At 34.5% G+C, this 72,089-nt stretch overlaps 1 long non-coding RNA gene across 3 annotated transcripts; it reads right to left on the bottom strand.

Moving 5' to 3' along the window:
* Window positions 1-23,957: 23,957 nt before the first annotated feature.
* LOC140698924 (uncharacterized) lies at window positions 23,958-54,909 on the bottom strand. Of its 3 annotated transcripts, none has more exons than XR_012076935.1 (5): window positions 54,826-54,909; window positions 53,719-54,039; window positions 47,631-47,888; window positions 43,834-43,887; window positions 23,958-24,035 (listed from the first exon to the last, which is right to left on the bottom strand). It is a non-coding gene; the product is annotated as an uncharacterized lncRNA (long non-coding RNA). The 3 variants fall into 3 exon arrangements; XR_012076933.1 differs by lacking the exon at window positions 23,958-24,035 and adding an exon at window positions 39,710-40,000; XR_012076934.1 differs by lacking the exon at window positions 23,958-24,035 and adding an exon at window positions 39,710-40,000 and having other exon boundaries at window positions 47,631-47,788.
* Between the last annotated feature and the right edge of the window lie 17,180 nt (window positions 54,910-72,089).

Below are 72,089 nucleotides of genomic sequence, written 5' to 3'. Positions count from 1 at the left end.
GAAAATCAAAAAATATTCCCCATTGTCTTTGCATAGATGACAGTAAACCCATCTAATCCAAAACAAATATCTGCAGAGTTTCTGTTCTGTGTCTGACACTATCCTATAGGATGGAGCTGCAAACGTGACCAAAACATGTCTCTTGAAATTACAGACTGAATATTGTGGTGGGAAACAAAAATACTGCCAAATGAATTGTATTCATTATGATCAAATCAAGAACTGACTTAGGCACGCCTGTTTGATAAGGCACAAATGTTAGGTAAGATACAGATGGAAGCTGAGTTTCCTCCACATGTTTGCTTTCAATGTATTATAAAAGCAAATCTTGTACCAGATTCTGCTACACAAACATTTTTAGGAAGTAGGCACAAAATAACCACACAGTCTGCTCTATATACTCAATTATGTCTCACTTATCTGTCATTTTAAGTAACTAGTCACACTCAGTGGAAGATTCAGAAGAGGCTGATCAAGAATATACTGGAGGTAGAATTCTATCAGCAATTGGCAGCCTCTGGACACAGGGCAGTTTAGGAATCCAACATCAGACACCAACCAGGAAGACAAAAACTGTGAAAGGTTCTTAGGCTTGGCTTTGTTCAAAGATGGAGAGTATCTCTTATGTTAACCCATTTCCTAAAAGATTTTTCACACAGTCCCCTGTGTAACCAGTGAGACCCTTTCTATAATTAATGCTGTTAGCAGGTACACTCACAGGTGATCAAGACAAATGCTCCTAATAACCCTCTCTTTGGACTTTGTGATAAAAACTGACTGATGACGTTTGACCATAAAGTCTTGGTTAGTGTATCTGACTCCTCCTGGAATACAGCATAAGTTAATATAAAACACACACAATACAACATTGTCTATGCTGAAGTATTTTAAATTAGATTGCCAACATCATAACAGGCAGTTCCCTGACATAAATTTAAAATCAATATTAGAGGGTTGCAAATGACTGAGCTGAAGCAATTTTATCCTGCAATACTGAGATCATCTATTTTATTATCCAAATATCACCACCAGATGATAAACCTGAGACTGGGCAAGTAAACAGTCTCCCTAAAGTCATACATGTGGCAAAATGAAGAGCTGAGTGGAGTGTCTCTGTGTGAGCGTTTAAAACCCCACAACCTCACTGTATCACTCTATGATCAGAGATTCGGAAATTGAGCAATTTTTGCATCTTCTTCGTAGTTTTTCATTCTACTTCAAAAAAATAAATGTATTTTGAATAAAGAGGCCCATTAAGTTCTTGAGCAAGATTATGCAAACAATAAGATACAATTTAATTTAGAACTAATTATTTTTGTTAATAGTATATATTGAAAAAAAAATTCTCCAAAATTTAATAATCAGTTGTTCTGTTATCTTGATCCTAGGAAGTTTGAATTTATTAAGAAAGACAATTCTGAAAGCAAAATTCTAGCTTCCTTTAAGCCAGATCAGGAATGTCCTTTTTATAGCATTTAGTCCACCAGATTTGCTTAGAGTTTTTACTTTATTTCTTTGACATTAGGGAGTTTTGCTATTGTATTGTATAGGCCTTTATAATATAGAATTCAAAATCATAAACCTCACATATTTTTAACTTCAATAAAGCTAAAACCAAAGGCTACAGCATTTTAAGGGTAGAAAAACCTGAGAGAGAGAGAAAACTTGACCACAAGGTTTTTATTATGAAAAATAATAAAAAATATGTATCTTGAAAAATAGTAAGTGCATTATACATCAATATTCTCTTAGCTTTTGAAACTGAAAATGTGAAAAAAATGATTAAAAAAGCATTCAGACCTAGAGATCTGGAAATTATCATACTAAGTGAGGCCAAAAAGAGCAAGAAATATGCCGTATGATATAACTTACATGTAGAATCTTTTAAAATAGTACAAATAAATTTATTTACAAAACAGAGACACACTCACAGGCATAGAAAACAAACTAATGGTTACCAGGGGGAAAGGGGAAGGGGAGGGATAAATTGTGAGTTCTGGATTTGCAGATACTAACTTCTATATATAAAATAGATAAATAATAAAGTCCAACTGTATAGTATAGGAAACTATTTTTAATACCTTGTAATAGGCTTAAAATGAGAAAGAATATGAAAATGAATATAGTATTCATGTAACTGAATCACTACACTGTACACCAAAAATTAACACAACATTGTAAATTGACTATACCTCAATAAAAAAATTCAGATTTACAAAGGAATATTGATAGTATGGGTCCTGCATAAAAAGAAAAAACATGACGAAAGTGGGCTGAGAGGTCACAAGAAGGAAATCTATTCAAGGAGAGCCTTTTGGGAACTGTTTCTAGATCCAAGTTCCACTACAAAATCTGGGTTAGATCTCCTAATCTGATCTCTTATCATCATCCTATGCACATCTCTATCATAGACCTTAAAAATATAAGTGTATATGTTTGCTTTCTTATCTATCTTATTCTCCAACTGCTTGCTTACTGGGAGTAAGAACTAAGTGTTACTTAACTTTGTTTCTTCAAGCAATAACAATTTGATATATGAGCTAGTTTGCTACCATTCTGTATAAGGAAAAGGTCCCACATGAAACTAAAAAAGCAACATACAGATTCAATGCGATCCCTATAAAAATCCAATGGGATTTTCCACAGAAACAGAACAAACAATTCAAAAATGTGTATGGAACCACAAAAGACCCTGCTCAGCCAAAGCAATCTTGAGAAAGAAGAACAAAGCTGATTATGCTCCATGATTTCAAACTCTATTACCAAGCTATAATATTCAAAACAGACACATAGAATGATGGAAAACAAAAGAGAGCCCAGAAACAAACTCACGCATCTTTGGCCAATTAATTTATTGCAAAGGCGCCAAGAATATACAATGAGGAAAGATAAATCGCTTCAAAAAATGGTGTTGGGAAAACTGGACAGCCATATGCAAAACAGTGAAACTGGACCACTATCTTTATACCACACACGATTATTAACTCAAAATGGATTAGAGGGTTGAAGGTGAGACTGAAATCATAAAGCTCCTTAGAAGAAAACATAGGAGTAAATCTCCTTGATATTGACCTTAGCAATGATTTTTTTTGGGGGGGGGGGGATTTGACACCAAAAGAAAATCAACAAAAGCAAAAATTAACAAGTGGGACTACGTCAAACTAAAAAGCTTCTGCACAAAAGGAAAACCATTAACAAAATGAAAAGGCAACTTACAGAATAAGAGAAAAATATTTGTAAATCATATATCTGCTAATAGGCTAATCCAAAATAAATAAAAATTCCACGCAACTCAATAGCAAAATCATGCAATCTAGTTTAACAAATAGGCAGAAGATCTGACTTGCATTTTCCTAAAGAAGTCACAGAGATGGCTAACAGGCACATGTAAAGATGTTCTACATCATTAACCTTCAGGAAAATGCAAATCAAAAGCACAACAAGGTACCACCTCACACTTCTTAGAATGTCTATTATCAAAAAGACAAGAAATTGTAAGTGTTGGTGAGGATAAGCAGAAAAGCGAACCTTTGCGTGATAGGAATGTAGACTGGTGTAGCCACAATGGAAAACAGTATGGAGAGGTTTCAAAAAATTAAAAATAAAACTACCGTATGATCCAGCAATTTCACTTCTGGATATTTATCCAAAGAAAACTAAAGCACAAAATGAAAACATATATGCACCCTCATCTTCACTGCAGCATTATTTACAATAGGCAAAATATAGAGACAACCTAAATGTTCAGTTATGGGTGAATGAATAAAGAAGCTGTGACATATATAATGAAATATACTTAGCCATAAAAAGATGAAATTTTGCCAGATGCAACATGATGACCCTTGAGGGAATTTTGCCAAGTAAGATATGCCACCCATAGGGAGACAAATACTGGATGATCTCAATTATATGTGGAATCTAAAAACATATACCTTGTAGAAACAAGAGTAAAACGTGGTTGCCAGCAGCTAGAGGTGGGGAAATGGGGAGATATTTGTCAAAGAGTCCAAACTTTCAGTTACAAGAAGAATAAATTCCGGGGAATCTATTGTACAGCATGGTGACTACAATGCATACTATCGTATACTTGAAAGTTGCTGAGGGTAGCTCTTAAGTACCAAAAAAATGTAGCTACCTGAGGTGATAGATGTGTTAATTAACGGGATTGTGATAATGATTTCATAATGTATCAAATCATTGTTTTGTATAAGAAATATATACAATTTTATCTGTCAATTTATAACTTAATAAAACCAGAAAAAATTAATGAAAGCTTTCAGTAGTACTCGAGTTTCTACAATGCTCAGGATGCTCTTCTAAGTGCTTTAGGTATGCAAATTTACTGAATTACCACAAACCCATATGAAATAGGGTGTGATAAACACTTTACAGTGGAGAAAACTGAGGTGCAGAGACGTGTGTAGTTGTCAAGTAAAAGAGTCAGTCTTTGAAGCTCAGGAGTCTGTTTCTGTAATTCACTTTCTGAACCTCTAAATTATCCTGTTTCTCAAATGAATATATGTCATTATTTTTCTTTATTCAGTTAAAAAAATCTTACATGTTTCAAAAAATTACTTCTTTATTTCCTCTCCTTATTGATTATCTTTCTAATATAAGTCAGAGTTGTTTTAAAGAGTGAGCTTGATGAGAGTGATACAGAATTTAACCAAATGTGCTAAGGATATAATCAAAACATAGCGATGCCATTTTGATGTACAATTAGAGCAGAACATGTGTAAGGTAATGGATCTTTGAAGAAAAAGATGATTCAGTGACATGATACCAGAGGTAAGATGGTTTTTAAATTAGCAAAAGGCACTAACGCAATTATCAGCAGCCCTAAGAACTAAAAAAGGCGTTATTTTTCTATTAGCACATGATAAAGATATACAAAAAAATATACATTTGCTTTACACTGTGGTGTTACTAATCTAAATAAAGTGTTAATGTCTGATGCATTTATTTCAAAGGAGAGACAAATGTAAGTGGGAGATTATTTCATTGAAAACTAATAAATGCTTAAATATAATGAACATAATGTACATACAATTACAAGGGTTTCCCTGATAATGTTCTATAAATTCAGGAAGCATGGTTCTGTGTGAGTGTGTGTGTACTTATGCATTACGCCCTGGCCTTTTTGCATTTTGATGTGGTTAAGTACGCCCTTTTTTGTTATAAACACTTTTTGCTATAAAGAAAAAAATTGAGACTGAAAGTTCATCATTAAATAACCCTTATATGTTGAGCAGTGGTGATTTAAACACTACAATACCTGCATTTAAATTTAAAAAGCTCAATGAATTAAATACGTATTTCATGTTTGATTTAAAATGTTCTCCTTCACCCCTACCTTTTTTAATGGGCAAAATTCATGAAGACCAAATTGTCTTGGATTGTTGTAAATATTTTATGAAGTCAATTTGATTGCAATCATGTTCAATAATTTCTTTTTTTGAAAGAGAAGGAAGGGAGAGATGCTGTCACTTTTTGCAGGATACGGAGGCTTTTTTATTGTTCCTATTAAACTTTTCACATACCATTATCTTCTGCTTTAAAAGAAAAACTTCTACAAATTTTGATCAGAATTATTAAACATTCACCCAATCTTCTCCTGCAAGGCTTGAATGACTCAGATTCAAGGGAACAAAGAATCAACGTATATTCCATTGAAACCTTAGTAGGTTTCAAAATTGTAATACGCACATAATGCTGTGTATTAAAGGTTTTTCTACAGAATTTATTATAGTATTTTCCTTCCCTATCACATGCACACATAAATGTATGTGGGAGAGCTTCATTTGGCGCCTGGAGTATAGTGGCCATTAACTGAATGTCTTTTAAATCTGAACCTGAAAATTTAAAAAGAAAAACAAATGTTAATATTAATGAAGATATCCATCTGTGCCCTCTTCACTAGGCCTAAAAATCTGCTCGCTTGGCGTTTACTTTTGCTTAGACACAATTTTTTGTTTATGAGTAGGTTTTTTTAAATCCAATTTACTTAAACTAATAAACAAACAAAAACGTTCACAGAAATATAGAGATTAATCATTCAAAAAAGAGAAAAACTGTATGATGCATATTAGATGGACTTCATTTAATGATATAACTGTATTTTAATTTTTTTAATATTCTGAGTGCATTTTCTGATATTCAACTATTTTGTACATATCAGTGCCAATGATGAGCTCTCCTTCCCTAATAGTGTCCATGTTTTATAAAAGGTATATTCAAGGTTGTTTTGACCTAGGACAAATTTATAAAACTCTCTTTAATATCTTATTCAATCACAAAAAATCTATTGGAATAAAAATAAAACTTTAAAAAATTATACTGCGTAAATAATATGTATCTCTGGAATGTTTTTCTAAAACTTTTGCTGTACTTTTTACAATTATATGTAAATATTTATACAAATTCTTATAGACCAATACAATTGCAAGCATTCTATAAATTATGCAGTTCATTTTCTTTCTGTATTTATTCCTGAAATGTCAGGATATCTGATAAAATTCCTTCTTTGTTAATAAAATATGTTCTTAATTTTGTCCATACACCTAAGTATTTAAAAACAAAATAACATAGATCTAGTCTTATCTCAAATGGATATACTGAAGTGATAAAATCTAGCAATAACAAGTTAGAATATCAGAATTTTTTTAAAAAGACTTATTTCTAGTCAGGGCACTTCTAAGTGAGCAAATCAGGTCGGCAATCTTAATCGACTTGAGAGTCAAAACCTGGAGCAAAGTGTCAGGATTCATAGACATACTAGTTATGGGACTAGACTTTGGAGCCAAATAGTCCTGGTTTAAACCTTCCCAAGGTACTTTCCTGTATTAAATGTGTTTGCCTGCTCAATTAATAATTGTTTCTCCATGGGACAGTAAGAGATGCTAGTACAGTGATAATTTCTGTTTTGCTTATATGGCATTAACGGCCAAGCCAGAGCATGTATTTGATGAATAGTTCTAGTTAATAAAGAAGATATTTGGAATGTGGTTTGTTGAATAACCAGGTCATATGCACATCACAGAATCAGTGATGTGCAAAAGGTAGAAATCGGTTTTGTATCACCTTTTTGTAACACAACAAAAAAACTTTGAGATGTTTCAGTAGCAAAGATTGAGATAAAGATTTCACCATTTTAAAGGATTTTAGGTTTTTCCATTCTCCTTTGATTCAAAACTTCTCTGTTTCAGACCGTTTTCTTTCAATCCTCTTTTAAGACATCATATTTCCAGTTGACAGGGAATCTAAAAGTAAATCCCCCATCACATTGGTGTAATCGGCTTTTTAGCAAATCCTACAATGTAAAAGGTGGCATTTCTTGCTATGAAGATTTATGAGCACACATATATCCTTAATTTTCACATTTTGTCGTGTTTCCATGTTTGAAAATATTTATGCTCTTTTCATTTTCTAACTTTTAAAAATGTGTATAATGCTTTTTGTTACATATAAATTTATTCCAAACTCCACTGAGCCGTGGTGCCTGGAATGCGGAGATAGCCTTGTTTCCAAACACCCTGATATTTTCAGTTGTACATTTCTCCTTTCTATCTAATTTTGGAGCATTTTCTTCAAGCAATTTAGTAAGTTGGACATTCCAATTTTACCAGACATGATGGATTCTTTCATCTTATATTTGATTCTGAATGCGAGAAGAACTGAATATATCAATATTTTATAACAGTCAGTTGAGAACGAGTCTATTGTTTTGTTTGTCTTTAGTAGACTCGCTCTGCTGTCTCCTGATTGAACATGCACATTAACTGCAGTTACCTCTCTATGGTCAGGCAGGCCGTGGAGGCTTGCTCAAGACTTCTTTCGTCCACTGACTCATTCATGCCCCCGGTCCCCATTGAAGAAACGCCAGAAATGTCCAAAGTACCAGATGAGTCTGTGGTTGGCGTGGAATCTCAGAACTTAGTTGATTCTGTTGAAAAAACTTCATTTTCTTTTCCGTAGTATTTAAAAATAGAACTATGTGGAATAAAAAAGAAAAACAACGATGACAACTAACACTTCATGAATCTCAGGCAAGAAAACACATAATGCTAAATTAAACTCCATAAAAATCCAACAGCAAATAACTAATTATTGTCGTACTATTATTATTATGAGATATTTGTATTCCACTTGCTCCCAAAGAGAAATTGAGACAATTAAAAAAGTAATATAATAATATCCATGTACATTTTGGTAAGACGTTTTTTTCCTTTTTACAAATGTGACACATATTTGTGCTATGGGCTTTGTATGGTTTATGAACTACATCCAACTGTTTTTTGCAGCATAATATCCAAATATAATTTTTTAATTTGTAATGTTTTTCTATTTTTCAGTTATTGGAGAAATTCTTGAATTAACAATATTTATAATAAAAGTAATGTTATTTTATTTCCTGCAGTGCCCATGTGTTAAGTTCAGAAGTTTTAATAGTGGAGTTTGGGTTTTTTTTTTTAATAGAAAAAAGATAATTTTCAAAATTATGAGTTTCTTTGCTTTTGTGCAATAACTAGATATTATCAGGCTTTTTAAAGATTACTTGTCAGCTAATAGTAAATGAATTCTCAAATATAGATCTTAAGGGAAGCTCTCATGTGTAATAACTTTCATTTTACATATTTAAAGATCTAAGAATTATTTTGCAAACATTCTTTGCCTTTGAACTTAACAACACTCTGTTTTGAAGGAAAGACAGTTTTTGATCCACTATTACAGAAATGGAGAAATGAGGATTTAAGAGAGTTGATTCAGCAAATCACAAACAAAATGTAAATCCATGTCACATGGCTCAAAAAACAATGAAATTTCTACTGCAATCTCCTATATTTGATGTGCTGCTTGTAATTTTTATCTGCCTCTGGGAATAAATGTTAAGTCCACAGGAAAGAGCTTAAAATATCCTAGTGCTATTGAATATCATTTACAATTTTATTATCTAATTTCAAAGCTGTTTTCTCAAAGCAACAGATTTTCAGTTGGATTTAGAAATTTATAAGGCTCTTCCAAAGGTTGACACTTAATTCAACACATCAAGAACTACTAGTGTATGACGGCACTTTGCTAGACACTGTGAGAAATACATGTTTTTAGTCAATGAATGCATTTCTTGCCTTTAAGGAACTTATCTTAGAAAATCTAATCTTAATTTTAAAGTACCTAAACAAACATTTGTAAGCTTGATAAACTAGTCATACATATGAAAATTTGTTTAATTCTTGTGTACACATCAGGGCATGGTGTCAATTCTGATGGAGGTGGAGAGCCCGGCCATTTTCTAGGCAGAAAAAGAGATATGGTGAAGACTGCATTTTCTGAAGCTTGATCTCACATGTCTTAGTTTCCCACATAAAGGAGAGCCTCTCACAAGAGACTGCATAAATCCCTTAGTTCATTTTTTTAAGAGATCCCATGGAGCAAATGTGAAATCTGGGAGAGGAAGAAAGAAAAAATAATACAAGCATATATTCTTAAGTTTGGTCACCACTGAGCTGTCGACATATATTCCCCTTTCTCTCCGTTATGCAATCACTGAGCCATGACACATTCGCCATGCTTCTAGGCTGCACCTGGATGAGTGCCACCAAGTTCCTAGTGACATCCCACATAACGGATCAGAGAAGCACTGGTGTGGAACATGGGACAAATGTCTCAGCTGAGGAGAAAGTTTGTCAGGTTGTGCCTTTTAAAGGCTGTCTGTAGTGCACTGTCTGGTGAAAAGGTGAGCCAGCAGAACGTGAGACAATTTTAATGCAACACGTGATAGGAAGGCATATTAGAAAGATACCTCAACAATCCTAGTTTTGATGGTAAGGGTCATAACTATTAACTCATTCAACAAAAATTTCCCTCAGCATCTGTTGCATGCCAAGACCTTCACTGGAAGATTGCATCACAAAGAACAATCAGAAACAGTCCCCAGTTTCAAAGAGCTCAAAGACAGCGATACATTCATTTTAAAAAGCAGAGACTTGACTAAATTTTAAGATGATTTGATTAAAAATGTAAATGCCTGAACAGGTTTGAGAAACGTTTTATAAATAAATGCATTAAGAATTGGTGATTAAGTGCAAATAAAATGTGATTAAAAATAGGACAAAACATATCTTCAAGTTGAGAGAAAAAAATTTGAGAGAAAAACTAAAAGTTGGATTAAATAATGATGCTGCTCTTGGGCACTCATCCTTACTCTAAAACTATCTATTTCAATCCTTAACTCAATATTTAGTTTCCCAACCAAAATAATTAGCTAAAAGTTACCCATGCGTGTCTTCTGGAAGACCGGTAAGGTCAAAGCAAAGGCAAACCTGAAGATGCAAGTTATACCTGAAAGTAACTGCCTCATGTCAATTAAAGTTTTTCTAAAGAGGACTCAGAAAACTCATGCTGGTACAAAAGGTCTGTTACTTGCCCTATGATGACAGAGAGAAGCTTCAATTAATTGCCTTTATCAATTTCTGGCCTCATACTCTATAGTACCTAGAAATAACCTTTTTGTTCAATGTTCATCCTCTTCCCTTTCCCCCAAAATCAATAGTACTAATCTTATAAAACAGATATTTAATGATTACTATCATCTTAGCTGAAATGAGCTTACTGAAACAAAATGCATTGATATACATATGCCTTGAGACTTAAGAATGCCTATACTGACTGGACTTGTCTGTTAGTTATGAATAATTTAGAGATAGGAGATTATAGTTAAGCAATGCCCACTCAATCCCTTTAAATCTTGAACTTTTCAAGTTAGTTTTAACTTTACTAGATCCTCCTCTTTTGCTTTACCTCTTGATGTAATTCCCAGAGCTCACTACTTGGATCTCTCGTCTTCATTATTTATTTCCAATCTTCTTGTGATGTTGTCAACCTCAAATGCCAGCTGTATGCCAAAAACTTCCAAATTGATATATTTGCGGGACCAACCTGAATTCCACACAAGTCACCCAACTGCCATCTATACACTTTAGTTAAATTGAAAATAGGCATCTCTGATTTAACTTTTCCGACACCATACTTTATACCTTCAGCTATCCCCTAAATCTGCTCCACCTGTGGAATTCCCAATACAGCTGAGGGCAACTCCATCCTTACAGTTCCTAGACCAAAAGCCTTGGCATCCTCCTGGCTTCTCATCTTTAACTCACATCTCTTCTTCAATCCGTTAAGACTTTCTGCTAGCCCTACCTTCAAATAAATTACAAGTTTTATCATTCCTTAATTTTCTCCATCAGCACCAGACACCAAGATTCATAATCTTTCCCTTAGAATATTGCAAAAGACAAACTAGCTTCCAATCATCCACTTTTGCCTTCCTACAAGATACGCTCAACATACTGTGAGAAGGATCCTTCTAAAATCTCCAACACTATCATTTCTCTTTTGAAGAAATCTCCAATGGCTTTTCGTTTTCCTGAGAATAAAAACAAGCAAACAAAAAATGGTAATGGCCTGTAAAGCTCTAAATAACGTGTTTTTTTTCTTAGTGCTCTGATTCCATCTTCTACAATGTTCCCTTTGGCTAAACTGCCCTCTCTATTGTTTTTGGAACATATCAGGCATACAGATGTGTTCCTTCTGCTTGGTGTGTCCTTGTCTCACCTGATAAACACTTTCACTTTCTTCAAGCTTCTATGTAAGTGTCAGCTTCTCATCTTTGTATTATACCCCTTTATTTACTGAAATACACACTTTTGCATAGCCTTTGAATACATTTTCAACACTAGGACAACCAGTGTTGTTTGAAAATGTTGATGTTTCTAACTTTATATGTTTGATGTAATTATGTTTTTCCTCTTTCTATTCTTTTTGTACTAACTTAGGATAAAATATTTTTGATTTTTTTTTTCTACAGACCATTTTCCTTATTACTTAATTGCTTTTAAGAGTAGTTGAAATGGAAAAGTCAATGTTTGGTGACATTACTGACTTATGTTTAAGTTTGAAGCATTTACCCTGTGGCTGATAAAGCAAATTAATTGTCTACACTGTGTAGCTATATGGTCAAGTGAATTGAAAATATACTTCATGGAGTGAAATCACCTTTGCCTAACTTTTAACAAATCTTTAGAAGTTATTGAAATCCTTTAGTTAAAGTCAAATGTTAATGTAAAATTTTCAAATGTTGGGGTAAAACACAATTCTGTGGGCAAATTATAGGACTGCACTATCTGCATAAAATGTTTGTGGGTGATCTCAGATAAACTGTGTTGTCAAAGGAGGATTATACAAAATGAACCTCTATATAGAAGAACATACACGGTGAGAAATGTCCATTTGTACTTAATGATAACAAATAGGAGGAGTGGAATCATTGGATGGGAAAGGGAAGCAATAAAGTATTCTCTTAGATTTTCCATTTGCATAAATTAGATCACAGGGCGTTTTCTGTATGCTGATGGCTGTGCATTCAGTTGTAAGTAAGTTAACAGTTATTACCGAGGCAAAATTGTGCCATTTGTAGTTACATAATGCAGGAGAAAAATGATTGAGATCTAGACTACCAGACATTACTAAGAATAGCAATTTATTATTTTACCCCTGAAAGGACTTGAAATAATAGCCCAGTAAGATAAGATGGAGCTTAAGATTGATTTTGCCAAGAATTAGGGAATTGAATGGAATCCATAAGAAACACAATGAGGGTTAGTAAAGGAAAGAAGTAAATGAATTGCAGAGAAGAGTTTAGATACAGATACAAACCAGTGTTCCAACATCTTTGTCGGCTGAGTTTTCTAACCGTAATAAAACTTTTATGATGGTGACAAGTTACAAAAGAAGATTTGGCCCAGCCTGTCGTTTCAGTCCCACATGAGTTCAGAGATGTCGTGATTTTCTACAAATAATGAAATTCCAAAAAGCACATTCAGAACCTATAATATGTGCTAATTTGTGTGGTAGCTGCAAGTGTAAGAAACTTTCATTAACAATACTTATAGTGAAAATAAGAGTCAGAGAATTCACACTACTTTCTGAATAAAGACAGTCTCTTCAGCAAATGGTGCTGGGGAAACTGGACAGCAGCATGTAAAGCAATGAAGCTAGAGCACTCCCTTATACCATACACAAAAATAAACTCAAAATGGATCAAAGACTTAAGCATAAGACAAGATACAATCAACCTCCTAGAAGAAAACATAGGCAAAACATTATCTGACATACATCTCAAAAATGTTCTCCTAGAACAGCAATAGAAATAAAAGCAAGAATAAACAAATGGGACCTGATGAAACTTACAAGCTTCTGCACAGCAAAGGAAACCATAAGTAAAACAAAATGACAACCTATGGAATGGAAGAAAATTTTTGCAAATGAAAACAATGAGGCTTGATCTCCAGAATATACAAGCAGCTCATTCGACTTAATAAGAAAAAAATAAACAACCCAATCCAAAAATGGGCAGAAGACCTAAACAAGCAACAAGGAAGACATACAAATGATCAATAGGCACATGGAAAAATGCTCAACATCACTAATTATCAGAGAAATGCAAATCAAAACTACAATGAGGTATCACCTCACACCAGTCAGAATGGCCATCATTCAAAAATCCACAAATGACAAATGCTGGAGAGGCTGTGGAGAAAGGGGAACCCTCCTACACTGCTGGTGGGAATGCAGTTTGGTGCAGCCACTGGGGAAAACAGTATGGAGATTCCTCAAAAGACTAGGAATAGACTTACCGTATGACCCAGGAATCCCTCTCCTGGGCATATATCCAGAAGGAACCCTACTTCAGGATGACACCTGCACCCCAATGTTCATAGCAGCACTATTTACAACAGCCAAGACATGGACATAGCCTAAATGTCCATCAACGGATGACTGGGTAAAGAAGAAGTGGTATATTTATACAATGGAATATCACTCAGTCATAAAAACTGACAACATAATGCTATTTGTAGCAACATGGATGCTCCTGGAGAATGTCATTCTAAGTGAAGTAAGCTAGAAAGAGAAAGAAAAATACCATATGAGATCGCTCATATGTGGAATCTAAAAAAAAAAAAAACCAAAAAAAAAAAAACAAAAACAAAAAAACTTACAAAACCCAAAGCATAAATACAAAACAGAAATAGACTCATAGACATAGAATACAAACTTGTGGTTGTCAAGGGGGCAGAGGGTGGGAAGGGAAAGACTGAGGTTTCAAAATTGTAGAATAGATAAACAAGATTATACTCTATATCACAGGGAAATATATACAAGATCTTATGGTAGCTCACGGAGAAAAAAATGTGACAATGAATATATATATATATATATATATATATATTCATGTATAACTGAAAAATTGTGCTCTACACTGGAATCTGATACAACATTGTAAAATGTTTATAAATCAATAAAAAATGTTAAAAAAAAGTTATACTTAAAAAAACTTGAGAGATAATTCATCTCCAAATACATTTTTTTAACCCATGATACTTTCAAATGTACTTGAGTCTGTAGTAAGTTTTTATCCAGACTAGGGTATATGGATATTTAAACTATAATTTCAGAAAAGACTGAGTTGTAGGAATACCACAATTAGAGAGGATAAAAGTGAGAGAAGTTTTCTAAATTTGCACATGTGTATATTTATTAAAGAAAAGAACCTAATTTTGTTATTTTAACAATACTGTTGACATTTAATAGCAACTTCATAGATAAATGGTCTATGATTATGAGACAATAATTTCAAGATAAATTTATGCTCAGAAAGTTTTGAGACAAAGCAACTCCTAATTTGGGGGGTGACGGAGAATACAAAATTACATTAAAAAATATAAATTATTTGGCCAACATAAGTAGGGAATTGATTGAGTTCACAGATGAGGGAAAATAAGACTGTTTCAATCAAATGTTAGCAAAAAGAAGATAGTTGCTTCAAGTTCTTTAGGGAAGATAATGATACAGATAACAAGATGTGTTCAAATTACGTGTTGTGCATTATGTAATGAAAATTTATTTTAAATACAGTTAAAATGATCAAATAAAGTGAGATTAAAGAAAGATATATTTATCAATATGCTATCAGGAAAGCAGATATCCCTCTAAGCATTAAAGAAAGATTTTAATTCATAAAATTAGTAAAAAGTCTTGTAAAGGATGTAAGTGAAAAAAGTGAGGTAACCTAAGGATGAGAAACTGCAGGGAAGACTACCTCCCTTCAGGGATGGAAAAATAATAGGTATGCTGCCGAGAGCGCACAATTCTAGAGTGTTCTGCGGCGTCTGCGGATGCTCTGGCTTCTGGAGAGTCTTGGATGCTGTGGGTGTTGGGATTCTCACTGTTAAAGCTTTGCAGGGGCCAGGCGTCTACAGCCCCACCATGCTGGTCAGGACTTTTAGTCTCAAATTACCCTTTTACAGTCACTGTTGCTGTGGAAGCCCATCAGTGCGTGCTCTGCTGCAGAGATCAGCGTGCTCGCTGTCGCCGCTGCCATCGTCTGCATCCCGCCTGTGGGAACCAGGCTGCTGGCGGAGGCTGCCGGGGAGGGGGTGTCCTTCAGCTGCTCTCACTGGCACCACACCGCCTACGCAAGCTGCTGCTCCGGACAGACCAACAGGACCAGAAGGGAAAGCACAATTCCTTCTCTCTTTCTCTCACCTTCAAATCTTCCTTCAGTGCCTCCCATTAACTGTCACAAAAGTACATGAAATATGGTTTTCCGGTTTCTAGACTCTGGTGATGTTACCCTAGAAGGCAAAGACCTCAGTTCTCGTCATAACCAAAAAATAAGTTTACAGTCGGGAGACAGTGCACTGTGTAGCAAAAGATTCTAAAAGATTTGTTTAAGAAAGGAAAAGTACACCCCCCAGAACGGGAGGCGGGCTGATCCAAGGGAGGAAAAAGCGGAGGTTTTTCTCTTATACTCCTTTCTCTTATAGTCTCGCTTAGAGGTGGTCTCTTGATTGACAGCTCTGGTCCCTGGAGTGCTTAGTCATGTTTGTCCCCTTTGCGCATGTCCTTACCCAGGGTGTACACAGAAAAACCCATCGCCGGGGGCCTAAACTGCAATGTTAATTATGATACAATGAACATTGGGTTGTGTCCCGTTAGGTCCTTTCTGTTACCGCACTGTCGTGGCTGTTGTGTTCTAACCAGTCTCTTGCTGGCACTCATTTAGAAGAAGTAAAGCCCCTTTATGCTGGAGGCGGGCACACCGCCATTTTCTGGACCATCCTTCCTCTCCGCCACCTGTCTGCCTGGTGCCCCCACTTATCTAACTACCTAACAGTGGTACGTAGGAGAACACATAAAGGCAAAGACAAGTAACAAACATACCATGTGCAGTGCCTCAGTTGCATTTGTGAGAACTGAAAATACATGAAAAATCTATTACAGCATCTGAGTTGACTAAAATATTGTCATTTCTAATAGGCTGGACACCAAGGCTGGCAGAGGTAAAAATTACATGGTACCAGGTGAGGAAAGTAATACAACTATAAATATAAGATTCAGAAGAATAAAGGATCAACAGATCCATGATATTCACTCCGCATTCTAGAGAACCTCAGTCTGAAGAGCAGAGCAAAACAAAACAGAAATCAGACCCTGCGGATGAAGAAACAGCGCCATGGTATCGTCACAAAAAGATAACGGTGCACAGATTATATTACATATTATAGGTCTAGAGCAAAGCCTTGTCAGCTGTGGTCTAGATTATTTAAAGCTTTGAAAGCCAGCAAAAAGAAATTTCAACTTGAGATCCTGAAATTTTTTTTATACAAAACGGCTTTCATAGTACTCTGCAAAATGGTAGTTTTCATTTTACTGTCCCATTAATTTCTAGCACTGCCTTTACATCCTAGCAAAGTATTTCATAGATTACATAACCTACTTATCTCCATATATTAAAAAATATCACTTTGAACCATAAGAAGCATAAAGGAGAAATAACGGAAAAGTAAATCATAATAAGATAAGACGTATTTCATATGTAGTGGTTCATCCTTGACAGCAGAAGTGATAATGAAGATACATTACAATCTCTTGTGTCATATGTTTTCTGTTTGCTGTTTCCTATCCACACTGCACTCTTTCACGTTGTGCTATATGCCCCCGAGGAACGACTTAATTGGGGCATATCAATGAGATTCTTTACCACACGACTTCGCAGGAATTTGTCAATTCAAGGCACCAGCGAGGGTCAGAGGGTAGGAGGAAGGGGATGGGACATTAATTCTGTTTCCATCCCTGGTAGTTTGTCACAAGTTTGTTGCATCTTAGTGCAGAAGATCACAGTGCTCTTCAAACAACTACTTTCCCCAGGTTTCACTAACCGTTCTCTTCCTTTTTCCTTCTGGTCTTGTGTGGGCCTGGCACCTTAAATGTCTGATGCTTGGATTACTCTGCTAGTCCTATTCCCCACCTCCCCAAACCCCGTCCACATTTTTGTAAACTTTGAGGACTTTTATTAAATCCTCTTCCAGTTGTCTACTGTGACTATTCCACCCATCCTTTCTGTGTCCTGACAATTCTGTGTATCTATTTTTAATACATAAGCTTGGATTTGTGACAAGTAGGTGATAAGAAGCTATAATAAACATATTGAAGAAAATGGTAGAATAGTCATGCCTGAAGGCAGAAATAAAATTTAACATTAGAATAAGCAATTACAGACTAGCCTTATTTGTATATCAGAGGAAAAAATAGAAAACTAACATTAATTGAAGTAGAGATAGCATCCCAAGATGTTGTAGATTGTCAAAGTGGAAAAGACTAAAAAAGTATGATACTCACAAATGATGAGTTGAATCTGACTTATTTGCATCAAAATAACTCCCTGTAAGTTCATGATTAAATATTATAATATACAGTTAATATTTGAAATCTATGTTAACAAAATATATTCAGATGTAACACATTTAACATGTAAATGACCTTGAAGAACTTTTAAATCGATGGGTAACAGGGAGTAGAGGATGAAGACAACAAAGGAAAGTTAGAGAAGGTGATGGGTGGTGGTAGTTTCGATTTCTGGGAATAGAATAGATTTCTGCTTAGAACAGAAAACAATAAGCAAACCAGAAAATATACAGATACAATATCAAATGCTAAGCTAGGTTTTCAAGAGCATTTGCTCGTTAAATAACTAGTTGGGTTTTTGGAATAATATTCCCCAAACATGTTATTATATGATATCTGTAAAATAACATGTGAAATGATTAAATATGAGGCATTTTAAAATAACACTTTATTTGAAGTATTCAAAAATCATATTACACTTTTTCAGGTGTCAGAAGGTTCCCTAGTACTCACTACATTTGAAGAAATTGCATGTAAGCTTTTTGCACTTGTAAATCTGCATTAAAAGAGAAACATGATGCAGAAGTACAAGCCTTCATCATAGCTAACGTAGCAGTAAATTTCTCTCCACATGTTAGCTCTCCCAATAATAGCCCAGACTAATATTTTGTATTGTTTTGTCATTTCCAAGCTTCTCCCTTTTCATTGTTATTATATAAATTTAACAGAGGCTGCCTTAATTTTATGAGACAGTTTTCCCTTTTAAATTCAAGAAGGCTAATTATAAACTATTAGGTCACTAAGCCATCTATAGCTCTTAACAGAAATCCAACTATAGAAGGGAAAAATGATTAACAGTTACTTCATATGATCTCAAAGGGAAATTTGTGAGATTTAATTGGATAATATTGGCAAAATGTTTCAATTCCAAGGAGAAAATAATACATAACCATAAGAAGGAAAAGGAACCACAGTAAAATTATACTATGTAAGTAGCAGTAAAGGTAGGTTTCAGTTTGGATTCTGACAAACTAGTGATAGGATACTGATCTGAATTATTCTAAATCTCTCTTTCAGCTGTTATCAGCAAAGACTCATAGAACTGTAAGCTATTATGGAAAGTATAATAGATTGACAGCACTGGAGGATGGCAGGTTCAAGTTCTTGCTTTTTTGTTATCAGTTGTAGGGCTATAGGCCTGTTGTGGAAATGCTCAGACCAAGTTTCCTTAGCTGTAAAATGATGATAAAAATTCTTTTCTACCTCACAGGCTTTCTCTGAGGATCATATTTTTTTAAAGTTAAGTGAAAGGATGTGGACAATTTTAATGTGCTCTATAAAAGTTTGCTTAAAAAATTTGCTATCATGTATACACACACACACACACACACATATTTATATAATGGAATATTACTCAGTCATAAAAATAATGAAATCTTGCCATTTGTGACAACATGGATGGACCTTAAGGGTATTATGCTGGGTCAAATAAATCAGACAGAGAAAGACAGATACCACAGGACTTTACTTATTTGTGGAATCTAAATAAACAAACAAACAAATTAAAACAAACTCAGAGATACAAAGAGCAGACTGAGGGGAGAGTGAAAAGGTGAAGGGGGTCAAGTGTATGGTGATGGATTGCAACTAGAACTTTAGTGGTGACCACTAGGTAATGTGGATACATGTCAAAATGTAATGTTGTATACCTGAAACTTACATAATGGTATACACTCTTGTACCTCAGTTTAAAAAAAAAAAATGAATGTAGTATACACCCACAATGGAATATTATAAGAGAAATAAGAGAGGCTGGTCTCATGGAATTTTCATCACCAGCAAGCATGTCATTGAACTTAAAATACTCATTTATTCACCACCTCAAGATGTTGTTGACCTCTTTTGATTGTGTTTGAGAAGATGAGCACCTGGGCATATGTTGAAGGGCAAGAGGTTAGGCTGAATAGTAAAGTCATCTGGAGTCTCGTTGTTAGAAATTTCTAATTACTAGGCACAGGGTGAGGCACAACATAAGAATTTTTTAGAAGCTCCCAGGTAAATCCAGTATGCAGCCTGGGTTGGGAATCACTGGCCCACGAGTGCAGCCCTCTTCTTTGCCTCAGCTCCCCAGGAGGACTTGCGCTATAGGGACACGGTAAGAAGTTATATAACTATATGCTAAAGTTTCCAGATTTTCTTCTAACGGTATTACTGTTTTACATTCACAAGAACAATATATGATAGTTCCAATTGCATAATATTCATGAGAATGTGGAGGAGATAGTATTTTCTCATTTTGTAAATTTTCTTTCTTTCTTTCTTTCTTTCTTTCTTTCTTTCTTTCTTTCTTTCTTTCTTTCTTTCTTTCTTTCTTTCTTTCTTTCTTTCTTTCTTTCTCTCTCTCTCTCTCTTTCTCTCTTTCTTTCTCTCTTTCTTTCATTCTTTTTAACAACTTTACTGTAGTATGGTTCCTATTCAGTAAACTACACATCTTTCAGATGTACACTTGAATGAATTTTGTTAGATGTACACACCAATGAAACTACTACCATAATCAAGATGGCTAACATTTCTGTCACTCCCCAAGAGGTGCAATTTTCAAATTTCCAGTTTATCTCTTCCCACCCGCTTTACCCTCTGGTAACCATAAGATTGTTTACTATGTCTGTGTCTGTCTCTGTTTTATAAATGATTTCATAGTGTCCTTTTTTTTCCTTTTTTTTTTTTTTAGATTCTGCACGTGAGTGATATATGGTATTTTTCTTTCTCTTTCTGGCTTACTTCACTTAGGATGACAATCTCTGTAGGATGACAATCTCCAGGTCCATCCATATTGCTGCAAATAGCATTATTTTATTCTTTTTTATGGCTGAGTAGTATTCTATTGCATATGTATACTATAATTTCTTTGTCCATCCATCTGTTGATGGACATTTGGGTTTTTTCCACATCTTGTCTGTTGTAAATAGTGCTGCTATGAACATTGGGGTGCATGTATCATTTTGGTTTTAATTTGAATTTTAATGATGCCTAATGATACTGATAAATTTTTGATATGTTTACTAACCATTTATATATTTTTCTTTATACAATGTTTTTCCATGTATCTTGCTCATTTTAACATGTTGTTTGTGTTTTATTATGCAGTCGTGAAATATTTAAAAATAAATTTTGGACACAAGACCTTTGTCAAATGTTTATCATAAGTATATTTTCTTTCAACCTTTTGTTTGTATATTGCCCTTTGCTATGGGAATGTCTGATCTTTCAGAAAATTAGTAATCACTGTTTTCAGTGTCAATAAGAAAATTAGTAATCACTGTTTTCAGGGTCAGTGTTCTCCACCATGACATCTATGCTCACTCCCTTCAATGTGTACTAACATACTCTTTTACTTTTATTTACATCTTTTGGTCTTTGCTCACCAGTCTTTCAATGAGTCACTTTTTTTTTTTTTGTATTTTCCAATATTTCCTTTTATGTTAACTTGCTAATCCTTTAAAATCACCAAGTTTTCTATGCATCTGCTTTCTTATTTGTGATTTTTGCCTCATGACTGAAAATTTTCACTAACAGATATAAAGCAAAAAAAGATACAGGAGCAAAACTGGAATAATTATTTTACTTTCATGAACTAGTGATTAGAAGAGTCGAGAATTTAAGGGTGTGGATCAAACCAATATAAATCTTTTGTCAAAGCTCTCAATGAATAATATAAATTAAATATTTGAAAATAATATTATAAACTGAGAATTTAAGGAATATGTAAGAAAAATGTGATTATAATGACAGCCACATGCTAATCTGCAACATAACTTAGTGTTGAAAGCTATATATTAAAAATACTACACAATTGTGTCCCTAAAATCTGCCATCTAGGGAGCACCCAATTCTAATTCTTCATCCACTATAAATATTTTTAATTTGTAAAATGCCTACCACAATGAGTAGGTTTCTATGTGATCCATTTAATACACAAGGAGCTTTCATATAATAAAATTGCCAAAAATAATTTCTGCAACATTATAAACAACAAAAACTCTAAATTTTATTTTAAAGTAATTTTATATTAATGGAATCTGTTTTCATAGATAATGTCTATTATTGTTTCATAGTAATGTCTTCATAGAATTGAGAATAACTTTAGTTCCTTCTTGAACTCTGTCAATGGAGCAAGCTAAGGACCACAATGCAAGCCACACAATACATATTCTGAAACTGGCAGGGATGTAAATGATTAATGAATAGAACAAAGCCACAGAGAAAGAAAATAAACTTTTTATTCAATTAATTTGTAGAATTCCATATATTTTACTGTATAAGATCATGATTTAGCTTTTAATGTTTTTTTATCTTTAGCTTTATATGTGCCACAGTTTATTTATAACTTTAACTTATAACCATCTTATGTATATTCCCCATAATAATCTACCATTTATTAATTTGACTTATAAATATCTATGTGTATAGTGTCTCTCTCAGAATAATAGTAATGTTATAATAATAACAATAGTCAAATAGATAGTATTTATTCTTTGCCAGGCATTAATCAAAGTGCTTCACATATATTAACCAATTTAATCTTCACGAAAATATTGTTATGTCAATATTAGCATTGGTGCCATTTATGTCCGAGATACTAGCCGACAGAGAAGTTAAATAACTTGCTCAAATATATACAACAGTCAGTAATTGGTTAAGATGTAATTGAACCTAGACAATGTTTCAAAATCCTAGGCCCTTACTTCCTGTGTTATACTATCAACACACATGAAGTAGATTATGTTGATTTTGAAACCTTGAAAAGCAAAGATTGCCTTTCCTCACCTCCCCCCTAATAGCGCATCTTGATGTCATTACATTTTATCATTGTTTTAGCTTGTTTTCTGTGCTCAAATGCCTTCTGCATCTCTACATACAAAATCCCTACTAAATTAAAAGACCTAGATTGAATTATATGTTCTTTAAGAAACCAAAGAAGCATTTTTGCTTGACTTTTTCATATGAATTTACTGACCCAATGATTTTCATATTACCATGATTATCCGGATCCCTATTTTTTTCTAAAATAGTAGTAAATAATATTTGGCCTTGTTATCAGTAGTTAACACTAAATAGATATTGAAAACCTGTATAATTTCTCTTCGTCTAATTATTTTTATCCTTCTCAAAATGATACATTTTTAATGTATGTTTACAATCTACCCTACACCTCTCCTGGGTCTTGCTATGAGAGAAGAACGTTAAATGTATTCCCTTAATCACTAAGATAAAAATGGAATTTTAAGAGGTAGAATTATATGAAGTTCTAACCTATAAACACGGTGTGAGACTTTTCATTTCCCAGTTCTTGATGTGAATTAAATTTAAAATTATAATAGCTTATAAAATTTATAGCTTTCCCTCCAGTATAATTAACTATGTAAAAATCTCAGAGAATAGAGCTATTCAAGATGCTGTCAGACTGTTAAAACAAGGCTCAGATACACTAAATACAAGCCCGAGCTCTTGTATTACACACTGCCTTGTTAGATCAGCTGGAATAAGAAATATTCCCTTTGTCTTTTAAAAGTTATAATAAACATGATGTATGAAGTTACCTAAAAGCAGTACTCACAGAAAAATACCACCTTGTGTGCAAGGTGATGGGGTGAGTTTTGTTTTGTTTTGTTTTTAAGAAAAAAGAAAAGCCATTTTTCTATAGTGTCAAGTTGTTCCTGAATTTGAAAGCATAGTAAAAGACAAAATTTGAGGGAGGGTGGAAAGTTGTAGAATGTTGAGAGTGAGTTGGTTTTCTGGGGTTTGTTTTGTTTTGTTTTGTTTTTTTGCTTTTGCTTCACTGTATATAATCACTGAGTCTGTAAAGATAGTATTATTAATTATGTTAACTTTTCGGCAAACTTCACTACTTTCAGTGAGCCTATTCATGAAAAATTTAAGAACAAAAAAAGACCTCATAACAAGTTTCCTATCAAATAGTATAATAGCGTAAAACGAGAATTTAGTTTTCTCTTTGTTAAAGTGATTTACAGGTGCCAGAGCTTTTAATTAGGAGCATGTAAAAGGGAACAAACACTTTAAGTAACACTTATGTGTAATCCAAAAACCGGAGAACAAAGGTTCCTTGCTTATCGAAGAACTAAGTTTTTTAACATTTATGTTGTCTTTCTGTTTTTATTTTAAGTGAATTGTCACTCACTTTGATTGCAGGCCGGTGCCTTCCCATGCACTCATATCAAGGGGTCACATCACCTCTGACAAATCTCTTAATTCTGCTTTTCCAGTGCCTGATACTATATTTAGAAGAAAAGAAAAAGAACTTTTCAACCACAAACTAGAATTTTTAGAAGTCCTAATGATCACAAAGACTTATTCTTTCACTGTATAATGAGATAATAGAAATGTTTTATATGTCTGTAGTACGTATTTTATCTCATCACTATTGGAAGAGCTGCATGGGAGGAAGTAAAATCAGAAGGCAACAACAGCATTTTCTAAGTTAAGTTTGTAAGGTTAAACGTTGTTAATACAGATGCTTCAGAACTTATATGCTTCATGGTAGAGAGCACTGGATATATCCCATACCTTCCCTGTACGTACTATGTTTTTATCTTTGAGGGAACTTGGACTGCAACCTTATGAAACAGTTCTGCATTGTAATTTAAAGATAATTTTACACTACTTCATTTTTATATAGTTATGGGAATGAATTAACCACAGGCATTCAGTTTTATAATCCAACAGGTTTCTGCTTCCCTATATAGTCCCTTTATAGTCCCTGTTCTAGTTTAGAAGCTGTCTTACGGTCCCAGAGCTCTGTGCAATTTGTGTCAGATCCTTTGAAAGACTCCTGTTTCAGAGAATAGATATTTTGTGCAAGCTACCAAGCTGGCATTGCACAGGCAATTCTTGTGCAAGCAGTCAATTGCAAGTGGTCTTTGTTAGGATTTTAGTATTTATAGTTCAGAATCAGACAGATTACTGACCCAAGATTAGGAAATCAAGAATTAATGCTGTAAAACTAAATGAACTAATGAGAGAACTGTAACTCTTGTTTTACTTGGAATATTGTTGGCAGTGTTTTTATTGTTATCTTGGTACCTGACATTCAAGACCTCAGATTCGCAGGTGGTAAGGGAGCTCATAAACCTTAGCAAATTTTGGAAAACTCAAAATGAGTGCAATGCATCCAAATTTTATAGATACTGTAAGTATAAACAGGTAGAGAGAGGGTTTTGTACTTGGGTTTCAAGCCTCAGTACACAAGAAAAATAACACAGGCTTTTAGAAGGGCAATCCCAATGCCATATGAAAGTTTCCAGATGACAGTTAATTCTCTGGCATTGGTTTACTCAACATTGCGTGATCAAAGAACTGTATGTAATTAACACTTTTGTTGAACCTATACATGAAATAATCTGTCCAAATACTATGAGATGAGTAATATAGTTAAGATGAATTTCTGGAGATTATCATCAAAAGGGCAGTGAGAGACTGTCAGAAAATTTATCCGAGGCTTGGAAATAAGCAGAAGAGATTACTAGTTACTCCTTTAGGACATTTCTGGTTCTACACCTTTGATTGATTTTCTGCTGACTGGCTTATTTTACATTCTGTAAAGCAGATTTATTTTGTAGATTATTTTCAAGCAAAGATACAAAAAAATTATGTCTGCTGGAAAAGATAAAGTCTAAAGATTACAATACATTGTCCTAAATGACATTGACCAGCTTTGGATCTAAAACTAATTTCATCCTAACATTCTTTTATTAGATTGCCAGCGCAGCTCAAATGAACTTTGAACTGATTTCAATACTCTACTTCTTCCCTCATTTACTAATGAACACAATAAAATATCTGACATACATTCAATATAATTGCATTTGTCACTTTTTTTAATCTTTGAATATTTTATCATCAGGGAAGCACATGTTAAAACCACAATGTCATAGACCAAAACAATAAATTGTAATGGCCAAAAACAAAATAAATAAAAGGTTGTCAACCTCAAATGTTGGCAAGAATGTTGAGACACTAAAACTCCTGTACACAATTCATACGGGAAAGAATGGATAACTGCTTAGGAAGGTGTTTAGCAGTGCTTCCTAAACCATAACATTTATAAATATGTGACCTGGCAATTCCACGTATATGAATATGTATGTATTTAGGTATGCATGCATATGAATATATTCAGTGTATTCAGCATATATGCAAGCATATGTTCACCAAAAGAGACCTACTAGGATGTTTATACTGAAACTATTTGCAATATCTGAAAAGTGGAAACTACCAAGTAGCCATCAAGAATAAAATGGATTAATTTTGGGTGCATTTAAAATGGATACATTTTGTGTACATTTAGGATTGTATATAGTAATGAGAATGAATTAACAACTATATGCAATTATCTGGATAAACTTCATAAACATGATGTTAAGAGAAGCCAGATATAATCAAGTACAAACTCTCTAAATCCATTTATATCTATGGTAAAATAGTTAAAACTAGTCTATGCTATTATAGTCAGGATTTGGGGGTAGATTGCTAAGGAAGTTTGGGAGTACCGATAATTTCTTTGGTGTGTTGAGTTCAGATGTAAAATTCTTAAAAGTACAGCAAAGCATATTAAAATCAGCAGCCCACTGTATGGCACAATCAGGAAGTATTAGGTTGTAAATAAAAGCGTTTTCATCCTGTTGAATAGCTGGCAGATGTTATGGTTCTACAAGAAGAGGCTTTAGGCAAAATATGACCTTCAGGTATCTGTGAACCAACAACAGGTAATGTCAGCAGAAGTGGTAGCCTCAAACCAAAGTATGCATGGCAAAAAAGAAAACCACTTATAATTTGATTTAATGTTCCAATCAATATTCATTAATGCATGAGTTCCTTAAGGGCAAGTATTATATTTTCATGGATTTTATTTCATTTCTGATGTTTCTATGCCCTGTTAGCCTTTTAAGCTATTTATTCTATTTGTGATAACTTATAGGCTAGAATAACAACAATAATAAAACAGCTAATATATATTGATTAGGTAGCAGGTGTCAAGTACTGTGAAAAATTCAATTTAAGTGGATTAGCTCATTTTAATTTTCAATAATTATTTGTGAATGGTTTTAGAGTATTTCTGTTGCATAAAGACAAGTTTAGAGCCGTCACAGGTAGCTACAAAGACTTGCTGATTTCAGAGAGGTCTTTCTGTCTTTCTTCTCTACAATCCTTATTTGTTTCCTTAGTCAAGATTTCAAGATATCTGTTTATACCTTCACATAGGCATTCAAGACAGGAAAAAAGCAAGAGAGAAGGCGAATGCTGTGCTCACATTGGAAGTTTGGGATTTGCAGATACTAACTACTATATACGAAATAGATAAAGAACAAGGTCCTACTGTAGAGCACAGGGAACTATATTCAATACCTTGTAATGACCTATAATGAAAAAGAATATATATGTATAACTTAACCACTATGCTGTATACCAGTAATTAACCAACAAACTATATGTCAATAAGAAATTAAATTGAATCAAAAAATTAAAATTATAAAAAGAATGTTGTGCCCCTTTCCTTTCTTTTATCAGGGAAGCAAGAACTTTCCCGAAATACCTGCCTACAAGCCAGAATCAAATCACACATTCATGCCCAGATAGAAGTATTAGCGTAAGTGGTTTAGGTCAATCACAAGTATTTCCCTGGATTTGCAGAAGAATCTTGGGGCATTTTATGTAGAAAAACACAACTGGAAGCAAAGCCTGTTGAGTGAGAAAAGCGTAATATTTGCTGCACAGATTTCTTCTTGTGCCTGAAATGAGCTAAATATCTCAAGGGAAAACTTTATAATGTATTATTTATTTTGAACTATGTGAATGCATTAGTCGAATCAAATCTTCAAAATTTACACCACCGATAACAGGATAAAAACAAATACAAAATCCCACCCTCCCTTATAGGATGTAATGAGAAGAATGCAGCATCGCTGTGGGATGTTCCTACGAAAGATGCATAATCTGAACCTAATTGTGAGGAAATATCTGACAAGTCCAGCCTAAGAAATATTCTACAAATGGCCTGTAATCATTATAAAGGTCAAGATCATGAAAGACAAAGAAAAGTAAGAAACGATTCCATATTTAAAAAAGATTTGAGGACATAAAAACTTAATACAAACATGATTCTGGCCTGGATAGTTTTGTTATAAAGATATTATTGGAAAAACTTATGAAACTTTATTGACTTTACTGTATCAATATTAATTTCCTGGTTTTGTTGGTTACCTTCTGATTATGTAGCAGAACAACCTAGTGCTGCATCCAGCGCAGCTCTGAGCGTGTCTGAGGACGGGCAACGCAAGACTTAAGAAACAGAGACAAAGTAAATAGCAAAGATGGGACCAGGGGACTCAAGATCTCATGGATCTAGAGCACCAAAAGCCTGGCCGACATCATATTTATTAGGAGTATACAGCTCAGAAAAAATGCGATCAAAGAGGTGGGGTTTTAGATATTCCATGTGATAAGCCCTAAATTCTGCTTGCCAGTTAACTGATTAACTTCAGGCCTGTCCCTTCCAGGAACAATCACCCTCCTCAGGGTATGCAAAATTTCTGAGTCTATCCTGTCATTGCCTCCAGGACCTCTCAAGATAGCAGATACTCTCCCTGGGTTCAACAGCATGCTTTCATGCCAGAACAAACTCTGTCAATGGATGATCTGGCTTTCCAGGACTGTCCATTGTTTCAGCCTGAGGAGATACCTGCCCTCCTTCGTGCCCTTATGGTCAATCTCAGGACAGCCCCTCACAAATTTTCTTTAGCATAATACGTGCTATAGGTCACCTACTGCGTAAAAAATTAAAACTAAGCAAGCATGTGCATTTTAAACAAGCAAGTGTGAATATAATATCTTAAGCTCCTGGAAATTTAGGTGCAGCTTGTTTCCTAGTTGCTTGTTCCCCAGCACCCTAGTGCCTAGGAGCCACATGCTAAAATACATTTGAAGATGATACGGCATCATGTTGGCAACTTACTCACACATAGTTGAAGAAAAAAGTATCTTTGGTATATTTTTGCAAAGTTTGGGGTAAGTTGGATTTTCTTTCAAAGTAAAGAATTTAAAAAAGGAAAAAAAAAAAAAAAAACCCAGGAACTCCAAGTCTGCCACTTGAATAGGTTTCGGGTCCTGATTACCACTTGCCAGCACAGAAATTCTGAGTCAAAACTAAAACACATATAAAACAAACAAACTAAATGTGTGTGAGAGACAGTGAGATCCACAATTCGTGAAACTCATAGTTTCTTATATTTCATATTTCACAACTCATATTTCATAGCAAAATAAATGTGAAATATATAACTCTATTTACTAAAACCTTCACATCTCATGATATATGTTTGATTTCCATGGAAGCATTATGGAAAATAAAACTACACACTCCAGATTTTATATATATATATATATATATATACACTTCTATATATATATATAAAATATGGAGTATATTATATATAGAATATAATATATATGGAGTATATATGTATATAGTATATGTTATCATTTACTTAAAAATGAGTAGCATAATAAAACTGGTAAGCATGCTTATAAACTCATGACTGGAAACATTTCCTTCCACATTTTAAATTTTCTATATCTGCAGATTTTCTTTTTCATATAAGTACAACTTAGATTGTCTTCCTAAAATTTCCCTGGGGTCAGCAAAGAGAAAGGAGTCTCTGGAGCTTTGGTAGAGGGAAGAAGACTGAGGAATGGGGACCAAGTCGGGAGAGGGCAGGATTTGCAGCTTAATTCAGCAAAATTTTGCAAAGCTATTCGAAAGGAATTTGAATAGCTAATGTAAAGATTTCAGGTTTTGCCCAGTAAAACATTCACAGCCTACCCATTCTCTTCCTAACTACTGATCTGCGGTAATGATTTATGGGAGGACTAATTTCTTCATCTGAGAGCAACTTCCTCTTACACTGATCTCACAGATAAAATGACAAAGCACATCAGGAAACCCACCGATGGAAAATAAATTCAAAAGTTGAAAGAAATGAGAATGTTAAAAGGGAAAGAACCACAGATAATAAAAGCATTTGAAGAGGATTTTAAAATAGGTTACGATTAAAATGTTCAAAGAGTAAAAGGAAAGAACAGAATAAGATTAAGTGAGCTTGAGTCACTTGTCCAAGGTTACGCAGTTTCAAAGAGATAGATCTCAGTTCAAACTGAGATAATCATGACTCCACACCCTCCTCTTTTTTATCTTTTATTTTTGTTTTAATCCATGCTAGCTTGCCTCTTTATTTTCTAGTAGTATTTAGGTAAAGCGCAAGACTCAAAAATACATTTTTTCAGTTCTCTGGCACTTCTAAATCTGACTCTCATAAGTACTGACTGAATAGGCTAAGGGAATAGGCTTCTGGGACTCAAACTAATACATGCTATCTGCCACATAGAACAAAAAGGAAGATGAATAATTCAGTGCATACAAAAAATATTCTGTATTCTAAATCCAACCAAACAACAACAAAATAAAACTCAATGTTTATGACAGATGCATGCACTCAGTTTTTAAAATTCTGGATGAAACGTAGGTCCAAGAACAGTTCTTGAAAAGCAAAAGATTTTTTTCTTTTGCCATTCAATTAGCATTTTTCTTGTATTGCAAAGAAAGTACACTTTGGAAATTCTGGGGTACATGGTAGGGGTGTAGGGTATTGACTGGAAATGTTGCTGTCTGGTTGCTGCTATTTTGAATTTAAAAAGCAACTAAGTTTTAGACCTTTTGACCAGATATGAAATATTTATACAGATTGTAAAATCCCTCATCCTTAACACAAATTCTAAAATTTTTATAAGGTAGAAAAGCCTTTAAAAATATCCTTTCAAGGCAAAACTTGATTTGCCTGAACTCATTTGGAAGACAGAATTTAAAATGATATGACTATTTGAATTCTTTCTTTATAATAATATTTTAATTAATATTTTTTGAAAAATCTAGTATGCTTAGTTAGAAACTGCTGTCCAAGCCCATAGTTTTTATGCATTATCATGTTAACTATATTCCATTTCCAAAATCTAAAAATTTGGACCAAAGAGTTTCAATAACAGACCTTGATATAAATATAAATAAATCAAAATAAGCCAGTATCTTTAAAAGTCTGTTTAAAAGTTTAGTGAAATTGAAGAAACTCTCAATTATTATATCATTATTTTAAATGAAGCATCTGATATGGAAATAATCTAATCCACTACTCTGTTTAAATGAGCAAAATATATCCTATAGATGACTTCTTAAAAGGGAACTGACTGAAAGATTGCTAGAAATTATGTGAATGTAATTTTTGTCTCTAGATGTTAAGGAAACTCTCTAACCTCCAGGGATAAAGGGAGATCACAAGTTTAGGTGACAGAAAGGAGAGGATGTGGATTATTTGATCCATCTACTGGCATTAACCCCACTTTGAGGGATATGCTAATTTTTCCCCTGTATTAAATACTAAATCAGATAGTTTTGACTTTGTAGGCAGTATAGATAAAATGGCATGACTAAAAGAGAAATCATGATTGTAAACCCCAAAGGCTTTTGAATTGATTATTAACCATGATACGTAGTGAGAGTAGTTCATAAAGATTTGAGTATCTGAATATTTTTTATTTTGGCTTCACATTAATCAGTATTTTTCTCAGGAAAATTTCTGAAGGCTACTTAAATAGTAACAATGATTTGAATACTCCAAATACAGGATAAGTTAAGATAAAGTAATGAAAAACAACACAAACATTTTGTATATCTTTGAGATTTAGACAATGAATTTTTGTAATTTTCTCTATGTTTGATTCAGTTTAAAAGAAAAATGCTATGTACATTTCAATGCAGGGAGCCTATAATACATTTAGATGTAAAAGTTACTTTGGGAAATGTAAATAATTATATAAATGGAATGTCTTGTATATCAATAACTATTCTTTAATACATAAAATAATAGTAAATTGTGCATTGAAGTAATTAATTGATAGCTCTGAATTGCTAACTTGCCATTAGCTGTGGTATCTTTTATGAAAACAATGATATATTCATAATAATTTTAGTTTCAATATTAACAAATTAATTTGAAGATATCTCAAATGGTTGGATACACTTATTGATAGATTTATAATAATACAATGTTGTGTGTGGTATATTAATATATGTTTTGCCACTTTTCTATCAAGGACATTAAAATGAGGAAGACCCATAAAGAGTCTGCTGGGCATAACTTAAAATAGTTCACAGATAAATGGAAAATATTTCACTTTTTAAAGTCTTAAACATCAGTGAGGATTATGAATTTGATCATTGAATTTGTTATGGTAGAACTTTTGCTGTCATATAAAATAAAATTCAAGTTCTAGAAAGTGCAGCATATTTATTCTGTGATTCTACATAAAGTCTACATCAGTAAAAAGGTGAGTGCCTACTCTGGAGCTACTTGAAAATGGATCATTAAATTCCTCGGTAGTAATTCTGTCTTGGAAAGTTTACTTACCTCCTGGAGTTAGCTTTCTTCATAGTAAAATGGTATCATGAGAACTACTTCTTGAAATTACTGAGGGATTTTATGAAATAAGTTTAGACTCAGCTCAGTGTCTGGCACAGACAAACCAGAAACTGTTTTAGATTTTTTTGTTTTGTTTTGTTTCCTTTTCTTGCCCGGTCCATCTTTAGCACTCAACAAACGCAGTAGTAGAGCTTGTCATACCTGGACCATATCCTTGGTTAATATCTCCAAAGAGATTTGTATCCAGTCAAGAAAATTCTGTGGACCACGCAGTTACGCACATGTTTACCATCAGGATTGAGAGAGGCTCTTAAGTTCATATAAATCACCCATGTGATGTTTGAATTTGTTCTAAGGAATCACTTGCTGAATACACAAGTGGCTAATATTTATTTTTAAATCCTTTCTTTTTTTGGTTATAATGGGAAGTCGAATGCTTGGAGTACTTGAAATGTTCTTAGCTGTTACAGAGTACTCTCTAGTACATAGTAGGCAATATGCAAGCAAGATTAAGAATTTGGGATTCAGCGACATTTGGATTAATAAGTGTTTCCACATTTGTAAAGTAGAGATATGTATCCTGTACATTTGTTGTGTATAGCAAATGAGATACAGTAGAATCTATGTAATTTACAGCACCACTACTACTACCACCAATAATAATAAGTATATGGTCAGTTATTTTAGCATGTTGTGACTACATGTCTGCCACTTACCAAATATTTGTTACATGTCAGACACTGTGCTAAGCCCTTCATATGTGCATCAGCGTATCTAATTCTCACAGGGCTTTGAATTACATTAAATTATTGAAGCAGTTTTACAGATAAGAAAACGGACATTTAAAAATGTGGAGTCGTCAAAGATGGTTGCCTAAAAGGTCTATCTCTTCTAAATATTGAAGAAGTTTCACAATAACGTCTACCTCTTTAATATGCTGTCCCTTCGTATTAACTAGTACTAGACAATCATCGTTAAATGAATATAGGTTGGATTTTCTATTCCAGACTCATGTGAACCTTGTTACATGATCATTGTTCATGTTTAGCACTCTTAGCCTCACTACTTACATATTAGCAGCTATGCCTCCCTTGAACTAGCTGTCGTGATTAGATTGGGTGCTTTTCTAATACAGCTGTAGAGTTCTATTCACAGACTAATGTATGTCCCTGGCTCCTTAAATTCAGAGTCACTTACAAGACACAGAGATACTCTGGATCACAGAAAAAAGACATTTTATTAAGTTCACTATTTATCATACCATGGGTGTTTCTCAAGTTTGACTCAGAAAAGGAAAAATTATCAAAGATTTTATAGCTTTCAATACTATTATACATCCCCTAGCCTTCTGTAACTATTCTCTTACGTTTCCATGGACAAGCTACATTGTATGTTTGCTTTATCCAAAGGTATTTTCTATAAATCGTATATATGGTATGGCAATTAATGGGAAGGATTAGTATATGTATATAGCAAGACTATTCTAAAGAAAATACTTGTCACAAAAAATGGATCAAAAGTAAATATAATATATAAATTTTTTGCTCAAAGGAAGAAATGATGGAAGAAAAGACAGGAAATACTTAAAAGATTTCTGTAAATCTGAGTTTATTCTAGCCCTTGTGAAAATAGGCATCTTGATTTTCATTAATAAAATTATGCCAGTCACAATGAATGATTTTTAGTATTCGGCTTTTGCAGTGTTAGATCCCTGAAACCTTACTTACCATTTTTATTGCTTGAAAATTAGTATTAGTTACATGGTAATTCTTTTTCTCTCAGAGGATTCTCATGGATCTCAATGACTCTTCTCCTGGACCAACTACAGTTATCTTTCAGCATTTCATCCAAAGTGATTGATAGTTATCCTGGTTTATTCTTCCATGATCATTTCAATGTATTCTTAATTATATGAGTAATTTTGTTTTCCTGAAATTTATTCACACAAGTGATAAGAAACCACATACTTTGCAAGTACAAAAACATCATGTTTTGAGAAAAGGATTCTTCATTTTTGGATGATAACTCAGTTATAAAGACAAAGGAATGTTTCCTGCTTTATGTGCAATAAATATATGTATATATATACACATATATATTTTAGTATGGACTGATATATCCACCACTAGCACTTCCATCAAGAAAGAACATTTGCATCACCCTACCTGGTTTAGTCATCCTCCTTCACAGTCAATACCATGTTCTAGTCTCATGATAAAAGTTATTCTGGCTTCTGTCACTAAAAATTTATATTTTTCTTAAAAATTTGCCCTATTTGACACTGTTGAAGAGTAACAGTCAAGTATTATGTAGAAGGTCCTTCAAATTGGACTTGCCTAATCTTTCTCATTATTATACAATGGTTAGGAATATTTCTTTGAAAGAATATCAGAGAGCTTATATGCTCTTCTTATTGTATCCCATCAAGGGGTACATGACATAAGTAGAACTCATTATAGAGGATGTTCATCTTGATTACTTGGTTATGGTGGTAACCACCAGGTTTCTCCACTGTTAAGTTTGCTGTTATTATAATTCCACAATCTGTTCATTAGAAGCCAGTCACCATCTATGTACAGTTCCCTTTCAAAGAGAGAGGAGTTAAGCTCTACCATTTCTCTTGCTGTCCCTGTAAGTTTCTGGTGGGCTTCCTGGAGGAAAGGACTGAAAAACTGTGCACAGCTCCCTATACCTGAGGTCTCCATAGGCTTTGTATTCACACACTTTGTCAACATTTGGATTTTAACAACTCATTAAAAATCTCTAGCTGAATCCTCAAACAAACTTATGTGGCGTTAATAGACCATTTATCCCAAGTGATCATATTCTGGGTACTGCTTCTTCCTGGAGGCACCATTCCCTCTCACTCTGTGGTAATTCATATCACATATACATTTGCAACTCTATTCCATATCAATCTTGTACTCTTTCTATATTTTCCATTTTTTAATTTTTCTGACCCTCATTCCAAACATTTCTTCAACTATATCTATTTCCTAATTTTCACTATAGCCCTGCTTAATCTTCCATTAAATCTATGATTGAAATCTTTAAGTTATTTTACATTATATATTTTAGCTCTGGAATTTCTATTTTTCTTACAATTTTCATTTCCTCTAGTAGTTATGAGTATATTAAAATTACCTGTTTTTATTATGGAAGAGTTATTCTAAAATTATTAGGTGATAATAGGTCATTGCTATGGCTTGTTTGCTTACTAAGTTTTTGGGTTTTCTTGTCTTAGACAACTTGATACTTCCGTTGAGTTTTGGACACTACACATAAAATATAAGCATATTTCATGTTTTTAATTAAAACTGTCTTTTAACTATCCAATCACTCTAAATTCATGCAAGAAAGAAAATGACTTGAACATATGGGTCAATCCTATTACACTCCCACAAGAAAACTTAGGATTCACCAGTATCTCCCAACTTTGGTCAGCCCTGATCTCTATTTTGCCTGACTCATGAATCTATAAAGCAGTTTTATTATTTTTCATGTCACTATCATAGGAATTAGAAAACACCTTAAAGAGTAAGTTGCCCCAGATGCTCGTCTTATTGCTCTGGATACATGACTTTTTTTCTGATGCATCAATTTCCTATTCATTTGACAAGGGTCTGATGCCAAAAAATTTTGGTTTTGATTTTGTCCTTTTTTTCCCTCATTGTTCACAACAGAAGATTTATTGCAAAAATCAATCTACTCTGCCATTTCCACAAGCAGACTTTTTTGCCTTGTTCTACACATACAATTTTTTAACTGAATGGAGATTTTTAAAAAGTATTTAAACAGATCAGATGTTTGCAAGTTTAAAGCATCTATCTAGATGAAATAGTGATAGTTGTTAGTAAACCTGAATGTTTAAATAAAATTTTGATGCTTACCCTACAACAATGATGCAAAAATAGCTTCTATATTTCCAGTACAGAAGACAAGCAGACATTGATTAAATAGAAATACAGTTGAATTATACAGGCAAATAAGGTTCTAATTAACTCAAGGAAAGCAGTGAACCAATTAGCAATACTATGAAATATAACACCTAAGAACTATGGTATGCTAGGACCATTTCTACTTTTTAAAAAAAGTGTGAGCATACATATGTGTGTCAAACTAAATTTAATTGTGCTTTAATAAAATATGGAATATATTATTTCTATATGTACTGTAGTTTTTTTCCTCCATTTTACCTTTTCCCAAATTATATGTTTTTTTCTTTATCTTTACAATTCAGAAAGCAAAATACTGCACATATTACCAACATTGAGTTAATTTCAAATGGATAGGAAGCCCCAAATTTTAGTTATCATATTAGTTTTTTTTCCTTCACGCACACAGCAAAAGCTGAATTCTGCATCAAAATGAATGAGTAAATAACAAAAGGAAAAAATAATTGGTACATTATGAAGCTAGAAAGGATGTATACTTACGTACATATATATATATATATATATGTTGAGTATTATATATTATCAGTCAAACCCTGTTTCTTTTCAAATTCCTTAAGACTCTAGATGAACCACATTTTATTTCCTCTCTATTGGCCCCAAGGTAGGAAAAAAAATTAGTTATCAAAAAATGCTATCATTTCTTTGAGTGTGTGATTGAGTACAATAGATTCATAAAAGTGGATTGTTTTTTCAAAGGTAAAATTATACCCACGTCAATTTCTGGAAAATAATAATTTTAAAAAAGCTGCCACATTTCCTTTCCTAAGAGGGATTTTTGATGAGGCTTCTTAATTTATACAAGTAGTCCCACTGCAGTTAATATATTTTCCCTTTTTTATGTTCTAAACATTTTGTTGATTTCTTGTGTAGGATATGAGTTAAGAGTCAAAATTCACTTTTCCCAAATAGATATCCTATTGGCGTGGCACTTTTATTGGAAGAACATCCATGTTTGTCATTAATCAAACATCCTATATATATGTGGTCATGTTTGAAAATCTATCTCTTTCCATTGGTCTTTTACCCTGCCTGCATAAACATCACTCTGTCCTAATCACTGTAGCTTTACAATAAATCTTAATATCATGTCTAACATGATATATAAATTATTTATTTCTGTGTCTTTCAGCTAACTCAAAATGAAATTATATAAAACACTGGGCATTTTATAGATAAAATCAAAACTTACTCTCAACTTTACAAATATTTTACTGAATTAAATAATAAAAAATTACTCCTATTAAGTCAAACTCAAATATAAAAAGTAATTCTTCAATTAGAATATACATCGAATTCTGAATTTGACTGATGTTGATAATAAGCTTTCCAATGAAGATCAGGTGATGATAAATGTATAGATTAGAAAAATTTTATAAAGTGAAATTCCACTTTTCAGGGAGAGATAAAAGAGAAGTTATTTGACAGAAAATGAAAAAGGCACCAGGCATGAAAGAAACACTTCAGAAAAGTATAAAGATAAAACTATCTAAATCAGATGGTATTTTTTACATCTTAGGTTAACACTTACACAACCAAAATGAATTTTATCTTTTCTTTATCTTAATTTCTGGGCTATATGAAATGCACATACATACACACACAAATATAGATGCAACTATCTGTGTGGATATATAAAAACTTCAGTTAGCCCATGTCTTTTTACACTGTTACATTTTATTTTAGTATATAAAATCTTCTTCCTTAACCATAGTTTTAGTTCTCTGAAAAGAGCATTCAAATAAATGCTCATAGCAAAAATTATTGATTGGATTTTCTTTAGTGTCTTGGAGGTAAATTTCAGAAAATAAAAATTAAGAAATAATTACAGTATCTAAAGGGAGTCTGAAATGGTGAATTTTTTATCTCCCATTTATTTTTTCTTGTATTTTTCTAATGTCTGTAATTCGATAATATTCAAGATTAATTTGAAATAGTTAATTTAAATTAAACTATCTCTGGAGTTGGTTTCTTCAGGCCAACTGTGAAAAATAACTAAGCTTTCTACCAGCAAGTTTTAATAAAAAGTATTAATTCATCATCACAAAAATATTGTTGGCATAAATGTCCATAATTATAGAAGGAACAAGCTTCATAGCTATATTTACTTAATACATATTTATTAATACAACATGTGATTAATAACCTACATATGTAGTTAATAAAGGACCTTGGGTCAGAATGGTGTTTATTCATTTTTTTATACTTTAGCTCAAATGTCTAAATCATAATTTTCTATATATATAGTAATGATATTCGATGGCATCATAAAATATAAATCTCTTGACAATTTCTACATGGAGTCGCTTTAAAAGTAGAATTACATATATGATCAATAATACCGAGACTGTCACCATTTAGTCTCATTTTTGCACCTTTCTGTTCTCATGAAATTTTCCAGATAAATCAACCCACCAAAATGACAGCACGATGATATGTTGGTATGGCAAATTTTCATTGCAAACTTAAATTACATGACAGTAGATGGTAGGTCTTAATATGTAATTCCACTAACACTCAAAACCACAGATGGCATATCAGGATGTTATTAAAAACTACAAACATGCAAGGCCACAAAATATAGAGCTCTGTTGCTCTAAGAAAATGATATTAAAAAAGAACAGCTTACAGAAATATTTGTATAAGCTTATACAATTCAGAGTTGAAAAGGAGCTGTGGTGATACCACTCCAAAAACACTTTGGAGACATGTTAAGAAACATCACACCAATTACATTTACATTCGGTTATGGTCAAAACCTTGGTAACTCTTTTAACTGTTTAACTTGGGAAATATTTGGAAAAACATCTCCTGACTTAAGCTTGTGTACACTGCTTCAAATCACAAATAGACAGACCTTATTAGGGTATTTGAAATCATTAGAACTCCTATTGCCTCTGAACACCATAAAAGCATTTTTATTGAATATGAGAAAGGTTAAACTTTAAAAGTCAATATTTTCAGTATTTTCTTCTATTCAAGGATAAATATTTTACATTGTTAAGACATGTAAAAATGTTTTATTTACATAATCTAAAAGACATTGAACACAACTTTCAAATGGCAAATAGTAGAGCAGAGGTCTCTATTTTTTAAGGAATATTCAGCCCAACATATTGCTCTTTTTAGTAGTCAAGAAGAAATGTTCCATTAGATTTTATCCAATTTCAAAGAAAATAAATCTGATTGATTATTTAGAGTCTTATAGAGAGGGTCCTGCAATTAATTAGTCTGTGAAAGTTTTTTCCAACACTTGACATTTTCAGCAATGTTTCCTACTTTAATGATTGCTTTTCTCTGTTCTATATAAATATATTATTGAAATACATTGATGTCTAAGTTGGAGCCCAGATATCACTGCAAACTGCTGTTTCCTTACATGCAGCTCGTTACAAATTGTTTTCCTAAACCAAATAGACTGCCAGGTAGTTCTCCCAGCAAAGATGGTTTTATTTGGAATCATCAGAAAATAGCAAGTTGGGGTCGTCAAACATGGCAAGCCACGTGGAAGTCCTCACAGGGCAAGAAAAGGAGAATGCTTTTATAGAGGAGAAAGGAAGGTTGGGAGGTCTATAATAAACAGAGTCCATAGATTTCATTGGCTGAGTTCTTGCCAGGAAAGAAGAGTCTTCTTTCTTCTTCCCCTTGGGCTCTGCTGTCATCTCAGGGCACAAGAGCTCCCCTTCTGGACTCCCAACTCTATTTAATTGAGGTTTCTTTTTATTAATTTTTTTTTTAAATGAAGAAATGGGCAACACGCTTCTGCAAAGAATGGTGAAAAGCATTTAAATGATCTGGTAAATGTGGAGTTGACTAGAATTTGAGTAAGATTTTTTTTTCTACCTAAAATATGTATGTTTAAATTAATTTATACAGAAGAAATGGTCATTGCCTACACATAGATGTTGATATTTGAGATATAGTATTTCTTAAAAATGTTCCTGAATTCTACTTAATTGCATCCTTTTGTATTAAAGTACATTCAATTAATGTTCTAGAGCTGAACATAAATTTACCTGTTTGTATACTTATTTATGTATCTCACCTTCTATTACCTAACAGTCTTTCTAATCCCATTCCAAACATCTCTATCCCCCTATTTCTGTTTTATTTATGTAGCCAACACATTATTCTGGCATTTGTAAAAGGTACGTTGCCAAAAATAATTTGGTAACTTTCACTCTGCTACACACTTTTCATGGTAGAAAAATGTCACTGTTTTATGTGTAGTCACTCTAAATTCTCTTGATGTGTTTCAAGAAAGGCATTCAGATATGGATCTAAAAATATGTCATCAGTATTTCCTGCTTGTGGATGGATGAGGGCATTAGGGAGGCTGTCAATTTTCTATTACGTATTGGTAAATGTATCCTAGACAGGGCAACACATCATGCTTTGTATCTAATACTCAAAGACCAATATTTCAGCAGCAAATGTCATAAATTTGATGAACATCTTCAGTTCACTTCACATCAACCTTCAAAAAAGATATTTTTCAAGCTAGATTTTTCAAAAGAAATATTAAACCATTAGCCAATATTTGAGGTCTTTTTGAAAAAAAAAAAAACCCAAATTCTCAGTGAAGATTTCTTTTATAGAGAAAGTTCTGCTATAAATATACCAACTAATAAAATTAACCAATAGTTGTTCACTATGTGCCAAGTATTGTGTTAGGCACCCTGCATACACTATGCTTTAACCACTGATGAAAATTATTTTAGTCCCCTTTATATAGGTAAGGAAACAGCAACTTACCTAAGTCTATATAGCTAGTTATTAGAGTCAGAGTTTGAAATCAATTATTTTTGTTTTCCAAAAGAGGTCTTTTTAACATCAACTACAAAAGTGTAAGAAGCATAGAACCTTCTAGCTGCCAAGATAAACTATCATAATTTAGAAATCATGATCTTTCATTTTACTAATTGTGATTTTCCAGGTTTCCGTCTATGAGAAGTTAGCTGACATTTACTGATCTCTTCAATGATTGGTAAGTATTCAATTTGACAATAGTATAACTACCGTCTCCCACTCCGTCTCCAACTTACCATTTTTCCATTCTCTCTAAATACTATTAATGCTAATTTAAAAGAGAAAAGAGAAACTCTTTTATGCTACGGATATTAATGCCACCAATTCTGTGGATCATTTGAGTCTACCTGTGGTGCTATCACAATTCAGCCAGATAATCAAAATAAATATGTATCTAGCGTATAAACCAAAGCTTAGAGTAACTTGCTATGGTATTTGGAATGGATGGCGAAATCTGTCGTCTTCTGGGACACCCAGTCATTAACTTTGTCTAAGAGTTTAAAAACTGCCTCCACATTCTTTTGATTCCTTTTCCCTCCTGGTTAACTTGTACATCCTCATCTCCTTTCATCCAATGATCTAGCATCTATCTTTATTCTCACTTCAATCCTAATATACCATGGTATTCAAGTAGACAATATTCAACAACATTTTGCAAATAGAAATAGTCTGAAGAGTAAACTAGTACGAGGAATAGGGCAGTCAAGATTTGAGATGGGGAAAGGACATTGTATGAAGATTTTCATTGGGGGGGGTGTATGTATGTATGCATAAGAATGAGAAAGAAAGAGAGGAGGAAGGAAGGAAAAGAAGGAGGGAGGGAAAGAGAGAGAAGGACAGAGAGGCAGATGGTGTTATAAAATTATAATGACTAATAATAAAGAAAGAAATGAGATTTATTAAGCACTGATTATGTGCTCAGGATCATGACATATTTTACACAATATTTATTTATTTATTTTATTATTTATTACATAGTATTTATTTATTTCTTGGAGCAATTATGTTAAATAATCATAATTATCACCATTGTATATGGTAATCAAAGCATATTGAATAAATAATTTATTTGTATGTATACAGATTGTAAAAAGAAAAAAATATTGAAATACAGGTCTGATTTTTTTGAGACATGACCAAAGTCATCAGGCTGAGTTATAAGTCCTTCTTGGAATATCCATAATGACTCTTGGTTTCCTTTTTGAGAGACCTATATAGTAATTATCCTTCAATATTTTTGACTCTCTCCATGTCTCAGACATGGTTAGTAGAGAAATTTTATTCTATTTGTATCATAAAATATAAGATTCTGTATTAATAATAAACATTTAATAAATTTTTAATGAATTCATGGATGAATAGACACTATATATTTATTGACTTTATGGGGGTGAATAATCTTTTTTTTTCTTTAGTTTTTTTTTGGGGGGGGTGATAATTAGGTGTATTTATTTATTTTTAGAGGAGGTACTGGGGATTGAACCCAGGACCTCCATCATGCTAAGCATGCGCTCTAACACTTTAAGCTATACCCTTCCCCCGGGTGTGAATAATCTTAATTTAAGATAGACTGTATGTTCAAATTCCTGAATTTTAAATAAAAATAATTTCAATTTTAGAAATTTACTTTTTAAAGTAAATCTATTTAGGAATATATGCATATATTTTTACCTATTGTACTCTATAATCTCTTATACCACATATTTCTCTCATCACACATTTCAAGTACTTGAATAATAGAAAGAATGGAAATTGTCCTGTAAGTATGTTCACATTTTACTTACAAGGCCAAACTCAAAATTGAGGAATTGGTTTAAAGTTCTTATAGTGAAGCATATCATCCCATTACGTTTTATGCAAGTATCCAATTCATTTGATTATTAGATAACACTCACATAGGTCTACAATGTGAATGAATAGCTATGTAGACAGTTGCTGAAGAAGTTATTTTTTAACACAATTCTTAACTTTTAGACTTGCTAAGAGAGTGGTAAAGAGTAGTACTCTATTTTCACTTATCAGTAAATTTATATATGCCACCTGTTAGAGATAAAACTTTCTGATAGCTACCATAAAAATTAAATTAATAACAGATAGAGCTTCATTAGTATCTGTAATTTAATATGCCTCCTTAATTGGATACCACCATCCAAGTAGACATTTTAAAATACACAGAATTCAGATTAAGTTGGCAAATTTTCAGAAACTGCTCTATGAATTCAGTATTAAAGCCAGCTTTTTGTGTAACTTTAATTGCAGAAACAAGACATTGGGAAATTATAAAATATAAAGCATATTCTTCCAAGTCCCCATTAAGTAAGCAAATATATTTAAACATTTTCTCCACAATATTGATGATTGACTCATGTTATGTGAACAGAGACTCTATAGAACAAGCTAGGAATAGCTTATTTTTTAAAATGTGTTTTAATTGACTGTAAAAATTCTACCCATGTCAATTATGAACAGCATGAAGCTGACTAATCCCCATATGTTTATTTACAAATGTCATTTCATAATGCCAATTAGGTACCATCAAATTCATCTGCATAAAGTTTCATGCAATTCTTAGGTTATAAAAATTTTTTTTAGACCTTTGGTGGCTTCATTATGCCACCAAAGGCATAAGAGGTAATCACTCTGCAATGAACTGCTTTTATCTCATCATTGTGTAACAATTAGCCTGTTCCTCCTGGCTAAAGCTGTCATTTATGCCACAAAATAGCACTAGATTAATTACGGTTTTCAGAACTGATCACCATGCAATTGCGGGGAATGTCACTCACCGTGTGCCCTCCTCTCTGACTCCTCTGCCACACTCATTCTGACAATGACGAATGCTAAGAAAAGAGGAAGTTGACATTTTTTTGAAAATTTTATTTTTTAAACATAAAATTTGCCCTTTTTTATAAGACTCTTCAGTGAATTTTTATTGTTCTCAAATCAAATTTTCTATTTTTATCTTGACTTTCAAGAGCAGCCACACCCTCATACCCAGATAACCACCTCTTACCATTATCTTCAGTTCTAACATAGCAGACTACCAATTCCCCATTCTACTTGACCACATTCACAAGCATGCACTCTACCACACCTGAGAACTCCCTGAGCTCTGAACCCTTCTTCAGCTATTTAAAGCTTCCCCACCTCTTTTCGTTAATGTTTATGTGGGGCCAAAAATATATATAAACATCAAGTATTTATGAAGCAATATATTGTACTGGTTCAAGGAACATACTCTGGAATCAAATCTGGATTTCAATATCTCCTGTCTACTTACTAATCATATATATTTAGGAAAGTTACTTACTAATTATGCCTTAGTCTCCCACAAAATGGAGCTATTATGTTTACTTAATATAATTGCTATGAGGAATAAATTGAGTGATATGTGTAAAGAACTTGGCATGGTGTTTGGCACAACATCGGTGCTTAATAAATCTTAGTTAATTTGGAAAAAACAGTTTAGTATGCTGTTTAAAGATGTTTAAGATGTTAATAAAAATATTTAAAGAACTTTATCAACATCCTTGGCTACCATTTGACAGGCTGACAGAGATTGTGATATCTTAAAAATTAACTTTTTAACCAATTTTTTACTGTGAATGTGACTCTCTCACTAGTAAATCTTACCTTGCTTGTTATTATTGACTTTAGAGAACATTTATATTGTTTAATTTTTTCAAATTTGTACACTTTGTAGCAGAACCATTGGATAGTCCTTAGCAAACATGCAAACTAGTTGGGGAGACTAAATTCATACAAGAGAAAATGAAGAATGTAAACGTTGAAGCAAAAATTCAAATGCATGCATCCAAGTTAGAGTGGTGAGGGCAATGGGTAATTAACCAAGATTAGATTTTTAAACCTAGTCACACAGGATATGAGATCTTTTTTCCCTTCCTAAAGTCCAAACAAGAGATGAAATGATAGATTTTAACTATTCAGCTGAATGGCAGCTAAAGCGTAAATGAAAGGCATGGTTTTGTGTGTGCTGCCAAGTGCGCTGCCCACCCAGTCACAAAGGCAGGCCACATGCAGAGGGGCAGAGCTGGTGCCATCACATCTTTCGTGTAGCGCTGCGAGATCAGACTTCACCGTGTCTGCTAGCACGCCTGCCCAGCAAGAGGAAAGCTCCCCGGAGCATGCTCAGTGCCTTCTTCAGCACTCACAAACTCTGCAGTGAGAAGAATGGGAAGTGTAACTGAAACACCCTCACATGGGAAAAATCAGGGGTTTAAGAAAAGCATTTCTTGACTAAAAGTGTCAAGTATCACTGAGGCTATGGGGACCAAAGGCTCTCAAAAACGAGAGAAAAAAACTACAAATGAAAGATCAACATACAACCAACTTGGAAATATTTAGAGAAGTTGGACATTTGCATACTTAAAGATCAGAAGCTCTCTCTTTGTTGAAGGTCGTCAAGAGAATGTGACCACTGATTGCATCATGAGGTTTGGGTGGGAAAAAAACTGTTAACTTATTTTGGGGAGCATTATCTTAACCTGCACTTTCTCTTGCATGTGATTATATTGTTGCTGTGGAATCTTCCTCCAACACAGCCAGATAATTACCAAGCCAACCAGCTCCATGCTGATAAAACCACTGCCAACTCAGGGCACATTTCAGAAGGAGACATGTAAGATTGTAAGAACTGGTCACAAGGGGTGGTGATTTGGAGGAGGTCGTGGAGAGGACATGATGGTTGGCTGGCCTGCAAGCTGGACTCAGGCAAGTGTAGACTCCTTACTGTTCTTGGAATGTACATTCTGCCCACTGTTCCCATAACCAGAGGTGCTTCAAGGATGCAGCCTTCTTCACTGTACATGTGACTGAACCCCATTAAGGCCTCTACATCAACATTTAAGATTCTGGCAGGCAGGTGTAGAGGTCAACTTTTCTTGTAGCTGCCCAAGACAAGCCTCCTTATGTAAGTTTCCTTGCTTAGGAAAACTACAACCTACCAGTCTGGAGTGATCTGCCTCTTTCTTTGGTTTCTCCTTCCTTCCCGTGTGCAGGGGCTAGTCCTGAAATTTACCTTGGGCAACTCACAAGATTGCAAGCAATCTCACACACACACACACACACACACACACACACACACACACACACAGAGACATACATACATGCAAACATACTTACATGTATGTGTGTGTGTATGTATATATATATATGTTTGTGTATTTATATGCACCTATGTCTGTATGCAAGTGTGTGTATATTTAGGCTCTGCTGATCTGGTAAAGTAGCCTCAAAACAAGTGACTTCAATGAGATAGATCTTTATTTCCCTTTCACATAATAGTTTGAAATCAGTCCAGAAATGTAAGCTGGAATGAGAGAGCTACTCCATAAGGCATCGCAGCATTTCAGGCTTTGACCTGTGTATTACCTTCATTTTTTTCCCCACTCTTTATGCTCTTAGAATACTGACCAGTAGAACTTCCTGAGTGATAAAAATGTTCTATATCTATCTGCACTGCTCATTACAGTAGCCACTAGTCATTTGCAGCCATTGACACATGAAATGTGGCTTAAGTAGCTAAAAAATGGTCTTAATTTTATAGAATTTTAATTCTAATAGCCACATGTAGCCAATAAGTAGTATGCAGTTAGAGGTTGTAGTCTTCTAATAAAGCCAGCCACCTCCACTTGAGCACCCTAGTTTAGAGAAAGGGTAGAAGAGGGGAAACCAGACCAATTAATTTTCTTAAACAAGAAATTTGCACATTACTCCAGCTCACATTTCATGCTCAAATGAGGCCACAAAAGAGACTGAAAGCTCTATCTCTGGTTTTGCAGCTATATATCTTGTTGTAACTTGTATAATAATGAAAAGATCATTCAGTATTTGTCCTAGAAAAACTTTTGTACTTAAACAGGAGGTGACATGCTGTTTATTATTTAAGATTATTATGTAAGTAAAAAAACAGATAAAAATGTAGACAGAAATAGTATAAGCTAATTATATGATATTGTTTGTTTTCTGAGATAGAAGGGGGAAATTGACAGATGGATTCAATTTTATCTGAAATATTTTATTTCTTAAAAAAATACTACTCATACACTAAACATGATTGAATGGACAGCCACCTGACATTATTTCTCATTCAAACCCCACCAAAATAACAGTTAAAAATATAAAAGCAGTAAGCCACAAAGAGCAGTAAATGAGAACAAAATTTCTCACAATGGAAAGCATCCAAAAAAATTGCAACTGACTAACAAAGATGAGAAAATTGAAACATAAATAACTATATAAAGACAAAATGAAACATGCCCATATATATTGGAGAATATTTCTAAAATTTACTACTTCGTGCACTGTAGGAACAAAACAAATTAAATATATTACCATTTCAACATAACATCTACTTGAACCTCCTTATATGAGAAAGATATTGTATTGATTTTACAACTTCAAACATTTCAAATTTATTTATCATTTGAGTGATTTTCCCCCTCATATTTACTGCAGGAATTGGGCACACAGGATTATTTCTAGCACGATTTATATTTGTATATTTCTTAGAGCATCACAGACTTACTACTTTACACAGACAGACCCAACTGGATCCACTTACTTGTCATTATTTTGTTTGGGAAACTCAAGTTGTCACTATATCACGTCTCTGTACATGATGACCAGGTAGTTGTTTTCAATGAGATCCTGTTACCTGTCAGCGAATCCTTGATTTCTGACAATAGGAAGATATCTCAGGATCGTTTTGAATTCTCCTTCCTAAATAAGGAACCAAGGAGTCCTGAATAATTTTAGCAAAAAGCAGTTTCAATATAACAGCTGGATATTGTTGGAGCAGAGTATACTGCTTCTCCCGACCCTGTGGATGATGACACCAGGAAAGAAGATAATTAAATCTTAGAGCAAGAGTTATCTCAAATGCATATACATATATTAAAAAGGCATGTGTTCAAGCAGACAATTCCAATCCTCATAAAATTATTATTACCTGGTTTTCATGAGATCGTATTAATATTTTAATTAATTTTCTTTAGCCCTGATACATTATGCTAAATGCTGTTATAACAAACTGTGAATTCAAGTTAACATTTCCCTTCCAATTGAGCAATCTCCATAACATTGCTCACTTTCTGACTTTCGTAGCATGCACCCTGAAAGGGATTTTTTTGTTGGAGAGAATGGGAGGCCAGTGAGCAGGTGGTAAGAGAATTTGCCAAAGACAAAGCAAGGTGAAAGGAAAGGTTTATTCGGGGTGCGCTGCCCCAGACAGCAGTGGGCCCCACAGACCAAGAGGTGCCTGTGTGCGCGCTGATGGCGCAAGCTTCGGGTCTTCTGTGGGGAAGGGGTTGATGAACATGGGGGGCTGAATGATCAGCTTGTGCACAAGTTTTAATTGGTTGTAGGTGAGGTGAGAAAGTTAGGGCCCGTAGAGGGATGATGGAATTATGACACTGATGAGGTGGAGGGTTGGGCTGAAACAAAGCAGCCTGCGCGATCGTGAGGTTAGGCGGTACCCAGGGCTATTAGTTTGTTGGGGCAAACATGCTCGGTAAAGCCTCCATCCTCTCTCTCTTTTTTGTTGTTTTTGAGATAATCGCAATAACTCCCAATCTCCCTGCTTGAAATAGCTTACAATTCATTTTATGTAGTATTTAAAGTGTTTTCTTCGTTTTTCTTAAATTCATTTTCCACTCTTTATGATAGAAGTGTTTAAACATAATCAGATACAGTTTTTCAGACACTGTTAGATTCAGAATATCAGAGTTCATACATTTTACTGAGTTGATATGTGTCATGTTTAATATTTTAACAGTTTTGTCTCTCTCCTTTTTCATGCCGTTTATTCCCTGACAAAAATGGGTCTTCAGTCCTGGAATTTCCCACAGACTGTAATTGGCTCCTCTGCAGAACTGTTTAACCTTTTCCTACACTGAGGAACGTTTTCCCCTAAACAAGAAGTTAGGTGCCGCGATTTGATTAGATTTAGGTTCTTTGACTTGCCAAGAATAATTCGCAGGTTGTATGGTTCGGAGTCTATTGTACAACAACAGAAGTTGCACAGTGTTATTTGTCCTCTGCTCCGTCAACAGCATCAGATATTTTCAGCCTAATTTATCCAAAACAAATTTCCCCATCAACCACTAACCCGACAGTTTTAAGCTTGCATTTGTTAGCAGATGGAGGGGCCCCTAAATTAGGGAGCCCACTAAAGTGTGGGGTCCTGCTGCTGGCTGTGAAATAATTCACACAGCAGAGGCGGAGGGATGAAGCGAACAACCATTTTATTGTGCAGAAGGCGAAATGGAAGGAAAGTGCTTGAGCAGGGAGGACGGGGGAAAATGCACTCGAGTGAGGAAGAGGTGCGCGGGTGGGGAGCTGTCAGCCACGACGGCTGGTAGGGACAGCACTAGCCTGGGTCAGACTGTGTGGACTTTTATTAGAGGCTTCTGCCGTCATGTCCTCATTCCAGGTGTGATGGAACCAATTAGTCCTTGTTCAAGTCTTTAAGTCCTTGTATGGGCTTTTCTGGTTGTTGTCAAGGCAGTGATCAACTGTCATGGCACTGGGAGGTGTGTCAGTTAGCATGTTAATGTATTACCATGAGTGTATAATGAGGCTCAAATTCCATCTGAAGTCAAATCCTCCACCATCTTGAACTGGCCAGGTTCTAACCAGTCCTTGTTTCTTCTTTGCAGCTGCCTCCAGAGCTTAGAATCTAAGAGTAATTGATATCTATTTGAGGGAGGGGCAGGAGTATGGTTCTGGAGGCAACAGCTTGGCAACAAACAGGAAAGCTGCTTTTAATCAGAATGCCTGCAATCCAGCGGACCTAGCATCCCCACAAAAAAAAAAAAAAAAAACATCTCCGAAGATTCTGTTTAGCCATGAAAGTTTTATAAGGAAACGAATACTCTCATTTAACCCTTGCGATAGGTGGTTAGAGTCATTGCCATCCCCCAGTGCCTGCAGGCTTGTCCTAATCGACTGCTTGAGGCTGCTCTTCTATGACTCAGGGGGGCCTGGGAAATGCCAGCTTTTCTATAAATAAGCGGCAGGGGTTGTGGAGCCCACAGGGTCCTGCTCCTTTTCACAATGATAATTATTGCAAGGGTCTATTATTTCATTATAGGTTGCAAAATAATAATTAAAAGATGTATTTTTAGGTCCAATTCCCATAAATAGAAACAAGTTTTCCTGACTATTTGGTTAACCTGAAACAGATTTTACCAAGGAAAGTGAATATATATAAATATTTGAATCTTCCTTTTTATTTATCAATCTTCTAGAATATTGGTGTCCCAATAAATTTTAATGGGGTTCTACATTTTTCTTTAAGTATTATTATGGACCTTTGGATCTACAGAGCTTTCATATCTTTTCAGAACTGGAGATTTTATTCTTTTTTGATGCTCAAACTCTCCTGTCTCTGTTAAATGGAAATCCATTCAAGTCTGAGTTCTTGTTTCTTTCTCTTTCTTCTCTTTTCATATTTTTCTTTTTCTTTGCAATATATGAATACAGCATTATATATATATTTTTAAAAATCAGTTTTAAGATTGTAGATTTGCATGTAGTTGTAAGAAATAAGAGACATATCGATCCCCTATGCTCTTCATCCAATTTCCCCCAACATCTTACATATCTCTGTTACAATATCACAGTGAAGAAACTAACATTTATGTAGTCCATCTATCTTATTTCTTGTGTCCTTTTTACAAAGTCTCAGCCACCTTGCCTTCTGTGCTTTCTGGCCCAACAACAAGACCGGGAATCATCTGGTACACCCTGTGCATTTATGCATCACACCTGAAATCAGCCACTGTTCTAAGGAGCCCAAGTCCTTCTGAGTAAGAAGTGGTATTAAAGACAATAATTTAGACACTAGGGTCCTCACTGATACTAGGCTGCTGTGGCTTCTAAGGCTTTTTATTTTTCAGAGAGAGCAAACATGCATTATTTTATTAAGAAAAATAAATGAATTCATACAGACGGTTTCTCAAATATAAGATTATAGGTTTTTGTTTTTGTTATTGTTTTTTCTTAAAACCCTTGATTTGCGCTTGTGTTTCTTTTCTCTTTTGATGGTAGTTTTGGGTTATATTGACACCTGTATAACATACGTAGCATATTATGTGAAGGGTACTTTCTGCTGTCTGTATGTACTCACAGTTCACCATTCTCCGGTCTACTCCTTTCCTCACTCAGCAGGCTGACCCACAGATTTGCTCCCTGTTATTTGAGTCCAGTGAATGGAAAGAAGATGTAAGAAACTGGAGAATTGGAGGCATGTAAAATGGAGATATTATTCCCACAAGGCAAACCTCGCCACAGAGCTCTTTTTTTGAGTTTACACCAAATATATCCTCTGCTTGTCTTTCAGATACAGGGGGAAAATGAATTTCCATTGGTGACGGTCCCAAGGTTCTACCCCAGCCTTTACTGGGTTGCTGATATCTCCCCACAGCTTTGTAAACTGTCCCGATCAAAGGCTTCTGAAATTACCCAGCTTAAATGTGAGGTCTATTTTCTGCCAGAACTGTGATTAATACAACAGATCAGCCTAAAAATGAAAATAAATAGACATTTACTTATATCTTGCTATATTCTGTCATCTGTTCCAGGTTATTCCATTTTTTAAAAGAGACAAAAATACCTTTTCTTTAAGAAAGGCATAAAATGTATCATTAAAATCCTGCCTTCCTAACCAACAGGTTAGTTGGTGGAACAGACAAATACCTCCATGCAATATAATAAATCTGTTATAGAATGATGGATAAGCTGTTTTGAGAGCACAAAATAAAGCTATTAACTCCATTCTAGAAATTCAGTGAGAGCTTCCTAGTGGATATGTTCCTGAGTTATATATACTAAACCATGATTTATATAGAAGAAAAAAGTTTTGAGTAAAGTATAAAACCTACTGTTTTCATTATATACACAAAATCTAGAAAGTGTATTGAACAGAATACTTTCAATACATTTTGAATGACTGAGTCATTGGATTTGTATGCACAGATAATCAAATATTCAAAATAGGAAAGAGTTGTGTGTGTTTTTTAAACTTAACTGAGAAAAATCTCATTGTCACACACATTTTTTAGTAAATTTTACTGCCTTCCATTGAATTCATCATCAGAACATGTAACTTGATTATTTCTTTGTGCCTGTATAAATTTTATCTAAATTATGACCTTGAGTGAATGTTTGGGGGATTGACAATGCCTGTTCAAATATTAGTTACATTTTACAGATGGGCCATAGAAGGAGGAATAAAGACATTCATGTTTTAATGGGACCAGTCTTGAAAATATCTGAGACCAACAAAATGGTTAATGCTTAGAATGGCCATGAAATGATCTCCCTTCAATGGTCACAAGCTTATGATTGAACACCGCCAGTTACTGGTATATTCCTTGGAGGCAGTCTAACGCATTTCATTTCAAATCTGACATCTCAGAAAATGGGTAGTGTTTTGTAAATATATCCAAACCTAATCAAATATAAGGAATAGATTTGTCTACATTATAAAAAATTGATATGCAGTCATTCCAACTGTATTTCAGATTAACTATGAATATAGAACTTCAAATCCTTTTTTTCAGTATATGACTTTCATAAACAATTTAAATTTTATTTTCTGAATAAAAAGTGTCAGAAAAAAAACATAGCAAGTATGGCTTTTGAATTGAAGCTGAAGGCTAATTTAACTCACATTTTCAAATTATAGTATCAACCCACGATACATCTTGTTTAAAATATCAGTAGTTATTCTCGAGTAAGATAGTGGTTTTTCCACTCAAGCTGTTAAAATTTTCAAGCACAGTTAATGACAAAAGAAAAATTTTGACTAGATAATCGAGAGGGAGAACTTCACTAATAACATTTAGTGATGTCCTTTGGCCCCATAATTGCCTCTGTTCCATCATTTTTACAAACATTAAATCACCATAAAAATTATTGCAGTTTGCTGAGAATTATAATTTATCAAGCGTCCATTTTTGCCAGTAAAACCAAAGACCTACCTGACACCACCGAAGTAAAAGTCTAGTTATTTTGTGTTTGTTTTATAGGACCTGCAGGCTACTTATGCATAGCAGTCATGTTCTGTGAAAGATTTGTGTGTGTGTGTGTGTCTGTGTGTGTGTGCGCACGTGCATTAAGTGTGCATGTTCAGATATTTTGTTACCATTTTTAACCATTTTGGTATAAATATGGGGAAGTTTGATTCTCAAACCTTGGATTACTAGCATACTTTGTCAAACCCATTAGAATACACTTACTTCATGTTCCCAGGACTCCTGCTCCCTAAAAATGATACTTGTTTTGTGAAAAACAGTATTGCTAAGGGTAAATTCTGGGGATAAATGATATCCCTCGTGAGATAATGTCCTCAGAGTTAGTCACTGAAAGGTGCTTTTTGTTTATTTGTGTGTTTTTTCAAGGGACAACAAATCCCTTTAGAGCAATGAGTGGTTTCTTCTGGTAAGAAAGTTCAGAGATACTTGGGTGTTCAAGATTAGCAGCCATGTTATCTGTGTTCCTAGGAGGACAATGATGGGTACCTAATTCTGACTTTCAGCAAATGCTTTCAAAAAGTATACATACCAACTGAATCACTTTGCTGTACACCTGAAATTAACATTGTAAATTAACTACACTTCAAAAAAAAAATTTTTAAGTATACTTACCAACAAGGGAGCAGAAAAAACCAGTCCTAAATAGATGACGTAAAAACTTCCATCTACATATAATAGAGAAATAAATATATCTTGATAGTTTTACGGAAAGAGATTCCTAACAGAATTGTGGCTTCAGGAAGGGAGTGGAGTCAAGCAATGATGACAAGCCAGGGACTAAATCTTGTGATCCCAATGTGATTCTGCAGATTCCTACTTCTGCCTCCAAATGACTGTATTCAACCAGAAGCTGGCGGGCAATGAAGCACACTGATAGAATCCATATGGGACCGTCCGACAGCAAAGCAGGATGAAGAAGGTTGGAAATTGGATCTGGAGTGTCAAAAAGAAAGACATTCAGTCTACATACCTGCAAGGAAATTTAAGTTAGTGTGACACATACCACTGTCTGTTAACTAAAATCTCTGTCCTGTCTTCCGGAGCACACAGGTGAACTTCATTCCGCAGGACCCCTTCATGTGGCCATCTTACCTGGCCAGATTGAACAAAACAAAACAAAACAAAACATGAGATTCAGTTTAATTTGAATTTGAAACAGACAAATATATAATTTTAGCATAAGTATGTTTCATGAAATATTTGGGACATGCTCAGTTATACTAAAAAGTGATCATTGCTTATCTAAAATTTAAATATAACTGGGTGTCCTGTATTTCATTTAATAATGCTGGATCTATAGAAAGTGGATGGAAGTAGTATTAAGACTGATTTGTTGGTAAGTAGGCTCTCTCTAAAATAAGTAAAGTAATGACATTAGTAGTAAGAATAATAATAATAATAGTAATAATAGCCTATATTTTTAGAGTTTGCCCATCTCTGCAGTTTAAGTAGTGTCACTGTGGCCAATTGCAAGGTCCCAATATGAACTGAGCACAGAGTTGGAAAGAGACATGCACAACTGGCTCCCAGAAGCCTCTGCAAGCTAGCTTCAGGACACACTGAATATACATTACTTTTAATCCACTCACTTAAAAAAAAATCATACATAACCCTCCATTCCCATTTCCTCTTCCAGCTGGCAGAAATGTAATTAAATCCTCAGGATAACCTCGGGAGCCATGAAGAGAAGACAGAAAACATCCACAAAACGGAACATGCCTTAGCGCTATGTCATCTCTTGGAGGCGAGCTGTGGGATCAGGTACACCTGCTTTGGAACGTGTGATATGAGCAGAAATAAACTTTAATTATGTGAAGCCACTGATACTTTGAGATTTCTTCATAAGAGCAGCCAGCATTTATGTTAAGCTAGTTTTGTCATATGGATTGTGACATAAGCAAGCATTAGTGACCAATGTGAAAATGTCACTATTCTATTCATTATTTAAAATATTTAACAAACGTTTGCTAAATGAGAGGCATTGTGCTAGATACAGGGAATGCAACGTTTGCCTTTGGGAGCTAAGAAAGTTGAGAGAGTGTAGAAGCTTATAAAATATAATATGAACTGCAAAGACACTAGAAAAGCAGAGCATTTTAGGAGCATCTTGAAGAATTGAGTGGTAGGCTACTTAATATTTTGTGTCTTTCTACTTACCATTAGATGTGCCTGGAATGGTAGCCTTCCCTTTCTGCCTGGCAAATTGTAACTTATTACTCAGGGCCTAGTTCAAACATTATCTCTGTGCTTTCCAAATATATTTTCCTGAATAATTTCTATTTGGAGAAATCTCAATTATAGTACACTTGTAATTATTTCTTTCCACATTTAAACTTTATCACTGAATGTCGGATTCATTGAGACCCAGACCCTGATATATTTATCTTTATTTTATTTTCAGTCCCCCTAAATGGTTTTGCACATAATATTTAAGAGTAATTTCTATTTCCTCTACTTTGTATGAAATAGTTTATTCCAGACACCCTGTTGTACAGCCACAGTTGTCTTCATAATTCTTCCCAGGAAGCCAGGTCTCCTTTAGAAATAAGGTTCTGTGTGGCTGACTACGGTGTATCAGATTTTCTGAAATGTGTTTTTATGTTAGCACTTCCTGTCAGTGCTAGTCTAAGTGTGTAGATGAAGAAATAATCAATATAGTTATTGAATATAGTCCTGTGGAAGCCACACGTTTCCCTCTGGGATGTACTTAAGAATATGGATTGCTTCTTATTTTGATTCCTGCCAAGACCTTGCATAGTGCCTTCTGAATTTAAAATACCAAATAGGATTTCAAACAACCTTTCCTCATCTATTTGTGTAATGCTGTGCTAACATAATCAATGGGGTAAAATTACACAAGAGCCCGTGAGAATCGTCCAGTGACGCTAGTCACATTTTGCAGAGCCTGGCAGAGTTTGCTTTTCTCTCTGTATCCGTATCTTCCCCAAGTTTTTGATGGTCCACAGCTCTGATTGCCGCTCTCTAGTCTGCTCCATCTGCCGATGTCTTATTTCCCAGCAGACAAGCCACTATGCTGTGCCACTTGAATTTCTGCTTTAGTGCCCTTAAACTGCTTCTCCTGCTTACCAGCCAGGCTTTAGCTCACCATAAAGCACCTGCTAGGGAATTCCGCTGCCACACATGTGGCCAGCCTGGTGACTGTGGGATGCTTTCAGAAATAAGGTGGAAGTGCTTGTGGAATTGAGGTCAAAAACCTCCTTCATTTCTCTTGGCGGTTAATTGACTATGTTTTTTTGAGGAGGAATATGAGTTATGGCATCCTATTGTTCACAGGGTCAGGGTCAGAAACCAACAGTTGCTGACAGTGAAGTTTCTAGCTTCATTAAAAGGCCAAGCTAAGACTATAACCCACCTGCACAAGGCTCTGGTGCCGCACAGGTGTTAACGGCAGGTGTTTATTCTGTCAAATTAGGGTATAGCTACAATGTAAATTTATCACTGGCTTCAGGTGCCAAGTTAATTCTACAGTTGAAATGCTCTTCTCCCAGAGCTCCTGCACAGAGCCCAGCCTTAGCCCATTAAAGAAGTTACCCTACGTCAGTCTCTATGCTTGATTGAGAGTTATATATATAATGTCACCATTGATGGCTAAACATTCATTAAAAAAAATGACTGTTGCTTCTTTTGATGACTTAGAATGGACTCAACAAATAAAATCAAATATGAATATTCTAGCAAGATAAAATTGTATCTGTATCTGTATTTAATCTTACAGACATTTTTGCTTTAAAGAAAAGCACCATTTTATGGCTTGTGATTCTCAAGATTAGTTATTGTTTCTTTGATATTTAACAATAATATTTATGTTTCAATTATTTAAAATAAGTATTCTATTGAAATGGAAGCAGAATCTAGTTTGGTAGCTCTATTGCTAATCCACATATTTTCTGGAATTAAAAGAAAAGGTAACATTTAATCTTCAGCAAGCTCTACTCCTAAAGATGCATCTAAAAAATTCTTAGATTTTTTTTTGATATCAGGGCTCTTATCTTTAATTATATAGAAATTCTACTAACACAGAAACTCTCCATTTCTGTAATCATGATTAAATGGACGTATTACATCTGAGGGTTTTTCCTTTATTTTCGGCTTACTTTTTCTAATTAAAAAGACTTGTAATTGTTTCTGTACCTCGTTTAATGTGTCAGTTATACAAAGAAAATTGAATCCTAAGAGTTTAGTGACACTCTTGCAGGCCATGAGGAAGCTGGTATTTTGCAAGCCTCTGATCATTTTGGGCTAGGACATGGTAAGATGCAGATGCATGCTAACAACAAGGAACTTAATCTTCTAAAATAGATGATTTTCATCACCTCACACCAGTCAGAATGGCCATCATTCAAAAATCCACAAATGACAAATGCTGGAGAGGCTGTGGAGAAAGGGGAACCCTCCTACACTGCTGGTGGGAATGCAGTTTGGTGCAGCCACTGTGGAAAACAGTGTGGAGATTCCTCAAAAGACTAGGAATAGACTTACCATATGACCCAGGAATCCCACTCCTGGGCTTGTATCCAGAAGGAACCCTACTTCAGGATGACACCTGCACCCCAATGTTCATAGCAGCACTGTTTACAATAGCCAAAACATGGAAACAGCCTAAATGTCCATCAACAGGTGACTGGATAACGAAGATGTGGTATATTTATACAATGGAATACTACTCAGCCATAAAAACTGACAACGTAACGCCATTTGCAGCAACATGGATGCTCCTAGAGAATGTCATTCTAAGTGAAGTAAGCCAGAAAGAGAAAGAAAAATACCATATGAGATCGCTTATATGTGGAATCTAAAAAACAAAAACAAAAACAAACAAACAAACAAAAACAAAGCATAAATACAGGACAGAAATAGACTCATAGACAGAGAATACAAACTTGTGGTCACCAGGGGGGCGGAGGGCAGGAAGGGATAGACTGGGATTTCAAAATTGTAGAATAGATAAACAAGATTACACTGTATAGCACAGGGAAATATACACAAAATGTTATGATAAATCACAGAGAAAAAAGTGTGACAATGAGTGTGCATATGTCCATGAATGACTGAAAAATTGTGCTGAACACTGGAATTTGACACAACATTGTAAAATGATTATAAATCAATAAAAAATGTTAAAAAAAATCAACTATATACCTCAGTACAATAGATGATTTTCAAACATTTTTCATCTGGGTATTCTTTCTTCAAGTAATTTTATGCAAAAGTATGGAAATGAATAAACAGATAGAAGACAAACTGTTCTGTTTAAGGGCAATGAAGATACAGAAATCTACAAGCTGAGCCCTCTGCTAACATTTCTCCACAAACCCACTGGCTTCCCTTAGCGCATCACTCTCTCACGCACACACACGTACCTCTATCTAGATAGATACAGATGTCTAGATACAGATATGCAGATAGATAGATAGATAGGCAGACAGACAGACAGACAGATAGATAGGTAGGTAGGTAGATAGAGAGGCAGACATCTAGATAGATTGATAGATAGCTATAATATATCATCAAATACTGAGAATGGATGAATTATGAGAATTATGAAATACCATTAATAAAAAATAGCTATTTAATCACCATTTTAAAAAAGCAATCACTTCATAAGGGAGAAAAATGATTCAAAAGCAAGTAAGAGGAGTTTTAAGAACATAGGTTTAAAGAAAAAAATCATAAATATGAAACAGTGAGTGTCAGGCAGGCATGATGTTGTCACCTTTGGTTTTAAAGCTCATTTCTCGTGTCAGTGGAAATACAAGAACCAAATAGATGTTGCAGGATTGCAGGTTTAGCATAATGACTATTTTCAGAACTTTCCATATTCTAATGTTGGGTTATAATTACTCTCTATTTACAATTTAATTATATATCTATTTTGCATAATTTATTTTGTTTGTGATTTCTGCTGAGTAACTATTTTCAATTTATTGTACCTCAAAATTAAAGTTTTACCCTAGAAAAATTTTAGTTTTATTCATCTGTATACCAATGTTTTATCACATTTCTATAAATACTTACCAAATGTAGTTGGCTACACGTGATCTGCTAAACATTTCAGAACAATTTGTAATTATTTAGACAATGACATGATATTTATTCAGTATTTATTCATAAGGTATAATTATAAAAACATATAATTTTACCTAATCCTTACAATTTACAATAGATAAATACTATGGCCAAAATCACAGACAATTTTACAAATCTTAAGTGACTTGCCAATACTCACATAGCATACATATGTATACATATACATATTTGTACAAGTTTAGCTCTTAAATTTTAAATAATAATTCTTAACAGTTATGTATTATTGTGGCATTTCCCAGCTGCTGTTTAATGTCAGTAAGTGTATATAAAAAGGTCCATATATATCTTTAAATCATAAACTTTTATTTAGTATCCCAAATGATATGGTTAACAGGGAAGAATTAACACAGTGCACTCACGAGGACTGATTTTTGTATGAGTCACTATATAGATGGCTTTTGCAGGGAGGAAGGGGAGAGGTGCATTGAACAAAAATCTGTAGTCTGGGCTTAGCCCATTGGTGTTTAGGTCAAATTTTGCTTCCTGCTACTTTCACCAGGAAAGCTCTGTGAATAGGCTAAGCAGCAGATGCCTGGAAATCAGCTTTTGCCCTTGAGTCGGAGGGGTGGGGGATGAGGGTTGAGGGGTGGATCATGGAGCCATCTCCGTCTTGAACAATGGTCAATCTGTCAACTCAGCTGGCTTTTCTCACCATCTCTCTTTCTATAACCTTCAAGTGGGCTGAGTTTCAAGACTCCAGGGCAGTGCTTCTCCAGGTGAGGTCCCCAGACCTCCACCAGCAGCAACAGCAAATGGAAACTTGACACAAAATCATATTCTTGGGCCTTACCCCGGCGCACTGAATGAGAAGCTCTGGCTCCGAGGCCCAGCTGTCTGTATCTTTGTAAGCCTTCCAGGTATATCTACTGAATGTTACATCTTGAAAGCCATAGCTCTAGTCTAAGTAGAGATCCCGTGCTCCTAATGACTGCAGCTGCTACTCTGTGCAGCCGAAGCCCTCATCCACTTGCTTCCTGGAGGGGACGCTGTAGGAAGAGAACGCTCATTGCGGTTCCTTAGCTAAGAAACAGGTCACAGAAGCCTCGTGGTCCTGAAGGTCGTTGTCTCTGCTCGTGTTTTCACAATACAAAAATCATAATGGTAGTTCCCATCCCTTCAGTATGTTCTCTGTTCCAGGCACTTTGAAACTCCTGTCATCTCACCATGTAATAAGGTTTACTGCCTACTATTTATTTGGGCCTCAAATGAAGAGTTTTGAGATAATTACACTCCTCAGTTCACAGCACAGTACCCGTCAGTATTCATTGTTCATTTACTGCCTTTTATTGGTATCTCTCTCTCTCTAATCTCCATCTTCCCACAGTAAGCAAACATCTTTATTTTTTAAATGTTCCCATCTTTGTACCCGTTTTGTAAAATGGGCATAGTGGTTATTTATGCATCTACATTTTCTTTTTTTTAAAGCAGCTTAATTGAGAGATGATTCACATAATATGCAGTTCACCAAGATGAAGTGTATGATTCAATGGCTCTTCGTATATTGAGAATACTGCATCCGTCACTGCATCAGTTTAAAAACAGGCAGCCTCCCTATCCATGGATGCAAAACCTGCAGATATCACACCATTTTATCTAAGGGAGCATCTATAGATCCTGGAATCTGGAACCAATCCCCCTCTGAGACTGAGCGACCATTGTATTTTTATTACAAGAAAAAGAAACTTTGTAAAACACCTTAATCAACACTACAGAAGCCACCATTCCAATTCCTACCTTCAGCTCTAGGAATCATTAATCTATTTTCTGTTTCTTTAGATTTGCTTTTTATGGACAATTCATGTAAATGGAGTCATATAATATAAAGTCTTTATTACTAATCATTTAATTCTTTTTGATGTTATGGTAAATCCAATTATTTTCTTGATTTAGTTTTTATTTCCAGATTATTCATTGCTTGTGTGTAGGAATATGACTTACATGTGTATTTTAAACTTGTAGGCTATAACTTTGTTGAACTTGTTTATTAGCGCTAAATTTTTAATAGATTCTTTAGAGTTTTCTATATATAAAATCATGTAATCTACAGAGAGAATAACTTCTTATAATAAAGAAAAAGAGAATAAGCTGCTAATACGGAATAAGTTAAATCACAAAAGGCCTTGACGGCCAGACTAGATTGATTTATTCATCCTTTGTAAAATACTGTCAATTTAAACAGTGTTTTTTGTTTATGAATCTTTGAATGATAAAAATTATTTACTATGCCCATTTAACATATAAGGAGGTCTGAGGCATAGAAATTGTTAGGAGTTTGCCAAAGATCACACAGCCACTAAGCAGCAGAACAAGGATTTTGATGGAAAGTCTTTATTCTATGGCCAATAACGTTAACCATTCTGTAGTTCTGACTTTTTAAGTAGTTTCTTTGTTGGTACCTTACAATCAATATAATTTATAATATTTCTTATGCTCCATCAACTTCTTTAACATAGTACTCTGAGCTGAATAGAGCAGTGGTATTGTAAACACCATGTCTATAGTGAAAAAAATCACCTATGGAACTCAATAATGGAGGGAAAAACAGGCCATTGAGTATCAGAAATAAACTAAAATTTATGAATCTATATTATAATGGAGCAGGACCCTATGGGGCCTTCCCAAGACAGATCCCCCCAACCCATGTCCTCTGCCTGCCTCTCGTCTGTAGAAAAATTTTAGTCAAAGAATAAACTTAATCAGATAAATGAGAAAATTCAGAAGCAAAGGAAATCAGTTGAAAAAAACAAGATAATAATAGTTTAGCTATTGAACGAAGTCAAAGACCTTTAATTTCTCCTCAAGGGCTATAGGTAATATTCCGAGCTATATCCTTTGAGCTGTTTTGCAGATAGTGAAATCCCCACGGGGTGGAAGAAGTTAACTCTATGATGACCAGACAGTAGCCATGATGTAAGCTGCTCCATCTCACACAATTCCAAGAACTGGTCTCAAGGAAATGGGAAAAAACCAACCCTGGAACTGAAGACTAACTGTGTTTAAAGCAATCAAGATGATGCCGATCAGACCACTGGATGACCAATTTCAAAATGATTGTGGGAGCTGACTGTGCTGTTCTGCTCGTAGTCCCCTCCCTCTGTCTACACACCCCTGAAATTCCCTTTAAGAGCTCTTGTCACTCTGATCAGCAGTGGGGAATTGGTTCTTTGTGATATGACTCTGGCTTCTCCCCAGGTTGCCAGCCTCCTGAATAAAGCAACCTTTCCCTTCCTACCAACACTTGTCTCTCACACATTGGCTTTGAGCAGCAAGCAGTCAGACCTGAGTTTGGTACCAATGCTATATGAATGAAGAATTGTTCTTTACTGAGATGTAGTCATCGTGCATAACTTAACTGTTTTTTGGATATTGTGTCAATTGTATACACTTGAGTAACCACTATTCAGAATAAAATACAAAACGTTTCCGCCTCCTCCATCCTAAATGCTTCTTGTTTCTCCCCCGGGCAATTCTTTATCTCGTTAATATCCTATTTCCTTTACCCCTATTCCTATACTTCCCAGAACTGCTGCGTACTTTTGATAATCATAAAACTGTTTTAAGTCTGCCTGAATTTGGATTTCATGTACACTGAATAAAACTGTGTTCATCTGTCTGAATTATTTTGCTTAAAATAATGTTTTTGATATTTTGTGCATGTTGTTGCATGTTCGTTTTTAAAATTGCTGACGAATTTTCATTGTATTGTCTGTACCATAATATATTTATTTAACCTTCAGTTGATGGATATTTAGAATGCTTCTGAATGGACAATGTACTTCAAAGACTAGTTTAACTATTTTCTATCATGGTGGGAAAAGGAGAAAACTACGCCTATCTTTGACTTTTTGATTAATGTGCACAAGCGACATTGGTAAAATTAATAAAGCTTGTGCATTAAGAATAGTAAATGCATTAAACTAGTCTTTGAAACATATTACCTGAAAGATATTATGTGTACTTTTCTTTTAAGAATTTTTTTCATTTCTTATTACTAGCTATGTGTCCTTGGGAAAATCACTTGTCCTCTCTGTGCCTCAGTTTCCTCGCCTATTAAATGAGAATGATAATAGCTTGTACTTATATGTTGCTGTAAATTGTAAATGATTCATTGTCCATAGAAAACATAGAATAGACCTATGGCATTTAATTGCTATACAGTTGTTTGCCCTTTTTATTATAGTTAAAACATTTGCATGAGGGTAAAGAAGACTTGCTCAGAAATTTGGGGAAATTTGACAGTGTTGGCAGTAGAGGTAGACAGAGAAGTTTAGGCTAACAGGTAGACCATGTGGGGCCATTTAACATATTATTTGACTGGGGTAAGTGGACGTTAAAGTGAAGAAAAAAGTAGTAGAGCCTTCATTCAGATGTATTCCCCAACATAATGTTTCTTGAGTAGTTAAGTCTGGGACTTCTTTAGAACCACTTTTACCCTATTAAAATATAGCTGCTAAATCAATAGACCAGACCACTAGTGTCTATAAAAGAATAATAATTATCACTCTTACCATGTGCATTATCACAATTATATAACGCATGTGAAAGCTTTTCATAAATTGCAAAAAGCTATACAAATGATATTAGTACCAAAAAGTCTGCATTGGTGGGCGCCACTGGTAATTCCCTTTATATTTTATGGACTTTTCTCAGGTTTCTTACATCTCTGTAATCGTGTAGTTAAGGCTCTCATTTCCCCCTCAGCTTTCTATCTATACTGATAGAAAGATCTCTCTTGTTTCTGACCTCTTTCTTTCTGTCTAGTCCCTTATCGCTCTCTGTCTCCCAGACATCTCTACTTAAATATCTTCCTATCACATCAGATTCACTATGTCTGAGACAAAATGTCTGATGTTTCCCTCAAGCCATTTCTTTTGCTTTTACCTCTCTCTGTGGAAGATAGAACATTTTATCGGTATTTAAATACAGTCTTAAAAATACTAATCTTAAACATACCGCAATGTATGTACAGATGTTTTCAACCCCATCACAAAAATCTGTATTATTTTTACTATTAGTTGTGCATGAACTCTACTGATTGTAGCAGTGTCACTTGTGCACATAAATCAAAAAGTAAAAAATAAAGAGTAGTTTTATCCTTTCCCCACTGTAATGGATAATAGTTACACTCATCTTTGAAATATACTACCTGAAGAATTCACCTTTATAACGACTATATAAAATTTGATACATCTCTTCTAAGAATTGAAATACTAAATTTAAACATACATAAAGAATAAATAAAGCAATTGAAATTATTGAGTCTAGGGAGAAAAAGGAGGCTTGAAAATTTATAAGAAAAATCTTAAGAAACCAAGAATAAAGATTAAGAGGTAATATTCCACTGCTCTATTATATAAACTAAGAATTTTGGGTCTTTTAAGACATATTTAAATTTTCAAAGCACTATGCTACTTCCACAGTAACATAGTTAACATATGTAGCGTTGCCAAATTTTATAAAATTTATTGTTCACTTTGAATTTATTTTTTAAATGCAAGCACTATAGCCGTCCAAACAAAAAAAGAGGGAAAAAAAGGAAGAATTTTGTTTTCAAGTTGTCAACAAAGTAAAACCTAAAATCGTGCTATCTTAATTTTCAACAATAACCTTTCATTTATTTAAAATAATTTAGTTTTTACTAATATATTTCATATATTGTACTTATTATGAGAGATGTACAAATGAACAGCATATGGTACCTGTAATGTCATATTAATAAAACACAAAAATACAAAATAATAATAAATGTGACACAGATGAAATGCACCATTCCCTGGTGGGAGCATTAAATCATTCACAGGTAAGTGATACTTGAGCGAAAGTTTAAAAAGATGAGCAGGTTCTTCCTCTACCAGTAAGGATAAAAAGGGCTATTTAAGCTCAAGTTGCAATTTGGCAAAATGCATTAAATAATTAAATAAAACTTTATGCAATTCAGTATAGCTAAACTTTATGTCATGGGATTGATAGAGTGAAACAGAAAGCCAAAGATGTAGGCTGGGGTCAAATTTAGACAAGCTTTATCTTCTTATTAAATACCTCTGAAAGTCATGTGATAAATAAACATGCTAGAGATACAGAGTAAAAAGAAAAAGACCTTTAGCCATGCTCAGTCTCTTGAAAGTGACAGAAAATTCAGCTCAAGCAAGCTTAACTATCACAAAATAGGAATCAATTCTCCCCAAACTGAAAAATCTAGAGTGAAGTCTGATTTCAGGCATAGACAGATCTACATGCTTACAAAATAATTCTAATTGTATTGTCAATTTTATGCGTATGTTGCTGTAATTTCCAGGGAGACCCAGCAAATAGTTTCAAACTGATTCCCTAACCATCCAGACATAGTTTATACTATGTAGAACATCTTTTTTGATATTTGCCTGTAATTTTGATGTATAATTTACTTGGCTTTGACTGAGTCACATGCCCAGGACTGAATCATTACTGCTGGAGAGATACAGGATTCTAACCGACCAGAATGGATTATATGATCATTTCTGTGTGCTGGAGGAGACATCAGCCCTAATGATACAGCAGATTTTTCTTTAAGAGGGAAAAACAGGGGAAAAAAAAAAAATAACAACCAGCAGCTTCTACTTCCTATGTCTTAGAACAATCACCTTTAGAGAGAAGATACTATTCAGGGAAAGAAAAAAAGCCCCATGGAACGGGATGGGTATAGCTCAGCGGTAGAGCACATGCTTAGCATGCATTGGGTCCTCAGTACCTTCATTTAAAAAAAAAAAAAAAGAACTCATGGAGAGGCCCGTGTGAAGAATGGGGAGCACTGGAAATTCACAGGTGGTTCAAGACTCAGGATTTACACTATTATGTTAAGTAGAAATCCTGAGAGTGGGGACCCTTATCATTTTCTTAAATTTACAGGAAAAGCTTTCAGGTGCTCACCACAGAGTATGACGTATCTTTGGGTTTGTTATAAATGAACTTTATTTTCTTGAAATAGGTTTCCTCTGCACCAACTTTGGAGAGTTTCAATCATGAATGAATGTTGAATTTGTTAAATGCTTTTTCTGCATTTACTGATACGGTCATGTCAGTTTTGTCCTTCCTTTAGTTAATATAGTGTATCACATTTATTGATTTGTGAATATTGAACCCTTTGCTTCCCTACATAAACCCATCTTGATCATGGTGCATGATTCTTTTTATATATAGTTGAATTTCTTGTGCTAATATTTTGTTGAATATTTTTGCACCTGTATTTATCAGAGATATTGAGCTCTAATTTCTTTTTTGTATTTTCTTTGTTGCAGGTTTAATTATGGTATATCTTGATGTGGGTCTTTTGGGTTCATCTTGTTTGGGACCCTATGTGCTTCCTGTATGTGAATATCTGTTTCTCTTTTTCAAATTTGGGAAGTCCCAGCCCTAATTTCATTAATGTTGGTATATTTGATGTTATACCCAAATCCTTCAACTGATTTATTTTTTTTTAATTTGTTTCCCTTCTTGCTATTTTGATTGTGTGGTTTCCATTATTCTATCTTCCAGATCACTTCTGTATCACCTAGTCTGTTATTCATTCCTTCTAGTATGTTTTTCTTTTCAGTTATTATATTCTTCAGCTCTGACTGGTCCTTTTTTACATTTTCTAGTTCCCTGCTAAAATTCTCTGTTCATCTATTCCTTCCCTTAATTCACTTAGCATTGTTATTACTAATGCTTTGATTTCTTTATCCAGTAAATTATTTCTGTTTCATTAGTTGTATTTTTAGGAGTTTTTTGTTGTTCTTTCAATTGAGCCAAATTCCTCTGTCTTCTCATTTTCCTTATCTTTCACTGTCTCTACGATATTAGGTGAAATAGATACTTATTGCTGTCTTGAAGGGGTGTCCTCATGTGGGCGCATCTCTATACTGTCTGCATGTGCCCAGTGGCTTTGGTGGGAGATCTGTATCTCATGTGATAAAAAGTCACATCTTTCCTCAGGGTGTGCTGGCAGCTGTCACCTTGGTAGGAGTTGCTGGAGATGGAGGGTTAAGACTGAATCTGGGTGTATGGTGGGACTTCCCCTCTGCTTAGTTGCTGTCATCACCCTGTGAAGGGTGGTGTCAAGTCCCAAGTTTCTGGAGCAGAAGGGCTGTGTCCAAGTTGGCTCAGTTCCCTTTAAATGTGTCCTCTTCCCCCACCCAGCACTGTTGCTCTGAACCCCAGAGGGGAGCAGTGCTGGAATAAGAAGAGCTGATGTGGGTATTTGGTTTTGGTCGAGACATGGAGTATGGGGGTCTGGTTGCCATCAGAGATTTAGTCTTCCTCTGACTCTCTGACGTTCTGCCTGTGTAATTACCAGTAATGTCTGCCCCCTCCCTGCTCAGGTGCCACTTAAGGTTTGAGCAACATCAGTGTCTCATGGTTGAGCTTCTTCCTCAGTTGTGGCACTCCTTTCTCCTGTGTGGAGCCGCAAAAGGAGGCAAAGGGTGCTGGAGCATTCACTAGGCTTAGGCTAGGATCTGCGGAAAACCAGTCAGCCAGCTGCACAGTTTCAGTCTGTCCTTTCCGCTCTGATTCTGGAGTAAGCGAGCTCTTCTGTTAGTCTGACCCTCCAACCAGCCGAGGAAGCTTGTCTTGCCTTTGCTGGACCCGAGGGCTGTGGGAGGATCTCTGGCTAATCTTCCTTTCCCTCTGAGTTCCCACCCAGGATCATAGGTCCTGGCCTGATAGCTTCGTTTCTTTTCCTACCTGATTCCACATGTAACTTTCTTATAGCCTAAGTTGTTCGGTAGTCTATCTCCTGGTTTCAGTTAGCTTTCAGTGAGAACTATTCATCCAATAGGTATATTTTCATGTGTTTGTGGGGGGAAGGGAGAGAGAGTGCTTTAGAAGTGTTTTGTAACTCGTTCTGCTACAGCATGTCTGGTTTTAATCTCTGCAAGTACATATGCAATTAGTTGGTTTGTCTACAACATCTACTCATTCATAATTACCATGCTCTTTCCTCATTACATTTTATTACTGCACATTGAAATGTGTGTGGAAGTTAAAGGAAATCATTTGGTCATAAAGAGCAAAATGCAGAAGTCTGAACTGAAGGCAAATTCAGTAATAGAAAGTTATGTTGTGTGAACAGCCTAGAAATTTCAGATATATACAATATATTTACTCTGACATCTGTGCTGAGTATTTTCGACGTAAAAGTTACTTTGAGAAGTATTGAAGTTAAATATTTCACAGTATTTAAACTATTTTGCATTCAATTAATTGAAGTTAAAGCATTATCATCTTGCTTATTTAGTCATTTCTAGTTTGACTTATAAAGCATTTTATTTTGGTTATCTACAAATTATAATGTTATAATAGTGCATATTTAATAATAATTTCATAAAAAATAACGGCATAATTTAAACGTATAAATTATTTCTATGTTCAATTAAGTAAGAAACTTCATATATAACCAGCTATAACAGGTTTCAAGATACACGGGTGCGTAATCTGAATTATGTGTTTTATATTAGCAAAGGAAGTAGTTACTTTTTTAGCACGAGAAACAATGTGAAGTAAGCATATCTTGAGAGGACCCATAAAAGAAGGGGCATCAAATGAAATTCTAAACCGACCAAGACTGGAATTTGGGGCACAGTTTATGGGGAGTAGGAGAAGGAAGGGGGAGCACTAAGACTTTTAGTTGTCACATGCAGATTTTTTCATACAGAATCTTCATTTATCCAGATTGGTGATAATGCACCGAACACTAGCTTTAATTAAAGACTTGCCATAAATTAACGCTAATTTATATCTTTGAACTCACAAAAATACATATTTTAAATTGTTATACTTAGGTATCTTAAGGGGTTTTTTCTATATACGATGCCTCACGAGGTGAGATAATCATCTACACTTGCTTTTCCTCAACCTTACTGTTGAAAAATTATACACTGAGGGAGAATTTGAAACAAGGCACAGTCCTGTGGAAAACAGCACAGAAGAACTTAGGTATCATGTTAAAAAAAAAAAACCCTTATATATTGTACTTTTATTTAATATGGCTGAAATTAATATATTTTCAACCTTAATCTGACTGCTTCATAGTCACAATATTTATCTTTTTGCAGGGATTTCACAGTCTGCTATATTAAATATTTATAACATTTTTTTCTTTATATTAATCAAAATTATCACCATTCCTCTTCTCACTGATTTTACAAATGAAGCTGCATGACTAATCCACAGCATTTTTGGGGAAGAAAAATGACTTTACACTCAGCAGGAATATGCTCACCTGACAAGCCATCACTCTGAAGTCTCCATTAGCTCAATCAGGAAACGGTTGTACAGTAAAAAATATGAGGGCTTGGAGTCTATTAGTCCCATGGCTGTAGTTTGATAGGCTTATAGGGAAAAAAAAATCTCATTTTCTTCTGAGTCTTATAATATTCAAACTTTTTCAACCACTCCCTCAGGGTTAGCATTATTCTCTCACCTTGAATAACAAAGATGAGACAGAGAAAGGAAGAGAAAGAAAAGGTTGGGAGAAAAGAGGAAGGCAGAGGAAGAAATGAATGAGATGATGGAAAAAAAGGAAGGGAAGGATGTCTTCATCTGTTGACAACTCAGTAGGAACAGGTAAGGCTTCCAGAAGTGTCAAGGTTTAAAGTCCTCTCCAAAGTCAATCAACAACCTATAGATCATTCTTAGAATTACAAATGACTAATGAAATAAGATAAATATGGTAACTCAGGAAAAAGGGAGAGCAATACAATAACTACAGTGCGATTGTAAATTATGATGTTATCAAATGACTCTTATTTGTAGAGCTTTTTTTTTTTTCCTGGTGAGATCTTCTACCTGTGTTGCTCTGTGCTATACAGAGAAGGTACGATGCTGGGAAAGCAGAAGTGGCTAACAGGTACAGAAAACTAACAAGGTAGCATCTGGGTTGGTTCTGTTTCACTCACTCCATAACCTAGGAGAGGTTTTGCCTCCCTTCTGTAGGCAAGAAAGCAATTTCTCAGAGATATTAGATTTCTGGTTTGTATGCTAGCTAGTCACCATTAGCCCCACAGTCCATTCTCCACCCTTTTTTTTTTTTTTTGCTTTTGCTTTTAAAGATCACTTATTTATTTTTTTGAAGTATAGTTGATTTATAATAATACATTAGTTTCAGGTATACAACATATTGATTCAGTCGTTTTACAGAATCTACTCCATTAAAAGTCATTACAGGATTATCACTGTAACTCCCTGGGTCATGCAATCTATCCTTGTGGCTTATCTATTTTATACATAGTAGTTTATATCTCTTAGTCCATAACCCTAAATTGACCATTCTCCTTCCCTCTTCCTTCTGGTAACCACTAGTTTTCTATGTCTGTGAGTCTGTTTTTGTTTTGCATTCCTTTGTATGACATTTTAGGTTCCACATACAAGTGATATCATACAGAACTTGTCTTTCTCTGTCTGACTTATTTTGCCAGCATAATGTTCTCTAGGTCCATCCACGTTTCTGCAAAAGGCAGAAATTCATTATTTTTTTATGGCTGAGTTATAATTCATTGTATATATATATGCTACATCTTTATCTGTTCATCAGCTGATGGATAGCTAGGCTGCTTCCATATCTTGGCTATTGTAAATAGTGCAGCTATGAACAATGTGGTGCACATATCTTTTCAAATTGGTGTTCTCATTTTTCCTGAATATCTAACCAAGAGTGGAATTGCTGGGTCATATGGTAGTTCTATATGTTCTGTTTTGGGGGAATCTTTATACACACTGTTTTCCAGACTGGCTGCACCAATTTACATTCCCACAAACAGTGCACAAGGGCCCCTTTTCTTCACATCTTCACCAACATTTGCTATTTGTAGAGTTTTTGACAATAGTCATTCTGACTGATGTGAGATAATATCTCAACGTTGTTTCGATTTGCCTTTCTCTGACAATTAGAGATGCTGATTATCTTTTCATATGCCTGGTTAGCATCTGTATGTCTTCTTTGGAAAAATGTCTATTTGGGCCTTCTGCCCATGTTTTAATTTGAGGGTTTTTTTTTTGATATTGAGTTGTATGAGCTGTTTGTATGTTTTAGACATTATTCCCTTATGGATCATTTCATATGCAAACCTTTTCTCCCATCCTGTAAGTTGTCTTTTCATTTTTAGGGTGGTTTCCTTTGCTGTGCAAAAGCTTTTTAAGTTTAATTAGGCCTCATTTGTTAATTTTTTTGCTTTTTTTTTTCCTTAGGAGGCAGAAATACGATTTATTTTTTAAAAAGAAAAAATATTACCATGATTTATGTCAGAGTGTTCTGTGTATGTTCTCTTCTAGAAGTTTTATGTTTTCAAGTCTTACATTTAGGTATTTAATTCATTTTGAGTTTATCTTTGTATATAGTGTGAGGAAATGCTCCAGTCTCATTGTTTTATGTGCAGTCTTCCCTGTACCACTTATTGAAGAGACTGTCTTTTCTTCTTGTACACTCTTGACTCTTTTGTGGTAGATTAATGGACCAAAGACTCCACCTTTGCCTTTCTTTATAAGAATTGCTTTGGCTATTTGGGGTTGTTTGTGGTTCCATATTAATTTTAGAACTTTTTTTTTCTATTTCTGTTCTTTTTGTAAACTGTTTTAAATTTTTTAATTTTTATTTTTGAGGGGAGGAGGTAATTAGGTTTATTTATTTAATTATTTTAATGGAGGTACTGGGGATTGAACGCAGGACCTCCTGCATGCTAGGCATGTACTCTAACCACTGAGCTATACCTTCCCCCCTCTATTTCTGTTCTTAAAAATTGCAATTTTGATAGGCATTCAATTTACAGATGGCGTGGGATTGCATAGCCATTTTAATTCTTCTGATCCATGAACACAGGCTGTTTTCCATTGATGTGTTCAATTCCCTTCATCAAAGTCTTTTA

This window comes from Vicugna pacos, chromosome 10 (assembly GCF_048564905.1).
Source record: "Vicugna pacos chromosome 10, VicPac4, whole genome shotgun sequence".
Taxonomy (NCBI): Eukaryota; Metazoa; Chordata; class Mammalia; order Artiodactyla; family Camelidae; genus Vicugna; species Vicugna pacos.
The sequence above is the reverse complement of the archived record's forward strand: the minus strand, read 5'-3'. Positions and strand labels throughout refer to the sequence as shown.